This window comes from Prunus mume, linkage group LG8 (assembly GCF_029339155.1).
Source record: "Prunus mume cultivar Tortuosa linkage group LG8, ASM2933915v1, whole genome shotgun sequence".
NCBI classification, from domain to species: Eukaryota; Viridiplantae; Streptophyta; class Magnoliopsida; order Rosales; family Rosaceae; genus Prunus; species Prunus mume.
In genome coordinates, this window is record NC_142705.1 from 5571596 (window position 1) to 5641497 (window position 69902).

At 33.9% G+C, this 69902-nt stretch overlaps 8 protein-coding genes and 2 long non-coding RNA genes across 12 annotated transcripts in view; 3 read left to right on the top strand and 7 right to left on the bottom strand.

The window, feature by feature from the left end:
* Nucleotides 1-6274: 6274 nt before the first annotated feature.
* On the bottom strand, nt 6275-9293 carry LOC148914570 (uncharacterized). The gene is made up of 6 exons (XM_089042986.1): nt 9010-9293; nt 7895-7973; nt 7427-7788; nt 7045-7335; nt 6552-6911; nt 6275-6464 (listed from the first exon to the last, which is right to left on the bottom strand). Exons 1-5 carry the CDS (start codon nt 9018-9020, stop codon nt 6554-6556), a joined length of 1101 nt encoding a protein of 366 aa, XP_088899112.1. The 5' UTR covers nt 9021-9293; the 3' UTR covers nt 6275-6464; nt 6552-6553.
* Nucleotides 9294-10112: 819 nt separating this feature from the next.
* LOC148914571 (ribonuclease TUDOR 2-like) lies at nt 10113-13609 on the top strand. The gene is made up of 13 exons (XM_089042689.1): nt 10113-10268; nt 10489-10569; nt 10688-10798; nt 10879-10956; nt 11108-11284; nt 11438-11491; nt 11588-11698; nt 11890-12060; nt 12204-12395; nt 12532-12822; nt 12937-13209; nt 13292-13471; nt 13553-13609. Exons 1-13 carry the CDS (start codon nt 10113-10115, stop codon nt 13607-13609), a joined length of 1932 nt encoding a protein of 643 aa, XP_088898815.1.
* A 2798-nt stretch (nt 13610-16407) lies between these two features.
* Nucleotides 16408-17672, bottom strand: LOC148914572 (ribonuclease TUDOR 1-like). The gene is made up of 7 exons (XM_089042700.1): nt 17655-17672; nt 17517-17588; nt 17364-17435; nt 17227-17281; nt 17026-17171; nt 16755-16943; nt 16408-16668 (listed from the first exon to the last, which is right to left on the bottom strand). The coding sequence occupies exons 1-7, from the start codon at nt 17670-17672 to the stop codon at nt 16648-16650; spliced, it is 573 nt and encodes a 190-aa protein (XP_088898826.1). The 3' UTR covers nt 16408-16647.
* A 15765-nt stretch (nt 17673-33437) lies between these two features.
* LOC148914573 (ribonuclease TUDOR 2-like) lies at nt 33438-36928 on the top strand. Its single transcript, XM_089042701.1, has 13 exons — nt 33438-33593; nt 33814-33894; nt 34013-34123; nt 34204-34281; nt 34433-34609; nt 34757-34810; nt 34907-35017; nt 35209-35379; nt 35523-35714; nt 35851-36141; nt 36256-36528; nt 36611-36790; nt 36872-36928. The coding sequence occupies exons 1-13, from the start codon at nt 33438-33440 to the stop codon at nt 36926-36928; spliced, it is 1932 nt and encodes a 643-aa protein (XP_088898827.1).
* Nucleotides 36929-39726: 2798 nt separating this feature from the next.
* Nucleotides 39727-41860, bottom strand: LOC148914574 (ribonuclease TUDOR 1-like). Of its 2 annotated transcripts, none has more exons than XM_089043222.1 (7): nt 41560-41860; nt 41046-41178; nt 40838-40909; nt 40685-40756; nt 40345-40602; nt 40074-40262; nt 39727-39987 (listed from the first exon to the last, which is right to left on the bottom strand). In XM_089043222.1, the coding sequence occupies exons 2-7, from the start codon at nt 41148-41150 to the stop codon at nt 39967-39969; spliced, it is 717 nt and encodes a 238-aa protein (XP_088899348.1). In that variant the 5' UTR covers nt 41151-41178; nt 41560-41860; the 3' UTR covers nt 39727-39966. The 2 variants fall into 2 exon arrangements, with proteins under 2 accessions (XP_088899348.1, XP_088899347.1); XM_089043221.1 differs by having other exon boundaries at nt 41046-41274.
* Nucleotides 41861-49269: 7409 nt separating this feature from the next.
* On the bottom strand, nt 49270-52289 carry LOC148914575 (uncharacterized). Its single transcript, XM_089043223.1, has 6 exons — nt 52006-52289; nt 50891-50969; nt 50423-50784; nt 50040-50330; nt 49547-49906; nt 49270-49459 (listed from the first exon to the last, which is right to left on the bottom strand). Exons 1-5 carry the CDS (start codon nt 52014-52016, stop codon nt 49549-49551), a joined length of 1101 nt encoding a protein of 366 aa, XP_088899349.1. The 5' UTR covers nt 52017-52289; the 3' UTR covers nt 49270-49459; nt 49547-49548.
* An 817-nt stretch (nt 52290-53106) lies between these two features.
* LOC148914576 (ribonuclease TUDOR 2-like) lies at nt 53107-56600 on the top strand. Its single transcript, XM_089042702.1, has 13 exons — nt 53107-53262; nt 53483-53563; nt 53682-53792; nt 53873-53950; nt 54102-54278; nt 54429-54482; nt 54579-54689; nt 54881-55051; nt 55195-55386; nt 55523-55813; nt 55928-56200; nt 56283-56462; nt 56544-56600. The coding sequence occupies exons 1-13, from the start codon at nt 53107-53109 to the stop codon at nt 56598-56600; spliced, it is 1932 nt and encodes a 643-aa protein (XP_088898828.1).
* A 2806-nt stretch (nt 56601-59406) lies between these two features.
* LOC148914577 (ribonuclease TUDOR 1-like) lies at nt 59407-61540 on the bottom strand. Of its 2 annotated transcripts, none has more exons than XM_089043220.1 (7): nt 61240-61540; nt 60726-60858; nt 60518-60589; nt 60365-60436; nt 60025-60282; nt 59754-59942; nt 59407-59667 (listed from the first exon to the last, which is right to left on the bottom strand). In XM_089043220.1, the coding sequence occupies exons 2-7, from the start codon at nt 60828-60830 to the stop codon at nt 59647-59649; spliced, it is 717 nt and encodes a 238-aa protein (XP_088899346.1). In that variant the 5' UTR covers nt 60831-60858; nt 61240-61540; the 3' UTR covers nt 59407-59646. The 2 variants fall into 2 exon arrangements, with proteins under 2 accessions (XP_088899346.1, XP_088899345.1); XM_089043219.1 differs by having other exon boundaries at nt 60726-60954.
* A 7408-nt stretch (nt 61541-68948) lies between these two features.
* On the bottom strand, nt 68949-69780 carry LOC148914578 (uncharacterized). Its single transcript, XR_016122889.1, has 3 exons — nt 69719-69780; nt 69226-69585; nt 68949-69138 (listed from the first exon to the last, which is right to left on the bottom strand). It is a non-coding gene; the product is annotated as an uncharacterized LOC148914578 (long non-coding RNA).
* Nucleotides 69781-69802: 22 nt separating this feature from the next.
* The window catches only part of LOC148914579 (uncharacterized), a 2535-nt gene continuing 2435 nt past the window's right edge, over nt 69803-69902 (bottom strand). Inside the window, exon 5 of the long non-coding RNA XR_016122890.1 lies at nt 69803-69902. This exon is cut by the window's right edge and continues 107 nt beyond it. This is a non-coding gene — a long non-coding RNA (uncharacterized LOC148914579).

The following is a 69902-nucleotide window of genomic DNA, read 5'->3' on the forward strand; positions in this document are numbered from 1 at the left end:
CTTTCAAACTGCAGGTTTTTACCTAACACTTTGTCCTATTATAGCACAAATGGCTTGCTGCCAAATGTCTATGGGGAGTTGAAGATTGGCTCACCAAATAAGATTCTATGTTTTAATATGGTTTTGTCTGAATTTGTATTAGTGCGCTAGCTCCTAACATAAATAGAGAGATATTTGGGTGCAAATTAATTTTAGGTGTGTCTGGAAATGGTGTTCCATAATAAGCACAAGAAGTCTAGAAACCAAGAAAATGTCAAAAAGTTTGAAAATCATCTTAGCATTCCCATGGTCTTGGTTCAATGCTCTGAGTGCAGTGGTCTTGGTTCTTCTAGATGTGATTGTTCCAATTTGAAGATGGTCTTGGTTCTTCCAGATGTGATTGTTCCAATTTGAAGAATCTCCAAACAAACAGTGAAATCAAATGTGAGTCTTCAAGTGATAGATAATATATGGATGATTATGAGGAGCTATCCATCAAGTATCATGAGCTCTTTGAAGAGTGTTTGAATATATACAGAAATTCTCCTATACGGACGTTTAGGCGTTATTATCGTGCGGACGCATTGAATTTTTTTATTATCCTCCCTACTTTCCTCCTTGTTTATAGTGGCATCCACACAATAATAACATGCAGACATCCTGATGAGAGAATAATTGTATATACTCAGTCGTTGGATGTCTTTGTTAATTCCTTAAAGCCATAACATGTTTAACACTAACCTGAGTCGACATGGTGTTGGCGCAAGGGCTGGATGATCTTTGGAACAGTTGGCAGTGCAAGGAATAGAAGTTCTTCTCCTGAGAATCCGATCCTTATAGCTATAACTCTGATGGGTGAATTTCTGTTTAGCTGTGTTGTGTTATTCGGATCTAGGAGGGAGCCTTCTATTTATATGCATCTCTCTAAGTGTCTTGCCCATCAAGAAACACTTAGAGATATCCTTCATGCTATAGGATTAATCCATTTCAATCCTTGTAGAACTAGGAACCCTTAAGCCTTCATTATCCTTATTGAACACTGTTTGAGGCTTGCCTAATCGAGATAGGTTTTGAGTTCCTAATAAACAATAAGTCTTAGTAATCCTAATTTGATTAGAAGATCACTTTAGTAGGTTTAATGTAATAAACCTTCTTACAGTCTTTTAATGAGATCTTACGTTTGTGATTGTTTTAAAAGTTTTAACCCTCAAATGATCCGCATAAAGACAGAAGTTAAGCACGCACGCACGCAGAAGAGAAAAGAAGGAAGAGGAAGAGCCACCCTTGCAAGTGAAGGCGCAGATCCACCTTCGCGAACTCTGAATAGCAATGTCGGTGTGGGTATGGTTATCGATGTCTATGGTTATTTTCTCTCTTTTCTCCATCTAGGTTGTTGTTTTGGATTTGGAGTTCTACGATAGTTTTTAAATTTGGGTTTGAAGATTTACGCTCAAGTTTGAGATTAAACCTGATTTCTCGTGGGTTTGGTCATTTCGAGTATCATGTATATATGTTATCTGAGATGGGTTGTAATGGTCATGAGAAAAAATAAAATTGATCTTCTGTTAACCAGAAGGAATGCATTCGAATCTGTGGGATTCACACTGATTTGTGGAATGTTTTTTTTTCCACATTCATGTCAATTTCCTCTACTTTGTGTTGATTTCTATTGGGCTATTTCATGTTTTTTTTAAGGACATTGAATAGGTTTGGCATATATCTCTCAGACCGATATATAATTGTAAACACCTTCAGGACAACAAAATTTGTACCCGACCAGTGGTCTCAGGTTCGAATCTCCAAGAAATGTTGGTAGTCCTGCGCATTCCTAACTTTTACAACAAAAAATAAATAAATAAATAAATCGCAGCCTATGCCAACAATAAGTATATGGATATACGTAAAAACCTTAGAGTGCAGTCATCAATTTCATTGTTGGTGCATTTCCATTGGGATTGAAGTTAAAGGCACCATTTTAATGCTCTATATGCGTTTCATAAAAAGAACCACAAACCTTTCACCACTCACATGTGAATATCAATTCCATAATAACAATGAGCAGAATGCATGAATTAATGCATTGACTCAATATGCCAATAAACGTTTACATGCGAACATTGTATGTGTTGACGCTCCTGATGCAATCTTTGGCATATTGCAGTTAAGAAATACAATACTAATGGCGTAACCCATCGACTTGCTGATCTTGCTTTGAATTACTTCCAGGAGTGTGTTTGGTTCGAGGAACCTCCTCATCTCATTCAGAATCTCTTGCGTCAGGATTGTAGTCCTTCTTAAGTTTCAATTAATTACGTTTGTTCTCAGAAGAAAAAGAGAAATATACAATGAAGAGACAAAATCAGTATTTAAATTAGTTGACAACTTTTGCAACAAAGTGATGTACCACCAGTTATGTATTACTGGTTAAAACACGATATAATTTTCTCCCATTCATGATATATAAATACACAAACACGAAAGTGAGAAGAAAATATTATCTCAACAAAACTTCTCAAATAAGACTTAGCAAAAACAAAAAACAAATAAACACCATAAATTTCGTCTTAAGATACATGAAACTGTATTTGTTCCTTGCACTTGCTAGATATCTCCTCCATATATATTGACCTTTGCTTCTTCTTGACACTTTTGCAAGTTCTTGAATGCCCTTCAGCTCTTTTTTCTGTTACTAGTTGAATGTTCTGAGATGTTTCAACATAAGTCTCCCAAATCTGCAACAAAATGAATATTATTAACAGAATTAGATAAAAGCAAGACAGTTGTCGTAATGCATGTATATATATGCTGCTTTACATACTTTCAATTTCTTCGATTTTGCAGACTTCTGAGCGTTATTAAATTCGGTGTTATAAGCTTTGGGATAAGCTTCTTCCATTTTTGCAAGGCCAGCTTCAAGGAGGGGGATTGCTACATGGGTATTTGACACCAATAACGTTCCGATGAAATATCCATCTCCATCAACAGTATCCAATAGAACCTGTACAAGAGATAGAATTTGTCGAAGCAAGAAGAAAACCGGGGGAAATCAAAGCTACCAGATAAGTGCTTACCTCCACTTTTGTATGAAGTATGGTTTGCCTCAGTAGTTCAAATGCTTCATCTGCATAAGGCTCCTTACCTCTGGGCCATGTGACACCACAAAGTGAGAAGGCAATCTTCCATGTCTTCTCTTGTTTAATCACTAGTATTATTTTATCCCTTACCCCAGTACGGATAACAGACGTAACAAGAGCAGAAACTTTCTTGTATTTACCAAATTCCCAAAAAAAGATAAGACCACAGGCTTTAGCAGCTTCCCCGTGTGTTGCCTGCGCAACAAACACATCAATAATTTAAATGAATGAATGAAAAAACTAACTTTTAGAGAAAAATACACATCCATCCCGTGTAATTCTCACATTTGACAAGTCTATTACGTCCATGATTCAGGAATCCACGACAGAGTGCAGTACGAATACTCCTCCAATCTTTTGCTGTTAAAAACTCTCACTTCTCTCACTTTTCTCTCCTCTCTTCCGTTGAGCTGATGTACTTTAATTTGATTGAATGATTTTTGGCTGTGTTGTGCCGAGGGTTCTGTCCTTTTTATAAGGGATCATCTTAGACCTTAATTAATCAGGAACCATAATTCTTATATATGAGAAACAAAAAAGGGAAACTAGAAACAAAGTTTCCTAGAAGAAGGCACGTTGCACCACAGAAAAAAAAAAAAAAAAAAAAACGAAAGAAGAAGAAGAGGAATGCACAGTGGAAAAAGGCAAGTGTGGAATTTTACTAAAACTTGCATAATAAGAAAATATTAGAATCCTAAATTATTAAAAAGATATAATACCATATCAGGAAAATAAAATCTGAAAGGACTATTTGTTTTTATGGGAAAATAATACGTGCCATACCCATAATTGTTTTTAAAAAGATAAAGTATGCATGCCGTGATTGAGCCTATTATTCTGGGACAAATCTCTAAAATTAAGGAAACAAATTCAGTCAACGTTATTAACTTGAGTGGAAATACATTATCAAATGATTTAGGGATTTTCTTGCTCGAAATTTTAGGGATTAAAAAAAACTAACATTAGAAGGAACGCCCAACCAGAATATAGTAATAATATCCTAGTGGACTATTTAATTTTGCTTTTAGTATGTTATGAGATTGGTATTTTAGATGTCTTTGATTGTACCATTGAAATTTATCTAATGAAGTTTCTATTTGAATTATAAAAAATAAAAATAAAACATTCTAGCAATCTGAAAAACCGAAGAATACGTCATCCTTCCTTTTTAGCAATATCCTTGATTTTCAGGCATGATTTCCATCTCTGGTCCCCATTTTCTCGATTTTGAAATTTTTTTTTTTAATCATAAATAATAAAGCTGCCATTAGGTTTTTTTTTTTTAAAAATAAAAATAAATACTTTATTAAAATAATAAACACTATAAGAGTGTAGCCGCCATTAGGTTAAGAAAAAAAAAATTGCGGGGACGTTTTTCTTTTTGTTTCTTATTAAATTTTGAAATTGTAGTTCTTTGCCAAATTGGTGGCATTTAATGTTCTGATTTCTTTCTATTACCATTCATTTTGTTTTCTTCTTTGAGAAACTGTTGAAATTTAATGATTTTCTTCGACAATACTCATTCCATCAATTCTTATGAATTCTCATTAATTCACATTAATTCAATATTCGTTTATAGATTAATGTACCCATTGTTTAAATTCAAAATTTTTATGTACCTACTTTTAATTTAAGAGCGGAATTTTGTAAATGAGACTATGGAAATTATGAAATGAAACCTATTTTGGTGAAAATTAAACTCGGGAATTTGATGCCCCAATTTCCACGATTTTTTTCGCGCGACTTCCACTCTTAAGTTGCCAAACAAGGGAATTGTCAATTTCTCCTCTTAAATTCCAGACTTTTAGCTAAATTCCGAGTGATTACATATTTAATTTGAAAATGTTTTTCAAGTCCCTTCGCAGATCACAATTTTTAGTATTACTCTCTTTTGAAGTGATTTTTTACCATAAATTTCTATAACTTCTAGTATGAAGTTTCAAGACTATTTGATATAATATAACTTTCTTTCCTGTAGCTTTCGGAGCTATTAGGGACTGTAAGTATTTAACTCCTGCACAAATGTTTCATGTAACAACGGTGCCTATGGTAGTATTGCATATATAATCTCGTGTTTGATTTTCATAACCTGAATGTACCCGGCATTTCAAGTTCCTAATCGCCTTCTTCCACTGACCTGAAGAAATATGATATGCCTTCTTGGTGGCAGTTTCATCATTCTTCAATCTGATTACGCCAAGGACGTTGCTCAACCTACACTCACATCAAAAAGGGTAGTCCAAGTATATGGATGTGTTTTGACTGGTAAATATATGGCTGTTTGACAAAGTGAGTTCCCTCACAGCTCTTTTTCTGCATGTTTGTTACATTTTACTCAAAAACATCTGTATTGATATCAGGCTGACTATTGTGCACATCCAGAAAACTACAATCCCGTTTTCCACGAAAAAATTGCGCCCTTATGCATCTGTAATTGGTATGTTTTACACTTTGCTATCAAACCTATTTAGATTTTTTTCCATGAAAACTAGAACCCTATTTAAGCTTCTGTTTTTCCCCCTTTGGCAGTGAATTGCATGTACTTACTGGGAGAAACAATTTACTAGATTATTGAGTACCAAGCAGCTTAAAGATTTAACAAGGAAAGACACCTTGTTGGAATCTCTGATTTAACTTGTGACATTGACACTGGGTGATCAATAGAAAATTGTAAACCGACCATCTCAATTGACTCACCTTTCTTCAGGTACAATAAAAAACACAGTTTTCTGTTGTTACAATACTTATGACCAGAAACAGGATATGTTCAACCATGGTTTTTCAGATATGATCCCTCACATGATTCATACCATCATGACATGGAAGGTGAGGGCGAAATATGCCAAGTTGTTGACAACCTTCCAACAGAATTTGCACCTTTCTTCAGGTGCACCACTTTCATCCAGGCTTTTTCTTTAAACCCAAAGAAGTTATTTAAAACCGTTCTTATCATGATTAATTTAATAAAACATGCCATTTAAATGTGTGAAGGCTTCCAAGTATTTTGGAGACATATTTCCCCAATTTGTTGGCAATTTGGCTTCAACAACTAACACTACAAAGCTACCTTCACTCTTGAGGAGAGCTTGCATTACTAATATATGTTTTACGAACATATTCCATGATTGAGAAACGTGGTCTGAAAGTAAGTTATCAAAGGCGTCAGAAACATACAAAACTTGGCGCCCTTTCTGTCATTCAGGAAAATAATGATGTCTTCCAATATTATTTAGAAGTAAAAACAGTTATCTCCCAACTCATGAAAACAAAAAAGTACAAATTGTGCCCCGATCCACAACAAGAAAATGCATATCTTCAAGTTCAGTAGAAGGAAGGTGCTACCTTCATGATCTGCACAAAACAAAAGAATTAAACTAAGTAAATAGAAGGATGAAAGCGCAAAGAGAAGAGTATTCTATTCAATTAGCTTACATTTACCTTCAGAAGATGGTATGAATCTGATTCAAGAACCTGGGATACAATCTTTCGACCTCAGCGTCCACAGCTTCAAAGGTTTGCTCACGACAATCGAGATATACATCTTTCAAAAATTCTAGAAGATCCCATACACAATCACCATCATATTTATTCTTCGGATCTTCATAGATTTTTATGAAGGGAGCCATATCTTCAATTTTATTATTCCACTTTCTATACTCATGGAATGCCCTACCATCTAATATTCTCTTCAACTTACTTTTATTTTGAGAGATCCTTATTTCAAAAAAGGACTGCATTCTTTCCTTCGAAGTCATTAAAAAGGGATGATTTTCTAGTTTCTCGATGAACGTAGAATACCTGAAAATAAAAAATAAAAAATAAAAACTAATGTTTGTAAGCCAGATAACAGGTTATACTTTTTTTTCATTCAGTTCATTTAGGAACAATAAGGGAAAGAAAAAAAAAAAGGTTGTAGCACTACTAAACTTACCCACAATTTTCATTGTCATTGTCAAAGAAATCAAAGAAATAATCACGCTCAAGCCAAGGACCTCCAGGTAACAGTATTCTTTCCTTTAGCATTTTCCTCAGTGCTTTTAAGTCGTTGATTCTCAACATCCTTACATTTATAGGATGTATGGTATCTCCGAGGTCTTCAAAACTGCATTCCACGTTAATAATCTTGATTCGATTGGAAACAACAACATAATTGCATGTTTTGTTCAAACCCATATGAAAAAAATCATAAAAATGTATATGTTTTATTGTTCGTAAAAGGTTCCTGCACAATGGATTAAAAAAAACATTATCAGCACTAATTATTATACAATACATATTTGAGGCAAAAAGAAAAAGATATGAATATATTATACCGAATTGCATCGCACCACCAAGGAGATAGAATATGAGAAATCTCAGTTCTCATTGGCATTACAAAATCGTCATCCATCATTTCGCACAGAAGTTGATCGAATTGAGGGTAGCACAAAATCCAAATATCTTGTGGTTCATAATAACTCACAAAGTAAGGTTTCAAGAAACCCGCATGATAAGTTAAATTGGAAGTTTGATTAAATATCTGCTTAGCTAACTCTTCCTGCGATTTTTCGAACTTAAAAAATCGAGCCTCCCTTTCTTTGCCATCTTTAAAGTATATTTTTCCAGCAAAGTAAATTTGAGATGGGTCATAATTTAACTCATATCCAATGATATTCATACTTTCACCTCCTATTCTCTGCATAAAAAATAACCACAACATCATATTTTTACTGTTATACAAGCATCACGTGAAGCATAATCGATGCAAATAAAATAAAAATGAAAAAGTAGTCAAAACATACCACATCCTTGTCGGGGTTGAGTTGATGTCCCTTTTGTACTCCATCAATTGAAGCTTGTTGCTTTCCCATTCCAAATAAACTTTTTCCCCATCACAAAATATAACTTAATTAGTTGCTATAATTATTCGAACTAAACAATCGGAAAATTTAAGCATTCATATTATACAATATGCCAATCCGAGATTTCCAACTCTGATGCCAATCCCCTACATATATATACCTACAAAGCCACCTACCATGCTAATCTCCAATCAAAAACTGGCAGAAATATATGGACACACGACTATTGCTAAAGTATTAGAATTCCACAAAATTAATAGATGTGAGTTGTTTCTATAGGCTCCACAAAGATAAATTGCAAAATTTTAATAGAATTCTAAGCAGTTTTTGTCATGGATCTATGTAATCCATATTGTTCATAATAAAACATGTGATACACCAACTTGACCCAAATAAATCAAATTAATGGACTTGAGAACATTGGATGGGACTTCAATCGCCCTAATATACATAGGACACACTTACCGGAGCCGTCCAAAAAGGCTCCGGCTGACTTCACAGCCTTGCTACACTTTTCTGCAGCTCCACAAAGTTTGTAACAAGTTTTATTGTAGAATTCTCTACCAAGCTGTACATATAGAGCTACTATACGCCCATGTAATCAATAGAAACAAAGGATATATTCATATAATGATAATATTCTTAGGAGAAGAGACCAATCAAACTCTTTCAATCAAATTCTGTTTTTTATTTTTTTGTCTTCTTCAAATCAATTAGGAGCAGAGACTTCGCACACGTGATATTCCAAAATTCTGTCTTATGAGTTACCCATTAGAATCCATATTAAAAATTACTCAATAGAACCCAAATCAAAACTCATCACACAGAACCCCCAAATAGAATAACCATGGCTCAAATTCTGTTTTTTTCTTCGCCAAATCAATTAGGACTAGAGACTTCGCACACATGATATTCCAAAATTTTAAAAAACCATTAAAAAAATCATGAGGAGTGATCTTCAAACCCATTAAAACCAGATCAGAACTCATTCCAGAACCCCAAATCGAAGAACCATGGCCCATATATTGAAACAATCATAACCAATGATAGCATACCTCTTTCGCATAGATGGTGGGTCTTCCTCTTCAGCCTGCGATGGTGTAGGTCGTCTTCGTCTTCTGCTTCAGCTTCGTTTCTTTGCTCTGACTTTCCTTTTAGTCTTCAGCTATGTTCATGCTCTATGCGTATGTTTATTTTTTTTTTGGGTCAAAATATATATCTTTATATTTGTGTATATATCAGTTAGAAAGTAGGAGTGAGAAATTAGTAAACTTCGTTTCTAGTTTCCCTTTTCTTTTTTCCCACACGTGCATTCTTCTCTTTTTTTTCCTTTTTTGTTTTTGTTTTTTTTTTTGCGTGTGGGTCCAAAGCCTTCTTCTATTGCAGGATTAGGAATTCCAGTTTCCCTTTTTTTTAAATTTTATTTTTTAATTCCAGTGTTCCTAATGTAGATTTAAAGTAGAGGGTGATCCTCTATAAAAAAAGGACCGAACCCTTTGCACGGCACAAGCCATTATTCATTTAATCAAATTCAGTAAGCGAAGTGAGAGTTTTTAATAGCAAGAGAGAGCGTGTGTGTGTGTGTGTTTTTTTTTTCACATTGGAGGAGTATCAGGCATATATTACTGCAATCTTTTTGGACGATTGGTAAGTGATGTCTCTATGTATATTACTGTGAGTGAAGTCCCATCCAACGTTTATACAGTTTTACCCTAAGTCGATTTCAGTTAATTGTCAAGTTGGTATGTCACATGTTTTATTACGAATGATTTGGATTATATTGTGAAATATGAACATTTAATATGACTAAATTGATGGAGTATACGAAAGTAACGTAAACAGGGTGTGGTATTCTATTACTACGTCTTATATCGTTCTATTTTGTTTTGCATCGACTATGGTCACGTGGTGCTTGTGTACAAAATATGATGTTGCGGTAATTTGCATAAGTTTTGATGTCGTGTACTGGGTTCTGTCCTCCTTTAACTTTCGATTTTCTTGAATAAAATTGACTTATGTGCATATATATGGAATGCCACGTCTACAACTTCTGGTTTTTTTGCACAGTAACCCTTGCCATCCCATGCTATTTTTCTTTAGTTTTGCTTCTAGTTGTTATTAGAAGGTTGTTGACATGACATTAATTCCATAGGTGACAATGAAGGCTGTTGAGATGCAACGCTTTGAGGCAACGGTAAAGGCTGTTCCTTCAGGGGATCGCTTGGTCCTCTTGCCTATCAAAGGTGGGCAGGTCATCATCGATCCCAAGTTTGAAAAGACAGTCTGCTTGTCACAGGCTTCTGCTCCGGCATTGGTACGTAATAAACATTTGTGTTCTGCCAACATGTTCTTAATTTTGTGTTTTTTGGATATTGTTGGTTGTTAGTTCGTTTTTGCTCTTTGTTTTTTCTAAAAAAATTATATATATACAAAAATCAAGGATTATACGGTTATGGATTGTGGATTTGTTTAAAAAAATTTCATGCATTAATTGTTTGCTGCCATTTTTGTGTTCTCTTGTTTCTTCCTGCCAGGATAAGGATGAAAATTTTGAAAGGGATGAGTTATTTGCATGGGGCAGCAGAGAGTTTATGAGGAAACTGTGCATAGGAAAGGTGCCCAGCTATTTTCATATCACTTCTCTTTTTTTGGTTTACTATCGATTGTACTAGCTAGTCCTTTAACAATGAATAACCATCATGCATGTATCTACCTCACTACATTTCCCAACAGGTCGTAGCATTATATGAGCAGAAATATAACTTCGGAACAATTATATTTGGGAATGTTATGCTGGGAGAAGAAAATGTTGCACTACGGGCTATTTCTAAAGGCTGGGCAAAGGTTTCAATCGTCTCTTTTTTGGAGTTATTGGTCGCTAATTTTATATTCAATGTTTCATTTAAATGGGTGTAAGAGTGCAGGTGAGGGAGAGCAATAATAACAAAGCAAAGCTCGAGCAAGAGAAAGCTATGGAGGATGGCCTTGGTCTCTGGAACAAGGTTTGCATTTTTAATTTATCCCTGCCTTATATTTCTTATGACGTGAATCTAACTTGTTGTAGCATATATGTTGGAAGTTGACTTCAAATCTTGTGTGTGATCGATGTACATGACAACTTAGATATCATGACCATTTTGTTCTTAATTTCAGGACCCAGATGCTGCTATGGAATCCAGTAGGATACGTAGCGAGTTAACTATCCAGAGTTTGTTAGTTAAAACTACTCCCATGAGTGGTATTGCTGAGACAGTCATCGATGCCCGCACAGTCAGAGTCTTATTGATTCCAGATTTTCATTTTATCGATGTAATGGTTGTAGGAGTTCAGGTATGTATGCTTTCCTTTTGTAATTTGGAAAAGTCTGTACAGCGTTACATTTGGTTTATATCGGCTTTGTTTTCATAACATTATGTATTATATATATATATATATATATATATATATGTATGTATATAACATTTTTCTCTTTGTTGCAATTAGGCTTTGTCTATAACACCTCTCGCACATGAATCTAAATGGTTTACAGAAATTCAAGTATTGCATAGAGATGTAAGGAATTTTTACTGTAGATTATCTTGTGTACATTGAATTTATTTTCAATTTTATGAACACTATGGTGGAAATTTATAGGTGCAAATATGTGTGAGAGGCACTGACAAACACAATAATATAGTTGGGTCAGTATGTTACTACGGCGGAGACTCGGAAGAGAAATCCCTAGCGTTGGAGCTTATTAAAAAAGTAAGAGCGCTTAAACTGCATTCCCATTTCATGATGGTTAAATGTGTTCCAATTTCTGGCAGTTGTAATATTTATCACATGTGCTTTCAGTCTTTGGTGTATCTCCTTGCATGTTATGCTCGTGAATATTTTATAGCCTCTTTCAAACCCGTAATTATATATATGTGGATGCTTTTAAATTTCGTGTTCAGAGTTATGCAAAATATGGTGCCTGGAGTGAAGACATTATGGAAGAAAAAGAGAAGTGGGAGCTAAAAAATGCAGATTATGAGGCTAGGGAAGGAAGATCAAGGGTTTGGAAAGACTACGTGCCCCCACCTACAGCTTTATATAGGATTCGAGGCCAGCATTTGAGAGGAACGGTAGTATTTAAAAAATTCATGATTATTATGAAAATTTATATCACTCAATTATGCTTTGTCCAAAAACAAAAAACTATATGCGTATTCCAAGCTATCTGTCCGTTATTCTTTGTCATGTGAAATGGATTTTTGTATTCTCCCAGGTTGTGCAAATTCTATGTGGGGACCACATCATTGTGGCTGATGATTCTCTGAAAGATGGCACTGAACAATACCGTGAGGTTTATCTTTCAAGTATTACGTGTCCAAAATTGGGTTCTGCTGGAGTAAAACGAGAGGAGGCCTATGCTAATGAAGCAATGGAGTTTGTGAGAGCACACCTTATTGGGCGCCAAGTATGCATGCGAACTAATTTTGATATGTTGTTTTCTTAATTATAGAAATCTCTGTTATGATTTGAAATAAACCTTGTCAACTTCAGTACTCTATTCACCATTGGGATTATCAAGAAAAATGAACAAACACTTGCAGGTGCGAGTTGAATTGGAGTATTCAAGGATTCCCAGCCCGAAAACTCAGATAAAATATTACCATGGATCAGTCTTCCTTGTAAATGATGGTGGTGATGCTCGTGATAGCCAGAATGTTTCTGAGTTGGTCGTCGCAGAAGGCCTTGGCACTGTTTGTAGACAAAAGGATATTGAGTTGGTATCAAAATATTATGATGCCCTTCGTATTGCAGAATCAGATGCTATTCGTAATAACAAAGGAATGCATTCTGGCGTGGATCCTAAAGTCATGGACATAAAAGACTTGTCAAATGTGAGAATATTACTCCATAATTTATAATAACAGTTACAAGGGATCGATGTGTTTTTTCTCTGCGAGTTAGTTTTTCTTATCAATTCATTCATTCATGACATGCATTTGTTTCAGGCAACACTCGACCAAAGTGGTAAAGCCTGTGATTATATCTTTTTATGGTTCTTTGATGGTGCTGATGATAAATTCGAGAAAGTTCCTGCTGTTGTGGAATCTATTATCCGTACTAACACGAGGGATAAAATTATACTACGGATTCAAAACGCAAAGACATGGAGGATTGCCTTCTCACTTGGTGGTGTCACATTGCCCAGATATGATGAGGAGCCCTATGCAAATGAAGCAATTAGACTATTGAGAAAAAACATACTTCAGAGAACGGTGGAGGTGATAATTTAGCATTTATCTGGTAGCTTTTATTTTCTCTTGGTTTTCTTCTTACTTCCATAAAATTGTATCATCCGTACAGGTTGAACTAGAGACAATTGATGAAGATGGATGTTTCGTGGGAACTTTATTGTTGTCAAATATCCATGTGGCAATACCCCTGCTTGAAGCTGGCCTTGCAAAACTTAAAGTTGGTGTTCCCACTGATTATTCCAAGAAGCTTTCTAGAGTTGAGAAGTCTGCAAGAACGAAGAAACTGAAAGTATGTGAAGCAACATATATAACTGCATTATGACATTCTTCCTTTTAACTAATTGTGTTAATAATATTCATTTTGCTGCAGATTTGGGAAAATTATGGGAACCCTCTTATAGCAACTACTAACATAAGACAGAGTTGAAGGGCATACACGAAATTTCAAAAGTTCCAAGAACAAGGGTCAATAGGTGGGAGTGTGGCGCTATATATGGAGAAGATATCGAGCAAGTGTTGAGAAATTAGAAGAAAAGATGTATTAGGAATTAGGAATCTTTTTATCTTATAGTTTAGCATTTAATCATGAATTCTTCGTCACATCAGTGTAGTTAAAGGAACAAATACAATTTCATGTAGCATTTAATCATGAATTCTTCGTCACATCAGTGTAGGGAAATAATTATGACCAAGTTTTTCAAACCCAAGAACAACAACGGGAGAATGCTAACCAATGGAGGGTTGAGATATCTTCAGATATGTGGAGAGATGCTATGAATGACGGGAGTCAAAGATGAGCAATGAAGCATATACTTATTCATTTTATGCATTTAGAATTATAGTTTACTTATCATTTTTTTTGTCATGAAATTACTTTTATGTTTTTACTTTTGTGCATTTTTAATAAACATGCAGACATAAGTCCTTATTTGGTTGCACATTTGAACAAATTATTAGATGCCCTTTTTTAAAAAATTTTATTTGGATGTATTGATTTGGAAGTTCAATAGCTCAAATGTTTTTGTAAATGTACTTTTCTCTTTTGAAAATCTAGAAAAACGATAAACAACCACAAAGATAAAAATATATATATATATATATATATTAGAACTCTAATCAACTCTTTTAAAATCTACGATAAAACTCTAACAAACAGCATCAAAATCAATCTAGGAATTCAATCAAGCTTTATGTGGAGTTGATAGAAATCAATTGAACTACATTGAACTCTACAAACTTTATAACTCCATTTAACTCTTTTAAAATCTTAATTGAATTGAGTTCGTGTATTTCTTTTTGTTGCTGTCACTCGATGAAGCTTGTTGCTCATCCATTCCCCGATTAAACATCTATATCGATAGCTCAAGTTACCTATAGTAAACTTGAAGGTATTCTATGAATTTTTTTTTTTTCAATGATCCAAACCATCTATTTTTCTAAGCATCATTCATAGATCATTCTTGCCCAAAAAAACAAAAAAAACATGCAATTTGAAATTCATTAAGGGATCTAATTGGGACAAAAAAAATAGATGAACACCGTGCTTCAACAAAAGGTTATAATAACAACCATCTAATTGAATGGCCACATGGTTTTGAATTCAAGTGATTTTTTGTAGAGATTATCTTTGAGAGAATGCATAAAAACTAGACAGTTCTGATCATTGAAATACCATGTGTGGTGGGTCTTACAAAGATGTCCCTCAAATACTTATTTGAGGGATTCCTCAACCAAAGGACACATGAAAATACCCTCTGTTTGGATAAGGGAAAATAACTCGAAATTTAGCTAAAAGTCGGGAATTTAAGAGAAGAAATTGACAATTCCTTTGTTTGGCAAGTTAAGCGCGTGAATTTATTAAATGACGCGCGGAAAAAATCGTAGAAATTGAAGCATCAAATTCCCGAGTTTAATTTCCAAAATTGGCGTCATTTCACAATTTTCATAGTGCTATTTACAAAATTCCGTCATTTTAAAATTCTATGTAATTTTCAATTTCTTCATATAAACGGTGGAACATCGGGACGTTATTATCGGGCGGACACATGTATTTTGTACAACACCTCCCTATTTTTCTGCATGTTTACAATGGCATCAACACGATAATAACATGCAAATGCATTGTATTTCAATCATCTGAATCGTCTAGTTTTTAGATATTCCCTCAAAGATCATCTCTGCAAAAAATCAATTAAATCCGAAAGAGTGTCCCTAATACTAAAACTTGACTAATTACAAAGATACAACCATATCAGGAAAATACATGACTTAAAAATGAGGAAACGTGAGGACCTCTTTAATAATGATCCTTAGATTAATCCAAGGGCACATATAGTTAATAATTGTAACCCTAACTCATGCTCCTTCTTTTACTCAAACAATCTTTTTAATGATGGCAACAAATGAATAACAATATTTAACTCATGAAAACCATCTGATTCACTGGATTAAAGAACGAAATGATTTTCAAAATAAACCTTTGGAGGATTAATCAAGGCCCAAGTAGCAACAGTTGGGAATGCTTTGGAAAATCCAGATTGTGAGTGAATAATAGCTACGAGAAAATCATAAAAACTAAGTAGGAGATTCCAAATTAGTCACTAATTATGCCTCCGAAGTCTGCTAGTTCTTGATATTCAAGAATCAAGATTGACCCCATTTTGATATCCAGCAAGATTTTGATATCCACTTGAACGATTTCTTGACGATTCAGTGGATGACCGTTTCTGCCAGCTTTTGCTCCTCTGTCCAGAAAATTCTTTTTGTCTTATTTGATAGCCAATACATTGCTGACAATTGTAGTTTTTATTCTAGGGCAGCCTTTTACTCTCCTTGCTATAAGGAGGCAAATTTTTAAGGTGCCGTCACTTCACAAAATATATACCTTGCACTTTTGGAAAGTTTGAAGGCTAAACTTGTTTTTGGTAATATCTGCTTGTGATCACTATTTGTATTCTGCTATTTGTTTTGAATTCAAAATGTGCAAACCAAATGCTTTGGTGCTAACGTTGGATATTAATTATCTTTGAATTTGGAAAAACGTGCAGACCAATATTGGCTTTGATCTGATTTTGTATATTAATTTGGTATTTTTTTTCGAAAATATCAATAATCATTCCCTCTAATGTTAGGTGCAGTTCCAAGTAAAATCTGTACTGGTCAGTCATGCATGATTTGAGTCTTAAGAGAAAAATTCTACCACAAAATATACCCAAAAAACAAAATAAGAGGTCTCTTTATCGACCAAAAAAGAAAGAACTAAGAGGTCTCTCTACAATGAAGGCCAAACATGAAATTGTATTTGTTGCTTGTACTACACTGATGTGATAAACAACTCACACTTAAAGGCTAAACTATTCCATAAAAAAAATTCCAACTCCTAGAATCTCTTCTGTTACTTGTTCTTGGATTGGAACTTCTGCAAGTTCGTGAATGCCCTTCAACTCTTTTTTCTGTTACTGGTCGCTATATATGGTTCTCCCAAATCTGCAACAAAATGAATATCATTAACACAATTAGTTAAAAGGAAGGCAATTGTCTTAATGCAGGTATATATAGGTTGCATCACATACTTTCAGTTTCTTCGTTATTGCAGACTTCTCGACTCTAAAAAGCTTCGTGAGATGATTAATGGGCAAACGGGTACCATATTTAAGTAGTTTTGCAAGGCCAGCTTCAAGCAGGGGCATTGCCACATGGGTATTTGACTCCAATAAACTTCCCACGAAATATCCATCTTCATCAATAGTCTCCAATAAAATCTGGACAAGAGATACCATTTTATCGAAGCAAAAACAAAACCAAGGGGAAATCAAAGCTACCAGATAAGCGCTAAATAATTACCTCCACCCTTTTATGAACTATGGTTTGCCTCAGTAGTTCAAATGCTTCATCTGCATAGGGCTCCTCATCTCTGGGCAATGTGACACCACAAAGTGAGAAGGCAATCCTCCATGTCTTCTCCTTTTGAATGTAGTATAATTTTATCCCTGTTGTTAGTACGGATAACTGATTCCACAATAGCAGGAACTGTCTTGTATTTACCAAGAGACAATAAAAAGATATGATCACGGGCTTTATGAGCTTCCATGCACGTTGCCTGAAACAAACAAATAAATGAATGAACGACTGGAAAAAATCATACAAGCACATCCATTTTAATTATTATAAATTATTTGCACCTTTGACAAGTCTATTATGTCATCCACGCCAGAATTAAGAATGATGTGATCCCGAATTACAGTTTTCACAGCCTGGAAGAAAACGAAATTCAGCATACACATGACAAAGAATAACGGACATGTATACACATGACAAAGTCTATTATTTCTCACCTTCGACGAGTCTACTATGTCGTCCACGCCAGAATTAAGAATGATGTGATCCCCAATTACAGTTTTCACACACTGGAAGAAAACGAAATTCAATTACACATGACAAATAATAATTGACATATACATTGAAACAGGTACGTACAAATGAGAAAGCATAATTGAGTGATAAATTTTCATAATAATTATGAATTTTTTAAATACTACGTACCATTCTGTATCAAATTCTCGTCTTGAAGCCTTTTTAAATCTGTAGGTCGGGGTACAGAATCTTTCCAAACCCTTGATCTTCCTTCCAACTCATAATTTGTCATCATACTGCAGCACGATCTTATAGCCGATATACTATGAAAACACAATCTCTCTTGAGTTTGGTTAATTTGATTGAATGAATTATGGCTGTGTTGTGCCAATCGTCCTGTCGTTTTTATAGGGAACCACCTGGACTTTAAATCTACATTAATTAGGAATCCTAATTCTAATATAGGGGCAAAACATATATGGACACACGACTATTGCTATAAAGTATTAGAATTCCGCAAAATTAATAGATGTGAATTGGTTCTATAGACTCCACGAAATTAAATTGCAAATTTTTTATAGAAATCTAAGTAGTTTTTGTCAATGATCTATGCAATCCAAATAGTTCATAATAAAACATGTGATAAACCCTATAAACATTGGATGGGACTTCAATCGCAGTAATATACATAGGGACACACTTACCGGAGTCGTCCAAAAAGATTGATGGATCTGTACCCGATACTCCTCCAATATGAAAGCACACTCTCTTTGCTCCTCTATCTTGGTTTGATATGCAGTGCCAAGGGGTCTGTCCTTTTCTTTTTATAATCAGGAACCCTAATTCTATTGACGGGAAAAAAATATATATATTGGAAACTGGAAACAAAGTTTCCTAATCCTGCAATAGAAAAAGGTACGTTCAACCAAACAAAAAAGAGAAGAATTGCGGGCGTGGAATATCCTAAAACTTGCCAAATTAAAAAGATACAACCAACCATATCAGGAAAATATATTTGTGTTCTACTTAAAGATAAAATACGAAATTAAATCCAAATCTAGCCAAAAATAAACTTTTCTTCAAATTATACCTCAAGCAACATGAAAATCCCAAAAATATAAACGTTTTCCTCCTTTTTAGCGTTATGCTTGACTTTTAAGTGTGATTTTTCATCGCTAGTTCAAATTTTCCTGATTTTGACTCATTTATTTATTTTATATAAATTTTAACAATAATGCTAGAGACACCAAATTTGAGTCCCAAACGATATGTCACGTGTCACATCATAAATAATATTAAATATTGAGTTAACTAATTCCAACTTGGATTATAATTTAGTTAATATAATTTTAGGACTAACGACATTTTACTCAATCGAGGTTTAGATGCCCTATCAAAATGGGCCCTGAGTGGGGGGGAATTTTTTTTCTTTTCTGTTTTTAAATTTTTTAAATTTATAATATTTTAAAACCATATAGATCAAACTAAAAGTAAATCACAACGAACACTATCATGATCTTGCAATCATATAGATCAAACTTGATCCTAGCTAGCTAGTAAGTCCATTGAGAAATGACTTAACCATATATATATATACAGTGAGCTTCGGTTGAGGGATCCCTCAAATAAGTTTATTTGAGGGACTTATTAATTCAAACCGTCTATTTTGTAGATATTCAGTCGAAGATCATCTCTACAAAAATAATAATAATAAATAAATCACTTGAATCCGATATCATTTGACCACTCATTTCAATTATTGAAATTTTTTAGTACTTTCTTGAAGTACCGTGTTCATTGATTTTGTATGATACAATTGGATGTCGAAACGGTTTCCGATTTGTCTAATTTTTTGCAGGGATGATCAATGAATGTATGTAGATATAAAAAATAGATAATTTGGATCGTTTAAAAATATATATATATATATATATATCGTAGGGGACCCTAAAGGGTGTCCCTCAAATAAAATTATTTGAAGAATCCCTCAATATATATACAAGTATTGGGATAAGTATGGCCTTTTTTGGATAACAGATAAGCTGCCATGTTTGCTTCTCTGAAATTGTGTCTAAACTCAGCCATTGGAAAGTCTTGTAGTAGGTGTCGAATACAAATAGGGTAAATTAGTAATTCAATAAATCGTTTGATAGTAGAGTGTAACCAGTTAATTTTAGGGTTCGTTTAACATTACCCAAAACTTTTGGTCTTGTATGGAAAAGAGCAAAATAAAGAAATGGCTTCCAACCAGGGAGGCCAAACTAAAGAAAGAAAAATAATTGACAGAACTCATCAATTTTTATAAAGACCTCATTCAAGATATGCTTAGGAAGATACAAATTACATATAGAAAATATTGATGCAACGCCAATACTCTTATTTTAGAAAAATAAAACTTTCTCACTCCAATTCACGAAAGAATTGATCCTCTCATACAAAATAAAAGTAACATATATCCTAAAAACCTAAAGAACACAGATTGTTTCCCAGTCCATACCAAGAAAAACCAAATCTATTCCAGTTCGGTGGAGCCAAGAGGCTAACAATGATCTGCACATAAAAACAAATACAAGACTAATCAGCAGGATAACAACCGGAGGAAAAATATACAGTATATATGCAGTAATAATATTACCTTCAGATTAGGTGGGTATAAAGCTTATCCAGAAAATTTGGATATAGTTTTCGAACCTCAGAGTCCACATCTTCAGTGCTGATATCATACTTCATGTAGTGGGTACCTATATTTCTTAAAAATCTGAGGAGGTCCAATAGACTTCCACCCTTGTATGCGTCATCCTTGTGCTCATAAATTTGTTTGAAGGCGGGAACCATTCGGTTAAGATCATTCCAGGATTTATACCGTTGGAATTCAATACCATTTAATATCATCACGAATGTCTTCCTGCGCATATCACTGTGTTCCAGGTAGAACCATATGTCAAAAAAACACCTCATTCTTTCAGCAGGTTTCAACAAAAATGGGTGTTTTGTTAGTTTCTCGACAAATCTAGGGTACCTTAAAACAATTGAAAATAAGAATGTGTGAGTCAAATAAAATAATATATTTTCTGACAGAAAAAAAATAATATATACGAGGTCAACTAAACTTCCTTATTCATTATGACGACGACAACAACAACAACAACAACAACAAAAACCCATCTTACTCATATTTGTCATAGTCAAAGAAATCACAGAAAGAATCACGATCACCCCAAGAAGCCTTTGGCATTAATATATTATCCTTTAACATGTCCCTGAATGCTTTTAAATCCTTGATTCTCAACATTCTTACTTCTTCATGATTTACAGGAACTTGGAGGTCTTCAAAACTGCTTTGAACGTTAATGATCTTGATTTTCTGGGAAACAACAACATAATTGCACGTGCTATCCAAACCCTTGTGAAAAAACTTATGAGCATGTATATCCTTTAGCGTTTGTAAAAGATACCTACACAACAGATTACAAAACAATATGTTGGTTATACATAATCTAGAAAAAAAAAAGGGAGGGGTGAAAAGACATGAATATATTATACCGAATCTGATCGCACCACCAAGAAAATGCATCCACATGGACATTTATCATCGATCTTACAATATCCTCCTCATCCATCAGCAATTCGTCTAGAAGCTGATCGAACCAATCATAACACAAAATCCAGAATTTTTGTGGTTCATAATAAGTCACAAAGTAAGGTTTCAAGACTCCCACATGATCTATCTTGGAAGTATGGGAAAACAGGTTCTTGGCTGAGTCTTCTTCCAATTCCTTTAAAAATCGGACATCCTTTTCTTTACCATTTTTAAAGTAGATTTTTCCGGTAAAGTAGACATGAGATGTATGGTAGTTTAACACATATTCAGTAATGTTTTCGTCTATTATCTGCAAAACAAATGCCCCATTATACTTCTACTCACACACACACACACACACACTATATGTTACATATGCAAAAAGATGTATATAAAGAAAACAGAGTAAAATGGGAACTAGGCAAAGCATACTTCATCCGGGTTGGGGTTGAGTTTATATCTGCTTTCGATTCCATTCGGTGAAGGTTGCTGGCTTGCCATTTCAATTCAGCTTCAACACAAAATATAAGTTAGTGTCTACAATTATAACCAAACAAGGTTTAAACATAGTTAGCCCGAAATACAAAACCCACAGTGAGTTCAAAGGAGGACATAACCCACACAACATCAAAACGTATACAAATAAAACATGTGATAAACCAACTTGACCCAAGTAACTCAAATCGAATTGAGGTAAAACTCTATAAACATTGGATGGGACTTCAATAGCAGTAATATACACAGAGACACACTTACCAGTCGTCCAAAAAATTGCAGTAATATACTCCAATGTGAAAACACACACTCTCTTACTATGGTTGTGCTGTGCCAAGGGTTCGGTCTTCTTATAGAGGTCACCCTAGACTTTACATTAGGAACACTGGAAAAAAAAATTGGGAAACTGAAACAAAGTTTCCTAATCCTGCAATAGTAGAAGGCTTGCAGTGCACGCAAAAATAAAAAATAAATAAAAGAAAAGAGAAGAATGCACTTGTGGAAAAAAAAAAAAGGGGAAACTAGAAACGAAATTACTAATCACACTCCTACTTTCTAATAAGAATTTAAAAAAAAAAAATTTATATACATGAGTATAAGATAACAATTTCATAAAAAGTGCTGCTATTTCCACCCCACTTGTCCTATTTCTCCACCCACCATGTAAATTTTAAAAAATACAATCCTATCTTTCCACCCACCCTTATTTCTAAAATATTATTTAATCCTAACTATGGTTAACTCTTTTGAATTTAATTTTTTTTAAGGAATTTTGAAATCAAAATAAAGTAAAATATGTGGCATTAAAGTCAGAGCACTTGAATCAACAACACAAAATGTGAGGATTAAATCCAACTCTTAAATGGAAATTTGGATCTTTGTAAAAAAAAAAATAATAATAATAATAAAATATTATTTGCATGTATTGAGATGGGAGTAGCAATTTCCTAGATTATTGTGTACCAAGCAGCTTATGGATTTTACAAGTAAAGGATGTGTGGGCTTGTTGGGATCTCTGATTTTAACATGTGACCCATTGGATATGAGAGTGTAAATCAAACTAGAAACACAACTGTAATAACCAAAAATATGCTTCACTTATTTCCGTCCTTTCTTGCAGAATGCGAAATCAGCTACCGCATTTAACATATCCAAACATATGTCAGAAGATGCTGAAGTTCGCAAGTAAACAAAACGAAGAAACTTCTTAAGCCCATTTGATAACTATTTTAATTTTAGTTTTATTCCATCAAGGTTTAGGTACCCTATTGAGGGGACTTTCTCTATTGCGAAGTGCAAGTGTGTGGAGTGGATGCGGACTTCTATTTGTAACCATTAGATTCCTTGTACGCTGTTGATTTAAAACATCATTGAGAACTTCTATTTCTATAAGAGCTTTTCAATCCCGTGTTTACACCTCCAATCTACTAACCTCTGTTTCTTTCTTCCACTACAACACCTTCTCTTCCTTGTGCTTTCATCCCTGGCAATATCACAGCTGCTCCTCTGGGTTATAATATTTTTATTTCTTCTTTTCAACACCTTCTCATCCATGTGCTCTCAACACCTTCTCATCCATGTTTATGTAGAGAAGAAGGGAAATGACGTATTGCATATACAGAATCACAAATAGCAATTGATGAAAGAATCGGATGAAGTTGACGAAGGGTGTAATTTGGTCAATTTAAAAAATGTTGGGTATCAAATTGATGAAATTGAAATTTGAAGGCCCATTTCGATATGACACCTAACCCTTGATGGGGTAAAATAGTATTAGTCCTTAATTTTAAAAGTAAAATTTTAAATTTTAAAAATTAAACAATCAAACGCCATGCAACACTCACCTTAAAGTAGCTCAAGCAACATGAAAATCCCAAAAATATACACGTATTCCTTCTTTTTAGCATGATTTTCCATCTTTAGTCCCCATTTTCTTGATTTTGAATCGTTTATTTTTTATGATAAATTTTGAAGGATTAAGGTGAGTGTTGTTAGTTAAATATATATATATATATATATATATTCAGAGATGTTAAGTTTTTTTAAAAAAAAATTATACTTTGAACTTTATTTTTCTACTGATTTGGCCAAATTTAATTAGAGATCATCATTTGGCCCACGGACTCACATGCCGATGGGGGCACGCTCGGCCCATCATTTAGTGGGCTAAGGCAGGATATGGGTGTCTAAAGCCCAGCCCAGCCCGTTTGAGCCCATTTGTTGGTAATTTGGCTTCTACAAGAGAAAATTTGGCAGTTTATAAAGGGCAGACAGCATTCGAGCTTGAAAATTTGGTGCACTGTCATTCAAGAAAATAATGATGTCTTCCAATATTCTTTAGAAACTAAGAACCTTCCCAGTAAAAACAGTTATCTCCCAACTCATGAAAACATAAAGTACAAATTGTGCCCCGATCCACAACAAGAAAATGCATATCTTCAAGTTCAGTAGAAGGAAGGTTATATTTTGATTTATTTTCCAACTGATTTGGTGAAATTTAATGTTTTTCTTTGTGTTGATTGTTTCAGATTTGTTTCTTCCTTGCCAAACTGATGAAAATTAATGGTTTTTGTTGTCAATATTCATTCCATCATTTTTATTGATTCTCATTATCATCATATCTTGTACTTGTGGTTTTAAATTCAAAATTATTATGTGCCTATTTTTCATTTACCCTTTGTTTGGATGATGCAATTGAAAATTAATTACATTATATTCTAAAATGACGGAATTTAGATTTCCATTATTTCAATTTCTAGCAATTGAAGATTTCAGTATTTGGATTTATATATGTCGAATTTTGTAAATGACGGAATTTTGTAAATGAGACTATGGAAATTATGAAATGAAACCTATTTTGGTGAAAATTAAACTCGGGAATTTGATGCCCCAATTTCCACGATTTTTTTCGCGCGACTTCCACTCTTAAGTTGCCAAACAAGGGAATTGTCAATTTCTCCTCTTAAATTCCAGACTTTTAGCTAAATTCCGAGTGATTACATATTTAATTTGAAAATGTTTTTCAAGTCCCTTCGCAGATCACAATTTTTAGTATTACTCTCTTTTGAAGTGATTTTTACCATAAATTTCTATAACTTCTAGTATGAAGTTTCAAGACTATTTGATATAATATAACTTTCTTTCCTGTAGCTTTGAGCTATTAGGGACTGTAAGTATTTAACTCCTGCACAAATGTTTCATGTAACAACGGTGCCTATGGTAGTATTGCATATATAATCTCGTGTTTGATTTTCATAACCTGAATGTACCCGGCATTTCAAGTTCCTAATCGCCTTCTTCCACTGACCTGAAGAAATATGATATGCCTTCTTGGTGGCAGTTTCATCATTCTTCAATCTGATTACGCCAAGGCGTTGCTCAACCTACACTCACATCAAAAAGGGTAGTCCAAGTATATGGATGTGTTTTGACTGGTAAATATATGGCTGTTTGACAAAGTGAGTTCCCTCACAGCTCTTTTTCTGCATGTTTGTTACATTTTACTCAAAAACATCTGTGATTGATATCAGGCTGACTATTGTGCACATCCAGAAAACTACAATCCCGTTTTCCACGAAAAAATTGCCTTATGCATCTGTAATTGGTATGTTTTACACTTTGCTATCAAACCTATTTAGATTTTTTTCCATGAAAACTAGAACCCTATTTAAGCTTCTGTTTTTCCCCCTTTGGCAGTGAATTGCATGTACTTACTGGGAGAAACAATTTACTAGATTATTGAGTACCAAGCAGCTTAAAGATTTAACAAGGAAAGACACCTTGTTGGAATCTCTGATTTAACTTGTGACATTGACACTGGGTGATCAATAGAAAATTGTAAACCGACCATCTCAATTGACTCACCTTTCTTCAGGTACAATAAAAAACACAGTTTTCTGTTGTTACAATACTTATGACCAGAAACAGGATATGTTCAACCATGGTTTTTCAGATATGATCCCTCACATGATTCATACCATCATGACATGGAAGGTGAGGGCGAAATATGCCAAGTTGTTGACAACCTTCCAACAGAATTTGCACCTTTCTTCAGGTGCACCACTTTCATCCAGGCTTTTTCTTTAAACCCAAAGAAGTTATTTAAAACCGTTCTTATCATGATTAATTTAATAAAACATGCCATTTAAATGTGTGAAGGCTTCCAAGTATTTTGGAGACATATTTCCCCAATTTGTTGGCAATTTGGCTTCAATAACTAACACTACAAAGCTACCTTCACTCTTGAGGAGAGCTTGCATTACTAATATATGTTTTACGAACATATTCCATGATTGAGAAACGTGGTCTGAAAGTAAGTTATCAAAGGCGTCAGAAACATACAAAACTTGGCGCCCTTTCTGTCATTCAGGAAAATAATGATGTCTTCCAATATTATTTAGAAGTAAAACAGTTATCTCCCAACTCATGAAAACAAAAAGTACAAATTGTGCCCGATCCACAACAAGAAAATGCATATCTTCAAGTTCAGTAGAAGGAAGGTGCTACCTTCATGATCTGCACAAAACAAAAGAATTAAACTAAGTAAATAGAAGGATGAAAGCGCAAAGAGAAGAGTATTCTATTCAATTAGCTTACATTTACCTTCAGAAGATGGTATGAATCTGATTCAAGAACCTGGGATACAATCTTTCGACCTCAGCGTCCACAGCTTCAAAGGTTTGCTCACGACAATCGAGATATACATCTTTCAAAAATTCTAGAAGATCCATACACAATCACCATCATATTTATTCTTCGATCTTCATAGATTTTTATGAAGGGAGCCATATCTTCAATTTTATTATTCCACTTTCTATACTCATGGAATGCCCTACCATCTAATATTCTCTTCAACTTACTTTTATTTTGAGAGATCCTTATTTCAAAAAAGGACTGCATTCTTTCCTTCAAGTCATTAAAAAGGGATGATTTTCTAGTTTCTCGATGAACGTAGAATACCTGAAAATAAAAAATAAAAAATAAAACTAATGTTTGTAAGCAGATAACAGTTATACTTTTTCATTCAGTTCATTTAGGAACAATAAGGAAAGAAAAAAAAAAAGGTTGTAGCACTACTAAACTTACCCACAATTTTCATTGTCATTGTCAAAGAAATCAAAGAAATAATCACGCCAAGCCAAGGACCTCCATGTAACAGATTCTTTCCTTTAGCATTTTCCTGCTTTTAAGTCGTTGATTCTCAACATCCACTACAAAAAGGTTCATTATGACCAAATTTTTCCGAGGGCTCCCAAATTCCTCAGAAGTGTTTTTCCGACTAAAAATGTTATCCGTTGAAATATGTCATGGAACTGGAATTTATTTCCGACAAAGGAACGACCCTCGAAAAAAGTCTCTATGGTCGCCGGAAATGTAATTTATTTGGCAGGAAAACTTGGCGCCAACTTTATTAACGACATTAAAATTATGTTTGTCGGAAATAAGATGATTATTTTCGAGGGAATTCTCATCTCGTCGTCTATTGTTTGACTATTTCAAGAAGAAATATGTCCGCTTGATGCTCAATTATATTTACGACCAAACACATCCTCATCGGTAATAGTTGTGCTTTTGTTTCTGAGGCATATTCGCTTTTGTCGGAATAATATAACTATTTTCGAGGCAACATAGGTTGTCGGTAATAATATTTCTATTTTACAAGGAATTAGCAGCCGTCGAAAATTATTATCTTAAAAAATTTATAACAAATTAAATAAAAAATAAGAAAATACACCGAAAAAAGCTATGCATTCCTTACAATAAATCCTTCGATTTTAAAGGTCTAAAATCATGATTCTACATAATTGAGGATCAAAGAAGCAAGCGTGTTAGCTTATCAAACGTTAATTAGCGCTGGTGTGTTTACAAACTAATTAAAGTTTTGTTGTCACTTTGAAATTTTATAGTAAAAGTAATATTTTCAAAGCTTTAGGACTAAAAGAATGTCACTAGGAGTTCATATGAATTTTCAATGGATTTTTCAAATTTTTAATGTATTTATTATGATTTATAGGTGTGAAATCATATAAAATCCATATTAAACTGAATTGAGTGACAAGTCGCAACTTCTTAGGTGCTTTTTCTGTTGGTGATGTGTGTCATCATACCACACTCCACACGTCATTTTTCTTACTTTTTGTTGTTTATCTTAAAAATTCATAACAGATTAAATAAAAATTTGAAAAATACAACGAATAAAGATACACACTCCTTATGACAAATCCTTTAATTTTAGAAGTCTAAAATTATGATTCCACATAATTGAGTTCAAAGTAATTGGACCAAAGAAGCAAGAGCATTAGGTTATCAAATATTAACTAGTGTTTGGTTTGCTTACAATCTAATTTGAGTTTTGGTTGTCATTTTGAATTTTTATAAGTAAAATAATATTTTCCAAGCTTTAGGATGAGGAGAATGTCACTAGAACTTCAAGGAATTTTTGGTGAATTTTTTGATTTTAATGTATTTATTATGATTTTTAGGAGTGAAATCATATAAAATTTACATTAAACTAAATTTATGGACACGTGGCAGCTTCTCACAGCCACCATCCTTTTTCTTCCTTTTTTTTATTTGTTGCCAATTTCTGCCCAATTTGTTTTCCTATGGCGCTTTTTTTTTTCCACGAAATTTAATTTAGCGCTTTTATTACAAACCCTAAAATTCACACCCACTCTCAATCCGCCTCTCTCTGCTGTCTCCTATGTCTCTCTGTCTGGTTCTATCTCTTTCGCCTCTCTTCCTCTTTCGCTCAAGATTAGCCACAATCTCAACACTCCCTCTCGCCATCTGTCTCTCTCTCTCTCTCTCTCTCTCTCTCTCTTAGTCTCTCTGTCTTTGATTCTATCTCTTTACCCAAACCTCACTTCCTTTCTCTCATCTACAAACTTCAACTCTCACAAATATCCTGAGTCCAACCTTCAAAATAGCAAGGTTGTATATGCACCTCCTATCTTCGTCTATCAATGAGCATGACTTGAGAAGTGATTTTTTCCTTTCTATATATATCAATTTGGTTTTCTGAGTTTTAGTGTTTCGATTTTTCCTTGATTTTGTATAAATGTCCGTTTGAGTCTTGGAAAAGGTAAATTAAATTTTGTAATTGAGTTCGCTTCATTTGCTTTAATTTTGTTAATTGTTAATTGGTTTTTTTAATGTGTTGTTCTGTTTTTCATTTGAGAGACTCTTTCTATTGCTATAGGCCACAAAGATGTCAAGAAAGTCTTGATAAATATTGTGTTAGTGAAAGAATGTTGGATTGTCAATAATTTTGGTTGTCCTAACTTTTTTCGATGCCATTGTTTTCTTTAATTGAATACTGAAAGATGAAGCTGTAGAACTCTAGTAGATAATGGTAAATTGGTGTATGAACAATCGACAAATGAAGCACGTGAGATAGTTGGGATATCTCTTTATAGGCTTTGTTTTATGATTTGAGTGCTGCTGTATTTTAGTTTTCATTTTGGCTCTTTGTCATATTATATTATAATGTTTAGCCCTGTTTTGCAGTCTTAGTTGATATGCTGGTTAGACTAGTAAACAACTTTTTCTCTTTGTCAAAAGGTTTGCAAGGATCTCTCAATATGGAGGATATATATTATTCTCTTTTCTTTTATCTTACAGTAGTGCACTTAAAAGACTTTTGTAGACTTGTCTCTCTTACACTAGCACATGTTCTCTTACACTAACAGATGTGTTTCTGGAATGCTATAATATTGTTGTTTTGTTGATCGATACAGTTAGTGACATGAGGAGCACTCTGTGATTACCATGTTATTTCTTCAACGGTTCTTCTATTCTATGTGTACTCTTTTATTATTATTTAACTAGTTTTGTTGCCTCAGTTCTTTATTTGATCCATTTTGTCATGTTTTAGGTATGTTATTAAACTCTTAATCATTTTTTTAACCTCATAAAGATCAATTTGTGATTATCATGATTAAAATCTTGAGTTTAAGTTTGAAATAACATTGAAATAAGAAGCCACTTTCTGTTATGTGTAAAATTTTGTTCAATCACTTGTGTCTTTATTTCAGTTAAGGCATGTGTTATGTTTTTTGATTCTCATAATATTTTTTTTCATCCAAAAGAATATTTATATGTTTTCAATTCAGGATCATAACTATTTGTATGTAGGTGTGCTTGAATCATGGGATAAGGTTTTGCATTTCTAGGAAGCCATATTTACATACAAGTCACAGGAAGACCTGAAAGCCGCATTCAAACACCTTATTGGTTGGAAGTAGGCTTGAGGACCATTGATATAGGATATATCTTAGGATTGTAATGAGTTTTTGGAATTTGTTACATTGGTCTTTTACTAATAATAATATATATTATTTTTCGTGCAACAATTTCTCATTGAAATCTTTATATATTTCTTTTACAAAATATTTGTACATTCGACGACTTTTTACTCTTGATAATTGCTATAAATGTAAATCAGAAAAACATTTTTTCGACGCACTTCCATGTTGGAAATGCACAATTCCGAGAAATTATATTCATCACAAATAATAATTTAGGTCGGAAATATTATTTACGGCAAATAGTCATTTGGTCGAAAATATATTGTCGCTATAAAACAAAAGATCTCGATAAATAATTATTTCAATAGCGATTTGCATAATTATTTGTGACCAGAGTTATGGTTGGAAATGAATTTGTATCATTGTTTTGAAAATGCATTTTCGACAGAAATTTAACAATATCGATGAAATATGGGCGAAAATACATTATTTCCGACGGAGTGGTTGGAAAAAACTATTTGCAACCAGCGCTTTTCGACTTCCGCGACAATTTGTCAAAAAGGGTATTTTCGACTACAAAACACCTTTTCCGACCATAAATCACCCTCGCTAAAGGCATTCTTTTTTGTAGTGATCCTTACATTTATAGGATGTATGGTATCTCCGAGGTCTTCAAAACTGCATTCCACGTTAATAATCTTGATTCGATTGGAAACAACAACATAATTGCATGTTTTGTTCAAACCCATATGAAAAAAATCATAAAAATGTATATGTTTTATTGTTCGTAAAAGGTTCCTGCACAATGGATTAAAAAAAACATTATCAGCACTAATTATTATACAATACATATTTGAGGCAAAAAGAAAAAAGATATGAATATATTATACCGAATTGCATCGCACCACCAAGGAGATAGAATATGAGAAATCTCAGTTCTCATTGGCATTACAAAATCGTCATCCATCATTTCGCACAGAAGTTGATCGAATTGAGGGTAGCACAAAATCCAAATATCTTGTGGTTCATAATAACTCACAAAGTAAGGTTTCAAGAAACCCGCATGATAAGTTAAATTGGAAGTTTGATTAAATATCTGCTTAGCTAACTCTTCCTGCGATTTTTCGAACTTAAAAAATCGAGCCTCCCTTTCTTTGCCATCTTTAAAGTATATTTTTCCAGCAAAGTAAATTTGAGATGGGTCATAATTTAACTCATATCCAATGATATTCATACTTTCACCTCCTATTCTCTGCATAAAAAATAACCACAACATCATATTTTTACTGTTATACAAGCATCACGTGAAGCATAATCGATGCAAATAAAATAAAAATGAAAAAGTAGTCAAAACATACCACATCCTTGTCGGGGTTGAGTTGATGTCCCTTTTGTACTCCATCAATTGAAGCTTGTTGCTTTCCCATTCCAAATAAACTTTTTCCCCATCACAAAATATAACTTAATTAGTTGCTATAATTATTCGAACTAAACAATCGGAAAATTTAAGCATTCATATTATACAATATGCCAATCCGAGATTTCCAACTCTGATGCCAATCCCCTACATATATATACCTACAAAGCCACCTACCATGCTAATCTCCAATCAAAAACTGGCAGAAATATATGGACACACGACTATTGCTAAAGTATTAGAATTCCACAAAATTAATAGATGTGAGTTGTTTCTATAGGCTCCACAAAGATAAATTGCAAAATTTTAATAGAATTCTAAGCAGTTTTTGTCATGGATCTATGTAATCCATATTGTTCATAATAAAACATGTGATACACCAACTTGACCCAAATAAATCAAATTAATGGACTTGAGAACATTGGATGGGACTTCAATCGCCCTAATATACATAGGACACACTTACCGGAGCCGTCCAAAAAGGCTCCGGCTGACTTCACAGCCTTGCTACACTTTTCTGCAGCTCCACAAAGTTTGTAACAAGTTTTATTGTAGAATTCTCTACCAAGCTGTACATATAGAGCTACTATACGCCCATGTAATCAATAGAAACAAAGGATATATTCATATAATGATAATATTCTTAGGAGAAGAGACCAATCAAACTCTTTCAATCAAATTCTGTTTTTTATTTTTTTGTCTTCTTCAAATCAATTAGGAGCAGAGACTTCGCACACGTGATATTCCAAAATTCTGTCTTATGAGTTACCCATTAGAATCCATATTAAAAATTACTCAATAGAACCCAAATCAAAACTCATCACACAGAACCCCCAAATAGAATAACCATGGCTCAAATTCTGTTTTTTTCTTCGCCAAATCAATTAGGACTAGAGACTTCGCACACATGATATTCCAAAATTTTAAAAAACCATTAAAAAAATCATGAGGAGTGATCTTCAAACCCATTAAAACCAGATCAGAACTCATTCCAGAACCCCAAATCGAAGAACCATGGCCCATATATTGAAACAATCATAACCAATGATAGCATACCTCTTTCGCATAGATGGTGGGTCTTCCTCTTCAGCCTGCGATGGTGTAGGTCGTCTTCGTCTTCTGCTTCAGCTTCGTTTCTTTGCTCTGACTTTCCTTTTAGTCTTCAGCTATGTTCATGCTCTATGCGTATGTTTATTTTTTTTTTGGGTCAAAATATATATCTTTATATTTGTGTATATATCAGTTAGAAAGTAGGAGTGAGAAATTAGTAAACTTCGTTTCTAGTTTCCCTTTTCTTTTTTCCCACACGTGCATTCTTCTCTTTTTTTTCCTTTTTTGTTTTTGTTTTTTTTTTTGCGTGTGGGTCCAAAGCCTTCTTCTATTGCAGGATTAGGAATTCCAGTTTCCCTTTTTTTTAAATTTTATTTTTTAATTCCAGTGTTCCTAATGTAGATTTAAAGTAGAGGGTGATCCTCTATAAAAAAAGGACCGAACCCTTTGCACGGCACAAGCCATTATTCATTTAATCAAATTCAGTAAGCGAAGTGAGAGTTTTTAATAGCAAGAGAGAGCGTGTGCGTGTGTGTGTGTTTTTTTTTTCACATTGGAGGAGTATCAGGCATATATTACTGCAATCTTTTTGGACGATTGGTAAGTGATGTCTCTATGTATATTACTGTGAGTGAAGTCCCATCCAACGTTTATACAGTTTTACCCTAAGTCGATTTCAGTTAATTGTCAAGTTGGTATGTCACATGTTTTATTACGAATGATTTGGATTATATTGTGAAATATGAACATTTAATATGACTAAATTGATGGAGTATACGAAAGTAACGTAAACAGGGTGTGGTATTCTATTACTACGTCTTATATCGTTCTATTTTGTTTTGCATCGACTATGGTCACGTGGTGCTTGTGTACAAAATATGATGTTGCGGTAATTTGCATAAGTTTTGATGTCGTGTACTGGGTTCTGTCCTCCTTTAACTTTCGATTTTCTTGAATAAAATTGACTTATGTGCATATATATGGAATGCCACGTCTACAACTTCTGGTTTTTTTGCACAGTAACCCTTGCCATCCCATGCTATTTTTCTTTAGTTTTGCTTCTAGTTGTTATTAGAAGGTTGTTGACATGACATTAATTCCATAGGTGACAATGAAGGCTGTTGAGATGCAACGCTTTGAGGCAACGGTAAAGGCTGTTCCTTCAGGGGATCGCTTGGTCCTCTTGCCTATCAAAGGTGGGCAGGTCATCATCGATCCCAAGTTTGAAAAGACAGTCTGCTTGTCACAGGCTTCTGCTCCGGCATTGGTACGTAATAAACATTTGTGTTCTGCCAACATGTTCTTAATTTTGTGTTTTTTGGATATTGTTGGTTGTTAGTTCGTTTTTGCTCTTTGTTTTTTCTAAAAAAATTATATATATACAAAAATCAAGGATTATACGGTTATGGATTGTGGATTTGTTTAAAAAAATTTCATGCATTAATTGTTTGCTGCCATTTTTGTGTTCTCTTGTTTCTTCCTGCCAGGATAAGGATGAAAATTTTGAAAGGGATGAGTTATTTGCATGGGGCAGCAGAGAGTTTATGAGGAAACTGTGCATAGGAAAGGTGCCCAGCTATTTTCATATCACTTCTCTTTTTTTGGTTTACTATCGATTGTACTAGCTAGTCCTTTAACAATGAATAACCATCATGCATGTATCTACCTCACTACATTTCCCAACAGGTCGTAGCATTATATGAGCAGAAATATAACTTCGGAACAATTATATTTGGGAATGTTATGCTGGGAGAAGAAAATGTTGCACTACGGGCTATTTCTAAAGGCTGGGCAAAGGTTTCAATCGTCTCTTTTTTGGAGTTATTGGTCGCTAATTTTATATTCAATGTTTCATTTAAATGGGTGTAAGAGTGCAGGTGAGGGAGAGCAATAATAACAAAGCAAAGCTCGAGCAAGAGAAAGCTATGGAGGATGGCCTTGGTCTCTGGAACAAGGTTTGCATTTTTAATTTATCCCTGCCTTATATTTCTTATGACGTGAATCTAACTTGTTGTAGCATATATGTTGGAAGTTGACTTCAAATCTTGTGTGTGATCGATGTACATGACAACTTAGATATCATGACCATTTTGTTCTTAATTTCAGGACCCAGATGCTGCTATGGAATCCAGTAGGATACGTAGCGAGTTAACTATCCAGAGTTTGTTAGTTAAAACTACTCCCATGAGTGGTATTGCTGAGACAGTCATCGATGCCCGCACAGTCAGAGTCTTATTGATTCCAGATTTTCATTTTATCGATGTAATGGTTGTAGGAGTTCAGGTATGTATGCTTTCCTTTTGTAATTTGGAAAAGTCTGTACAGCGTTACATTTGGTTTATATCGGCTTTGTTTTCATAACATTATGTATTATATATATATATATATATATATGTATGTATATAACATTTTTCTCTTTGTTGCAATTAGGCTTTGTCTATAACACCTCTCGCACATGAATCTAAATGGTTTACAGAAATTCAAGTATTGCATAGAGATGTAAGGAATTTTTACTGTAGATTATCTTGTGTACATTGAATTTATTTTCAATTTTATGAACACTATGGTGGAAATTTATAGGTGCAAATATGTGTGAGAGGCACTGACAAACACAATAATATAGTTGGGTCAGTATGTTACTACGGCGGAGACTCGGAAGAGAAATCCCTAGCGTTGGAGCTTATTAAAAAAGTAAGAGCGCTTAAACTGCATTCCCATTTCATGATGGTTAAATGTGTTCCAATTTCTGGCAGTTGTAATATTTATCACATGTGCTTTCAGTCTTTGGTGTATCTCCTTGCATGTTATGCTCGTGAATATTTTATAGCCTCTTTCAAACCCGTAATTATATATATGTGGATGCTTTTAAATTTCGTGTTCAGAGTTATGCAAAATATGGTGCCTGGAGTGAAGACATTATGGAAGAAAAAGAGAAGTGGGAGCTAAAAAATGCAGATTATGAGGCTAGGGAAGGAAGATCAAGGGTTTGGAAAGACTACGTGCCCCCACCTACAGCTTTATATAGGATTCGAGGCCAGCATTTGAGAGGAACGGTAGTATTTAAAAAATTCATGATTATTATGAAAATTTATATCACTCAATTATGCTTTGTCCAAAAACAAAAAACTATATGCGTATTCCAAGCTATCTGTCCGTTATTCTTTGTCATGTGAAATGGATTTTTGTATTCTCCCAGGTTGTGCAAATTCTATGTGGGGACCACATCATTGTGGCTGATGATTCTCTGAAAGATGGCACTGAACAATACCGTGAGGTTTATCTTTCAAGTATTACGTGTCCAAAATTGGGTTCTGCTGGAGTAAAACGAGAGGAGGCCTATGCTAATGAAGCAATGGAGTTTGTGAGAGCACACCTTATTGGGCGCCAAGTATGCATGCGAACTAATTTTGATATGTTGTTTTCTTAATTATAGAAATCTCTGTTATGATTTGAAATAAACCTTGTCAACTTCAGTACTCTATTCACCATTGGGATTATCAAGAAAAATGAACAAACACTTGCAGGTGCGAGTTGAATTGGAGTATTCAAGGATTCCCAGCCCGAAAACTCAGATAAAATATTACCATGGATCAGTCTTCCTTGTAAATGATGGTGGTGATGCTCGTGATAGCCAGAATGTTTCTGAGTTGGTCGTCGCAGAAGGCCTTGGCACTGTTTGTAGACAAAAGGATATTGAGTTGGTATCAAAATATTATGATGCCCTTCGTATTGCAGAATCAGATGCTATTCGTAATAACAAAGGAATGCATTCTGGCGTGGATCCTAAAGTCATGGACATAAAAGACTTGTCAAATGTGAGAATATTACTCCATAATTTATAATAACAGTTACAAGGGATCGATGTGTTTTTTCTCTGCGAGTTAGTTTTTCTTATCAATTCATTCATTCATGACATGCATTTGTTTCAGGCAACACTCGACCAAAGTGGTAAAGCCTGTGATTATATCTTTTTATGGTTCTTTGATGGTGCTGATGATAAATTCGAGAAAGTTCCTGCTGTTGTGGAATCTATTATCCGTACTAACACGAGGGATAAAATTATACTACGGATTCAAAACGCAAAGACATGGAGGATTGCCTTCTCACTTGGTGGTGTCACATTGCCCAGATATGATGAGGAGCCCTATGCAAATGAAGCAATTAGACTATTGAGAAAAAACATACTTCAGAGAACGGTGGAGGTGATAATTTAGCATTTATCTGGTAGCTTTTATTTTCTCTTGGTTTTCTTCTTACTTCCATAAAATTGTATCATCCGTACAGGTTGAACTAGAGACAATTGATGAAGATGGATGTTTCGTGGGAACTTTATTGTTGTCAAATATCCATGTGGCAATACCCCTGCTTGAAGCTGGCCTTGCAAAACTTAAAGTTGGTGTTCCCACTGATTATTCCAAGAAGCTTTCTAGAGTTGAGAAGTCTGCAAGAACGAAGAAACTGAAAGTATGTGAAGCAACATATATAACTGCATTATGACATTCTTCCTTTTAACTAATTGTGTTAATAATATTCATTTTGCTGCAGATTTGGGAAAATTATGGGAACCCTCTTATAGCAACTACTAACATAAGACAGAGTTGAAGGGCATACACGAAATTTCAAAAGTTCCAAGAACAAGGGTCAATAGGTGGGAGTGTGGCGCTATATATGGAGAAGATATCGAGCAAGTGTTGAGAAATTAGAAGAAAAGATGTATTAGGAATTAGGAATCTTTTTATCTTATAGTTTAGCATTTAATCATGAATTCTTCGTCACATCAGTGTAGTTAAAGGAACAAATACAATTTCATGTAGCATTTAATCATGAATTCTTCGTCACATCAGTGTAGGGAAATAATTATGACCAAGTTTTTCAAACCCAAGAACAACAACGGGAGAATGCTAACCAATGGAGGGTTGAGATATCTTCAGATATGTGGAGAGATGCTATGAATGACGGGAGTCAAAGATGAGCAATGAAGCATATACTTATTCATTTTATGCATTTAGAATTATAGTTTACTTATCATTTTTTTTGTCATGAAATTACTTTTATGTTTTTACTTTTGTGCATTTTTAATAAACATGCAGACATAAGTCCTTATTTGGTTGCACATTTGAACAAATTATTAGATGCCCTTTTTTAAAAAATTTTATTTGGATGTATTGATTTGGAAGTTCAATAGCTCAAATGTTTTTGTAAATGTACTTTTCTCTTTTGAAAATCTAGAAAAACGATAAACAACCACAAAGATAAAAATATATATATATATATATATATATTAGAACTCTAATCAACTCTTTTAAAATCTACGATAAAACTCTAACAAACAGCATCAAAATCAATCTAGGAATTCAATCAAGCTTTATGTGGAGTTGATAGAAATCAATTGAACTACATTGAACTCTACAAACTTTATAACTCCATTTAACTCTTTTAAAATCTTAATTGAATTGAGTTCGTGTATTTCTTTTTGTTGCTGTCACTCGATGAAGCTTGTTGCTCATCCATTCCCCGATTAAACATCTATATCGATAGCTCAAGTTACCTATAGTAAACTTGAAGGTATTCTATGAATTTTTTTTTTTTCAATGATCCAAACCATCTATTTTTCTAAGCATCATTCATAGATCATTCTTGCCCAAAAAAACAAAAAAAACATGCAATTTGAAATTCATTAAGGGATCTAATTGGGACAAAAAAAATAGATGAACACCGTGCTTCAACAAAAGGTTATAATAACAACCATCTAATTGAATGGCCACATGGTTTTGAATTCAAGTGATTTTTTGTAGAGATTATCTTTGAGAGAATGCATAAAAACTAGACAGTTCTGATCATTGAAATACCATGTGTGGTGGGTCTTACAAAGATGTCCCTCAAATACTTATTTGAGGGATTCCTCAACCAAAGGACACATGAAAATACCCTCTGTTTGGATAAGGGAAAATAACTCGAAATTTAGCTAAAAGTCGGGAATTTAAGAGAAGAAATTGACAATTCCTTTGTTTGGCAAGTTAAGCGCGGAATTTATTAAATGACGCGCGGAAAAAATCGTAGAAATTGAAGCATCAAATTCCCGAGTTTAATTTCCAAAATTGGCGTCATTTCACAATTTTCATAGTGCTATTTACAAAATTCCGTCATTTTAAAATTCTATGTAATTTTCAATTTCTTCATATAAACGGTGGAACATCGGGACGTTATTATCGGGCGGACACATGTATTTTGTACAACACCTCCCTATTTTTCTGCATGTTTACAATGGCATCAACACGATAATAACATGCAAATGCATTGTATTTCAATCATCGAATCGTCTAGTTTTTAGATATTCCCTCAAAGATCATCTCTGCAAAAAATCAATTAAATCCGAAAGAGTGTCCCTAATACTAAAACTTGACTAATTACAAAGATACAACCATATCAGGAAAATACATGACTTAAAAATGAGGAAACGTGAGGACCTCTTTAATAATGATCCTTAGATTAATCCAAGGGCACATATAGTTAATAATTGTAACCCTAACTCATGCTCCTTCTTTTACTCAAACAATCTTTTTAATGATGGCAACAAATGAATAACAATATTTAACTCATGAAAACCATCTGATTCACTGGATTAAAGAACGAAATGATTTTCAAAATAAACCTTTGGAGGATTAATCAAGGCCCAAGTAGCAACAGTTGGGAATGCTTTGGAAAATCCAGATTGTGAGTGAATAATAGCTACGAGAAAATCATAAAAACTAAGTAGGAGATTCCAAATTAGTCACTAATTATGCCTCCGAAGTCTGCTAGTTCTTGATATTCAAGAATCAAGATTGACCCCATTTTGATATCCAGCAAGATTTTGATATCCACTTGAACGATTTCTTGACGATTCAGTGGATGACCGTTTCTGCCAGCTTTTGCTCCTCTGTCCAGAAAATTCTTTTTGTCTTATTTGATAGCCAATACATTGCTGACAATTGTAGTTTTTATTCTAGGGCAGCCTTTTACTCTCCTTGCTATAAGGAGGCAAATTTTTAAGGTGCCGTCACTTCACAAAATATATACCTTGCACTTTTGGAAAGTTTGAAGGCTAAACTTGTTTTTGGTAATATCTGCTTGTGATCACTATTTGTATTCTGCTATTTGTTTTGAATTCAAAATGTGCAAACCAAATGCTTTGGTGCTAACGTTGGATATTAATTATCTTTGAATTTGGAAAAACGTGCAGACCAATATTGGCTTTGATCTGATTTTGTATATTAATTTGGTATTTTTTTTCGAAAATATCAATAATCATTCCCTCTAATGTTAGGTGCAGTTCCAAGTAAAATCTGTACTGGTCAGTCATGCATGATTTGAGTCTTAAGAGAAAAATTCTACCACAAAATATACCCAAAAAACAAAATAAGAGGTCTCTTTATCGACCAAAAAAGAAAGAACTAAGAGGTCTCTCTACAATGAAGGCCAAACATGAAATTGTATTTGTTGCTTGTACTACACTGATGTGATAAACAACTCACACTTAAAGGCTAAACTATTCCATAAAAAAAATTCCAACTCCTAGAATCTCTTCTGTTACTTGTTCTTGGATTGGAACTTCTGCAAGTTCGTGAATGCCCTTCAACTCTTTTTTCTGTTACTGGTCGCTATATATGGTTCTCCCAAATCTGCAACAAAATGAATATCATTAACACAATTAGTTAAAAGGAAGGCAATTGTCTTAATGCAGGTATATATAGGTTGCATCACATACTTTCAGTTTCTTCGTTATTGCAGACTTCTCGACTCTAAAAAGCTTCGTGAGATGATTAATGGGCAAACGGGTACCATATTTAAGTAGTTTTGCAAGGCCAGCTTCAAGCAGGGGCATTGCCACATGGGTATTTGACTCCAATAAACTTCCCACGAAATATCCATCTTCATCAATAGTCTCCAATAAAATCTGGACAAGAGATACCATTTTATCGAAGCAAAAACAAAACCAAGGGGAAATCAAAGCTACCAGATAAGCGCTAAATAATTACCTCCACCCTTTTATGAACTATGGTTTGCCTCAGTAGTTCAAATGCTTCATCTGCATAGGGCTCCTCATCTCTGGGCAATGTGACACCACAAAGTGAGAAGGCAATCCTCCATGTCTTCTCCTTTTGAATCCGTAGTATAATTTTATCCCTGTTGTTAGTACGGATAACTGATTCCACAATAGCAGGAACTGTCTTGTATTTACCAAGAGACAATAAAAAGATATGATCACGGGCTTTATGAGCTTCCATGCACGTTGCCTGAAACAAACAAATAAATGAATGAACGACTGGAAAAAATCATACAAGCACATCCATTTTAATTATTATAAATTATTTGCACCTTTGACAAGTCTATTATGTCATCCACGCCAGAATTAAGAATGATGTGATCCCGAATTACAGTTTTCACAGCCTGGAAGAAAACGAAATTCAGCATACACATGACAAAGAATAACGGACATGTATACACATGACAAAGTCTATTATTTCTCACCTTCGACGAGTCTACTATGTCGTCCACGCCAGAATTAAGAATGATGTGATCCCCAATTACAGTTTTCACACACTGGAAGAAAACGAAATTCAATTACACATGACAAATAATAATTGACATATACATTGAAACAGGTACGTACAAATGAGAAAGCATAATTGAGTGATAAATTTTCATAATAATTATGAATTTTTTAAATACTACGTACCATTCGTATCAAATTCTCGTCTTGAAGCCTTTTTAAATCTGTAGGTCGGGGTACAGAATCTTTCCAAACCCTTGATCTTCCTTCCAACTCATAATTTGTCATCATACTGCAGCACGATCTTATAGCCGATATACTATGAAAACACAATCTCTCTTGAGTTTGGTTAATTTGATTGAATGAATTATGGCTGTGTTGTGCCAATCGTCCTGTCGTTTTTATAGGGAACCACCTGGACTTTAAATCTACATTAATTAGGAATCCTAATTCTAATATAGGGGCAAAACATATATGGACACACGACTATTGCTATAAAGTATTAGAATTCCGCAAAATTAATAGATGTGAATTGGTTCTATAGACTCCACGAAATTAAATTGCAAATTTTTTATAGAAATCTAAGTAGTTTTTGTCAATGATCTATGCAATCCAAATAGTTCATAATAAAACATGTGATAAACCCTATAAACATTGGATGGGACTTCAATCGCAGTAATATACATAGGGACACACTTACCGGAGTCGTCCAAAAAGATTGATGGATCTGTACCCGATACTCCTCCAATATGAAAGCACACTCTCTTTGCTCCTCTATCTTGGTTTGATATGCAGTGCCAAGGGGTCTGTCCTTTTCTTTTTATAATCAGGAACCCTAATTCTATTGACGGGAAAAAAATATATATATTGGAAACTGGAAACAAAGTTTCCTAATCCTGCAATAGAAAAAGGTACGTTCAACCAAACAAAAAAGAGAAGAATTGCGGGCGTGGAATATCCTAAAACTTGCCAAATTAAAAAGATACAACCAACCATATCAGGAAAATATATTTGTGTTCTACTTAAAGATAAAATACGAAATTAAATCCAAATCTAGCCAAAAATAAACTTTTCTTCAAATTATACCTCAAGCAACATGAAAATCCCAAAAATATAAACGTTTTCCTCCTTTTTAGCGTTATGCTTGACTTTTAAGTGTGATTTTTCATCGCTAGTTCAAATTTTCCTGATTTTGACTCATTTATTTATTTTATATAAATTTTAACAATAATGCTAGAGACACCAAATTTGAGTCCCAAACGATATGTCACGTGTCACATCATAAATAATATTAAATATTGAGTTAACTAATTCCAACTTGGATTATAATTTAGTTAATATAATTTTAGGACTAACGACATTTTACTCAATCGAGGTTTAGATGCCCTATCAAAATGGGCCCTGAGTGGGGGGGAATTTTTTTTCTTTTCTGTTTTTAAATTTTTTAAATTTATAATATTTTAAAACCATATAGATCAAACTAAAAGTAAATCACAACGAACACTATCATGATCTTGCAATCATATAGATCAAACTTGATCCTAGCTAGCTAGTAAGTCCATTGAGAAATGACTTAACCATATATATATATACAGTGAGCTTCGGTTGAGGGATCCCTCAAATAAGTTTATTTGAGGGACTTATTAATTCAAACCGTCTATTTTGTAAGATATTCAGTCGAAGATCATCTCTACAAAAATAATAATAATAAATAAATCACTTGAATCCGATATCATTTGACCACTCATTTCAATTATTGAAATTTTTTAGTACTTTCTTGAAGTACCGTGTTCATTGATTTTGTATGATACAATTGGATGTCGAAACGGTTTCCGATTTGTCTAATTTTTTGCAGGGATGATCAATGAATGTACGTAGACATAAAAAATAGATAATTTGGATCGTTTAAAATATATATATATATATATATATATCGTAGGGGACCCTAAAGGGTGTCCCTCAAATAAAATTATTTGAAGAATCCCTCAATATATATACAAGTATTGGGATAAGTATGGCCTTTTTTGGATAACAGATAAGCTGCCATGTTTGCTTCTCTGAAATTGTGTCTAAACTCAGCCATTGGAAAGTCTTGTAGTAGGTGTCGAATACAAATAGGGTAAATTAGTAATTCAATAAATCGTTTGATAGTAGAGTGTAACCAGTTAATTTTAGGGTTCGTTTAACATTACCCAAAACTTTTGGTCTTGTATGGAAAAGAGCAAAATAAAGAAATGGCTTCCAACCAGGGAGGCCAAACTAAAGAAAGAAAAATAATTGACAGAACTCATCAATTTTTATAAAGACCTCATTCAAGATATGCTTAGGAAGATACAAATTACATATAGAAAATATTGATGCAACGCCAATACTCTTATTTTAGAAAAATAAAACTTTCTCACTCCAATTCACGAAAGAATTGATCCTCTCATACAAAATAAAAGTAACATATATCCTAAAAACCTAAAGAACACAGATTGTTTCCCAGTCCATACCAAGAAAAACCAAATCTATTCCAGTTCGGTGGAGCCAAGAGGCTAACAATGATCTGCACATAAAAACAAATACAAGACTAATCAGCAGGATAACAACCGGAGGAAAAATATACAGTATATATGCAGTAATAATATTACCTTCAGATTAGGTGGGTATAAAGCTTATCCAGAAAATTTGGATATAGTTTTCGAACCTCAGAGTCCACATCTTCAGTGCTGATATCATACTTCATGTAGTGGGTACCTATATTTCTTAAAAATCTGAGGAGGTCCAATAGACTTCCACCCTTGTATGCGTCATCCTTGTGCTCATAAATTTGTTTGAAGGCGGGAACCATTCGGTTAAGATCATTCCAGGATTTATACCGTTGGAATTCAATACCATTTAATATCATCACGAATGTCTTCCTGCGCATATCACTGTGTTCCAGGTAGAACCATATGTCAAAAAAACACCTCATTCTTTCAGCAGGTTTCAACAAAAATGGGTGTTTTGTTAGTTTCTCGACAAATCTAGGGTACCTTAAAACAATTGAAAATAAGAATGTGTGAGTCAAATAAAATAATATATTTTCTGACAGAAAAAAAATAATATATACGAGGTCAACTAAACTTCCTTATTCATTATGACGACGACAACAACAACAACAACAACAACAAAAACCCATCTTACTCATATTTGTCATAGTCAAAGAAATCACAGAAAGAATCACGATCACCCCAAGAAGCCTTTGGCATTAATATATTATCCTTTAACATGTCCCTGAATGCTTTTAAATCCTTGATTCTCAACATTCTTACTTCTTCATGATTTACAGGAACTTGGAGGTCTTCAAAACTGCTTTGAACGTTAATGATCTTGATTTTCTGGGAAACAACAACATAATTGCACGTGCTATCCAAACCCTTGTGAAAAAACTTATGAGCATGTATATCCTTTAGCGTTTGTAAAAGATACCTACACAACAGATTACAAAACAATATGTTGGTTATACATAATCTAGAAAAAAAAAAAAGGGAGGGGGTGAAAAAGACATGAATATATTATACCGAATCTGATCGCACCACCAAGAAAATGCATCCACATGGACATTTATCATCGATCTTACAATATCCTCCTCATCCATCAGCAATTCGTCTAGAAGCTGATCGAACCAATCATAACACAAAATCCAGAATTTTTGTGGTTCATAATAAGTCACAAAGTAAGGTTTCAAGACTCCCACATGATCTATCTTGGAAGTATGGGAAAACAGGTTCTTGGCTGAGTCTTCTTCCAATTCCTTTAAAAATCGGACATCCTTTTCTTTACCATTTTTAAAGTAGATTTTTCCGGTAAAGTAGACATGAGATGTATGGTAGTTTAACACATATTCAGTAATGTTTTCGTCTATTATCTGCAAAACAAATGCCCCATTATACTTCTACTCACACACACACACACACACACTATATGTTACATATGCAAAAAGATGTATATAAAGAAAACAGAGTAAAATGGGAACTAGGCAAAGCATACTTCATCCGGGTTGGGGTTGAGTTTATATCTGCTTTCGATTCCATTCGGTGAAGGTTGCTGGCTTGCCATTTCAATTCAGCTTCAACACAAAATATAAGTTAGTGTCTACAATTATAACCAAACAAGGTTTAAACATAGTTAGCCCGAAATACAAAACCCACAGTGAGTTCAAAGGAGGACATAACCCACACAACATCAAAACGTATACAAATAAAACATGTGATAAACCAACTTGACCCAAGTAACTCAAATCGAATTGAGGTAAAACTCTATAAACATTGGATGGGACTTCAATAGCAGTAATATACACAGAGACACACTTACCAGTCGTCCAAAAAATTGCAGTAATATACTCCAATGTGAAAACACACACTCTCTTACTATGGTTGTGCTGTGCCAAGGGTTCGGTCTTCTTATAGAGGTCACCCTAGACTTTACATTAGGAACACTGGAAAAAAAAATTGGGAAACTGGAAACAAAGTTTCCTAATCCTGCAATAGTAGAAGGCTTGCAGTGCACGCAAAAATAAAAAATAAATAAAAGAAAAGAGAAGAATGCACTTGTGGAAAAAAAAAAAAGGGGAAACTAGAAACGAAATTACTAATCACACTCCTACTTTCTAATAAGAATTTAAAAAAAAAAAATTTATATACATGAGTATAAGATAACAATTTCATAAAAAGTGCTGCTATTTCCACCCCACTTGTCCTATTTCTCCACCCACCATGTAAATTTTAAAAAATACAATCCTATCTTTCCACCCACCCTTATTTCTAAAATATTATTTAATCCTAACTATGGTTAACTCTTTTGAATTTAATTTTTTTTAAGGAATTTTGAAATCAAAATAAAGTAAAATATGTGGCATTAAAGTCAGAGCACTTGAATCAACAACACAAAATGTGAGGATTAAATCCAACTCTTAAATGGAAATTTGGATCTTTGTAAAAAAAAAAATAATAATAATAATAAAATATTATTTGCATGTATTGAGATGGGAGTAGCAATTTCCTAGATTATTGTGTACCAAGCAGCTTATGGATTTTACAAGTAAAGGATGTGTGGGCTTGTTGGGATCTCTGATTTTAACATGTGACCCATTGGATATGAGAGTGTAAATCAAACTAGAAACACAACTGTAATAACCAAAAATATGCTTCACTTATTTCCGTCCTTTCTTGCAGAATGCAGAAATCAGCTACCTGTTTAACATATCCAAACATATGTCAGAAGATGCTGAAGTTCGCAAGTAAACAAAACGAAGAAACTTCTTAAGCCCATTTGATAACTATTTTAATTTTAGTTTTATTCCATCAAGGTTTAGGTACCCTATTGAGGGGACTTTCTCTATTGCGAAGTGCAAGTGTGTGGAGTGGATGCGGACTTCTATTTGTAACCATTAGATTCCTTGTACGCTGTTGATTTAAAACATCATTGAGAACTTCTATTTCTATAAGAGCTTTTCAATCCCGTGTTTACACCTCCAATCTACTAACCTCTGTTTCTTTCTTCCACTACAACACCTTCTCTTCCTTGTGCTTTCATCCCTGGCAATATCACAGCTGCTCCTCTGGGTTATAATATTTTTATTTCTTCTTTTCAACACCTTCTCATCCATGTGCTCTCAACACCTTCTCATCCATGTTTATGTAGAGAAGAAGGGAAATGACGTATTGCATATACAGAATCACAAATAGCAATTGATGAAAGAATCGGATGAAGTTGACGAAGGGTGTAATTTGGTCAATTTAAAAAATGTTGGGTATCAAATTGATGAAATTGAAATTTGAAGGCCCATTTCGATATGACACCTAACCCTTGATGGGGTAAAATAGTATTAGTCCTTAATTTTAAAAGTAAAATTTTAAATTTTAAAAATTAAACAATCAAACGCCATGCAACACTCACCTTAAAGTAGCTCAAGCAACATGAAAATCCCAAAAATATACACGTATTCCTTCTTTTTAGCATGATTTTCCATCTTTAGTCCCCATTTTCTTGATTTTGAATCGTTTATTTTTTATGATAAATTTTGAAGGATTAAGGTGAGTGTTGTTAGTTTATATATATATATATATATATATATTCAGAGATGTTAAGTTTTTTTTAAAAAAATTATACTTTGAACTTTATTTTTCTACTGATTTGGCCAAATTTAATTAGAGATCATCATTTGGCCCACGGACTCACATGCCGATGGGGGCACGCTCGGCCCATCATTTAGTGGGCTAAGGCAGGATATGGGTGTCTAAAGCCCAGCCCAGCCCGTTTGAGCCCATTTGTTGGTAATTTGGCTTCTACAAGAGAAAATTTGGCAGTTTATAAAGGGCAGACAGCATTCGAGCTTGAAAATTTGGTGCACTGTCATTCAAGAAAATAATGATGTCTTCCAATATTCTTTAGAAACTAAGAACCTTCCCAGTAAAAACAGTTATCTCCCAACTCATGAAAACATAAAGTACAAATTGTGCCCCGATCCACAACAAGAAAATGCATATCTTCAAGTTCAGTAGAAGGAAGGTTATATTTTGATTTATTTTCCAACTGATTTGGTGAAATTTAATGTTTTTCTTTGTGTTGATTGTTTCAGATTTGTTTCTTCCTTGCCAAACTGATGAAAATTAATGGTTTTTGTTGTCAATATTCATTCCATCATTTTTATTGATTCTCATTATCATCATATCTTGTACTTGTGGTTTTAAATTCAAAATTATTATGTGCCTATTTTTCATTTACCCTTTGTTTGGATGATGCAATTGAAAATTAATTACATTATATTCTAAAATGACGGAATTTAGATTTCCATTATTTCAATTTCTAGCAATTGAAGATTTCAGTATTTGGATTTATATATGTCGAATTTTGTAAATGACGGAATTTTGTAAATGAGACTATGGAAATTATGAAATGAAACCTATTTTGGTGAAAATTAAACTCGGGAATTTGATGCCCCAATTTCCACGATTTTTTTCGCGCGACTTCCACTCTTAAGTTGCCAAACAAGGGAATTGTCAATTTCTCCTCTTAAATTCCAGACTTTTAGCTAAATTCCGAGTGATTACATATTTAATTTGAAAATGTTTTTCAAGTCCCTTCGCAGATCACAATTTTTAGTATTACTCTCTTTTGAAGTGATTTTTTACCATAAATTTCTATAACTTCTAGTATGAAGTTTCAAGACTATTTGATATAATATAACTTTCTTTCCTGTAGCTTTCGGAGCTATTAGGGACTGTAAGTATTTAACTCCTGCACAAATGTTTCATGTAACAACGGTGCCTATGGTAGTATTGCATATATAATCTCGTGTTTGATTTTCATAACCTGAATGTACCCGGCATTTCAAGTTCCTAATCGCCTTCTTCCACTGACCTGAAGAAATATGATATGCCTTCTTGGTGGCAGTTTCATCATTCTTCAATCTGATTACGCCAAGGACGTTGCTCAACCTACACTCACATCAAAAAGGGTAGTCCAAGTATATGGATGTGTTTTGACTGGTAAATATATGGCTGTTTGACAAAGTGAGTTCCCTCACAGCTCTTTTTCTGCATGTTTGTTACATTTTACTCAAAAACATCTGTATTGATATCAGGCTGACTATTGTGCACATCCAGAAAACTACAATCCCGTTTTCCACGAAAAAATTGCGCCCTTATGCATCTGTAATTGGTATGTTTTACACTTTGCTATCAAACCTATTTAGATTTTTTTCCATGAAAACTAGAACCCTATTTAAGCTTCTGTTTTTCCCCCTTTGGCAGTGAATTGCATGTACTTACTGGGAGAAACAATTTACTAGATTATTGAGTACCAAGCAGCTTAAAGATTTAACAAGGAAAGACACCTTGTTGGAATCTCTGATTTAACTTGTGACATTGACACTGGGTGATCAATAGAAAATTGTAAACCGACCATCTCAATTGACTCACCTTTCTTCAGGTACAATAAAAAACACAGTTTTCTGTTGTTACAATACTTATGACCAGAAACAGGATATGTTCAACCATGGTTTTTCAGATATGATCCCTCACATGATTCATACCATCATGACATGGAAGGTGAGGGCGAAATATGCCAAGTTGTTGACAACCTTCCAACAGAATTTGCACCTTTCTTCAGGTGCACCACTTTCATCCAGGCTTTTTCTTTAAACCCAAAGAAGTTATTTAAAACCGTTCTTATCATGATTAATTTAATAAAACATGCCATTTAAATGTGTGAAGGCTTCCAAGTATTTTGGAGACATATTTCCCCAATTTGTTGGCAATTTGGCTTCAACAACTAACACTACAAAGCTACCTTCACTCTTGAGGAGAGCTTGCATTACTAATATATGTTTTACGAACATATTCCATGATTGAGAAACGTGGTCTGAAAGTAAGTTATCAAAGGCGTCAGAAACATACAAAACTTGGCGCCCTTTCTGTCATTCAGGAAAATAATGATGTCTTCCAATATTATTTAGAAGTAAAAACAGTTATCTCCCAACTCATGAAAACAAAAAAGTACAAATTGTGCCCCGATCCACAACAAGAAAATGCATATCTTCAAGTTCAGTAGAAGGAAGGTGCTACCTTCATGATCTGCACAAAACAAAAGAATTAAACTAAGTAAATAGAAGGATGAAAGCGCAAAGAGAAGAGTATTCTATTCAATTAGCTTACATTTACCTTCAGAAGATGGTATGAATCTGATTCAAGAACCTGGGATACAATCTTTCGACCTCAGCGTCCACAGCTTCAAAGGTTTGCTCACGACAATCGAGATATACATCTTTCAAAAATTCTAGAAGATCCCATACACAATCACCATCATATTTATTCTTCGGATCTTCATAGATTTTTATGAAGGGAGCCATATCTTCAATTTTATTATTCCACTTTCTATACTCATGGAATGCCCTACCATCTAATATTCTCTTCAACTTACTTTTATTTTGAGAGATCCTTATTTCAAAAAAGGACTGCATTCTTTCCTTCGAAGTCATTAAAAAGGGATGATTTTCTAGTTTCTCGATGAACGTAGAATACCTGAAAATAAAAAATAAAAAATAAAAACTAATGTTTGTAAGCCAGATAACAGGTTATACTTTTTTTTCATTCAGTTCATTTAGGAACAATAAGGGAAAGAAAAAAAAAAAGGTTGTAGCACTACTAAACTTACCCACAATTTTCATTGTCATTGTCAAAGAAATCAAAGAAATAATCACGCTCAAGCCAAGGACCTCCAGGTAACAGTATTCTTTCCTTTAGCATTTTCCTCAGTGCTTTTAAGTCGTTGATTCTCAACATCCTTACATTTATAGGATGTATGGTATCTCCGAGGTCTTCAAAACTGCATTCCACGTTAATAATCTTGATTCGATTGGAAACAACAACATAATTGCATGTTTTGTTCAAACCCATATGAAAAAAATCATAAAAATGTATATGTTTTATTGTTCGTAAAAGGTTCCTGCACAATGGATTAAAAAAAACATTATCAGCACTAATTATTATACAATACATATTTGAGGCAAAAAGAAAAAAGATATGAATATATTATACCGAATTGCATCGCACCACCAAGGAGATAGAATATGAGAAATCTCAGTTCTCATTGGCATTACAAAATCGTCATCCATCATTTCGCACAGAAGTTGATCGAATTGAGGGTAGCACAAAATCCAAATATCTTGTGGTTCATAATAACTCACAAAGTAAGGTTTCAAGAAACCCGCATGATAAGTTAAATTGGAAGTTTGATTAAATATCTGCTTAGCTAACTCTTCCTGCGATTTTTCGAACTTAAAAAATCGAGCCTCCCTTTCTTTGCCATCTTTAAAGTATATTTTTCCAGCAAAGTAAATTTGAGATGGGTCATAATTTAACTCATATCCAATGATATTCATACTTTCACCTCCTATTCTCTGCATAAAAAATAACCACAACATCATATTTTTACTGTTATACAAGCATCACGTGAAGCATAATCGATGCAAATAAAATAAAAATGAAAAAGTAGTCAAAACATACCACATCCTTGTCGGGGTTGAGTTGATGTCCCTTTTGTACTCCATCAATTGAAGCTTGTTGCTTTCCCATTCCAAATAAACTTTTTCCCCATCACAAAATATAACTTAATTAGTTGCTATAATTATTCGAACTAAACAATCGGAAAATTTAAGCATTCATATTATACAATATGCCAATCCGAGATTTCCAACTCTGATGCCAATCCCCTACATATATATACCTACAAAGCCACCTACCATGCTAATCTCCAATCAAAAACTGGCAGAAATATATGGACACACGACTATTGCTAAAGTATTAGAATTCCACAAAATTAATAGATGTGAGTTGTTTCTATAGGCTCCACAAAGATAAATTGCAAAATTTTAATAGAATTCTAAGCAGTTTTTGTCATGGATCTATGTAATCCATATTGTTCATAATAAAACATGTGATACACCAACTTGACCCAAATAAATCAAATTAATGGACTTGAGAACATTGGATGGGACTTCAATCGCCCTAATATACATAGGACACACTTACCGGAGCCGTCCAAAAAGGCTCCGGCTGACTTCACAGCCTTGCTACACTTTTCTGCAGCTCCACAAAGTTTGTAACAAGTTTTATTGTAGAATTCTCTACCAAGCTGTACATATAGAGCTACTATACGCCCATGTAATCAATAGAAACAAAGGATATATTCATATAATGATAATATTCTTAGGAGAAGAGACCAATCAAACTCTTTCAATCAAATTCTGTTTTTTATTTTTTTGTCTTCTTCAAATCAATTAGGAGCAGAGACTTCGCACACGTGATATTCCAAAATTCTGTCTTATGAGTTACCCATTAGAATCCATATTAAAAATTACTCAATAGAACCCAAATCAAAACTCATCACACAGAACCCCCAAATAGAATAACCATGGCTCAAATTCTGTTTTTTTCTTCGCCAAATCAATTAGGACTAGAGACTTCGCACACATGATATTCCAAAATTTTAAAAAACCATTAAAAAAATCATGAGGAGTGATCTTCAAACCCATTAAAACCAGATCAGAACTCATTCCAGAACCCCAAATCGAAGAACCATGGCCCATATATTGAAACAATCATAACCAATGATAGCATACCTCTTTCGCATAGATGGTGGGTCTTCCTCTTCAGCCTGCGATGGTGTAGGTCGTCTTCGTCTTCTGCTTCAGCTTCGTTTCTTTGCTCTGACTTTCCTTTTAGTCTTCAGCTATGTTCATGCTCTATGCGTATGTTTATTTTTTTTTTGGGTCAAAATATATATCTTTATATTTGTGTATATATCAGTTAGAAAGTAGGAGTGAGAAATTAGTAAACTTCGTTTCTAGTTTCCCTTTTCTTTTTTCCCACACGTGCATTCTTCTCTTTTTTTTCCTTTTTTGTTTTTGTTTTTTTTTTTGCGTGTGGGTCCAAAGCCTTCTTCTATTGCAGGATTAGGAATTCCAGTTTCCCTTTTTTTTAAATTTTATTTTTTAATTCCAGTGTTCCTAATGTAGATTTAAAGTAGAGGGTGATCCTCTATAAAAAAAGGACCGAACCCTTTGCACGGCACAAGCCATTATTCATTTAATCAAATTCAGTAAGCGAAGTGAGAGTTTTTAATAGCAAGAGAGAGCGTGTGTGTGTGTGTGTTTTTTTTCACATTGGAGGAGTATCAGGCATATATTACTGCAATCTTTTTGGACGATTGGTAAGTGATGTCTCTATGTATATTACTGTGAGTGAAGTCCCATCCAACGTTTATACAGTTTTACCCTAAGTCGATTTCAGTTAATTGTCAAGTTGGTATGTCACATGTTTTATTACGAATGATTTGGATTATATTGTGAAATATGAACATTTAATATGACTAAATTGATGGAGTATACGAAAGTAACGTAAACAGGGTGTGGTATTCTATTACTACGTCTTATATCGTTCTATTTTGTTTTGCATCGACTATGGTCACGTGGTGCTTGTGTACAAAATATGATGTTGCGGTAATTTGCATAAGTTTTGATGTCGTGTACTGGGTTCTGTCCTCCTTTAACTTTCGATTTTCTTGAATAAAATTGACTTATGTGCATATATATGGAATGCCACGTCTACAACTTCTGGTTTTTTTGCACAGTAACCCTTGCCATCCCATGCTATTTTTCTTTAGTTTTGCTTCTAGTTGTTATTAGAAGGTTGTTGACATGACATTAATTCCATAGGTGACAATGAAGGCTGTTGAGATGCAACGCTTTGAGGCAACGGTAAAGGCTGTTCCTTCAGGGGATCGCTTGGTCCTCTTGCCTATCAAAGGTGGGCAGGTCATCATCGATCCCAAGTTTGAAAAGACAGTCTGCTTGTCACAGGCTTCTGCTCCGGCATTGGTACGTAATAAACATTTGTGTTCTGCCAACATGTTCTTAATTTTGTGTTTTTTGGATATTGTTGGTTGTTAGTTCGTTTTTGCTCTTTGTTTTTTCTAAAAAAATTATATATATACAAAAATCAAGGATTATACGGTTATGGATTGTGGATTTGTTTAAAAAAATTTCATGCATTAATTGTTTGCTGCCATTTTTGTGTTCTCTTGTTTCTTCCTGCCAGGATAAGGATGAAAATTTTGAAAGGGATGAGTTATTTGCATGGGGCAGCAGAGAGTTTATGAGGAAACTGTGCATAGGAAAGGTGCCCAGCTATTTTCATATCACTTCTCTTTTTTTGGTTTACTATCGATTGTACTAGCTAGTCCTTTAACAATGAATAACCATCATGCATGTATCTACCTCACTACATTTCCCAACAGGTCGTAGCATTATATGAGCAGAAATATAACTTCGGAACAATTATATTTGGGAATGTTATGCTGGGAGAAGAAAATGTTGCACTACGGGCTATTTCTAAAGGCTGGGCAAAGGTTTCAATCGTCTCTTTTTTGGAGTTATTGGTCGCTAATTTTATATTCAATGTTTCATTTAAATGGGTGTAAGAGTGCAGGTGAGGGAGAGCAATAATAACAAAGCAAAGCTCGAGCAAGAGAAAGCTATGGAGGATGGCCTTGGTCTCTGGAACAAGGTTTGCATTTTTAATTTATCCCTGCCTTATATTTCTTATGACGTGAATCTAACTTGTTGTAGCATATATGTTGGAAGTTGACTTCAAATCTTGTGTGTGATCGATGTACATGACAACTTAGATATCATGACCATTTTGTTCTTAATTTCAGGACCCAGATGCTGCTATGGAATCCAGTAGGATACGTAGCGAGTTAACTATCCAGAGTTTGTTAGTTAAAACTACTCCCATGAGTGGTATTGCTGAGACAGTCATCGATGCCCGCACAGTCAGAGTCTTATTGATTCCAGATTTTCATTTTATCGATGTAATGGTTGTAGGAGTTCAGGTATGTATGCTTTCCTTTTGTAATTTGGAAAAGTCTGTACAGCGTTACATTTGGTTTATATCGGCTTTGTTTTCATAACATTATGTATATATATATATATATATATATATATATGTATGTATATAACATTTTTCTCTTTGTTGCAATTAGGCTTTGTCTATAACACCTCTCGCACATGAATCTAAATGGTTTACAGAAATTCAAGTATTGCATAGAGATGTAAGGAATTTTTACTGTAGATTATCTTGTGTACATTGAATTTATTTTCAATTTTATGAACACTATGGTGGAAATTTATAGGTGCAAATATGTGTGAGAGGCACTGACAAACACAATAATATAGTTGGGTCAGTATGTTACTACGGCGGAGACTCGGAAGAGAAATCCCTAGCGTTGGAGCTTATTAAAAAAGTAAGAGCGCTTAAACTGCATTCCCATTTCATGATGGTTAAATGTGTTCCAATTTCTGGCAGTTGTAATATTTATCACATGTGCTTTCAGTCTTTGGTGTATCTCCTTGCATGTTATGCTCGTGAATATTTTATAGCCTCTTTCAAACCCGTAATTATATATATGTGGATGCTTTTAAATTTCGTGTTCAGAGTTATGCAAAATATGGTGCCTGGAGTGAAGACATTATGGAAGAAAAAGAGAAGTGGGAGCTAAAAAATGCAGATTATGAGGCTAGGGAAGGAAGATCAAGGGTTTGGAAAGACTACGTGCCCCCACCTACAGCTTTATATAGGATTCGAGGCCAGCATTTGAGAGGAACGGTAGTATTTAAAAAATTCATGATTATTATGAAAATTTATATCACTCAATTATGCTTTGTCCAAAAACAAAAAACTATATGCGTATTCCAAGCTATCTGTCCGTTATTCTTTGTCATGTGAAATGGATTTTTGTATTCTCCCAGGTTGTGCAAATTCTATGTGGGGACCACATCATTGTGGCTGATGATTCTCTGAAAGATGGCACTGAACAATACCGTGAGGTTTATCTTTCAAGTATTACGTGTCCAAAATTGGGTTCTGCTGGAGTAAAACGAGAGGAGGCCTATGCTAATGAAGCAATGGAGTTTGTGAGAGCACACCTTATTGGGCGCCAAGTATGCATGCGAACTAATTTTGATATGTTGTTTTCTTAATTATAGAAATCTCTGTTATGATTTGAAATAAACCTTGTCAACTTCAGTACTCTATTCACCATTGGGATTATCAAGAAAAATGAACAAACACTTGCAGGTGCGAGTTGAATTGGAGTATTCAAGGATTCCCAGCCCGAAAACTCAGATAAAATATTACCATGGATCAGTCTTCCTTGTAAATGATGGTGGTGATGCTCGTGATAGCCAGAATGTTTCTGAGTTGGTCGTCGCAGAAGGCCTTGGCACTGTTTGTAGACAAAAGGATATTGAGTTGGTATCAAAATATTATGATGCCCTTCGTATTGCAGAATCAGATGCTATTCGTAATAACAAAGGAATGCATTCTGGCGTGGATCCTAAAGTCATGGACATAAAAGACTTGTCAAATGTGAGAATATTACTCCATAATTTATAATAACAGTTACAAGGGATCGATGTGTTTTTTCTCTGCGAGTTAGTTTTTCTTATCAATTCATTCATTCATGACATGCATTTGTTTCAGGCAACACTCGACCAAAGTGGTAAAGCCTGTGATTATATCTTTTTATGGTTCTTTGATGGTGCTGATGATAAATTCGAGAAAGTTCCTGCTGTTGTGGAATCTATTATCCGTACTAACACGAGGGATAAAATTATACTACGGATTCAAAACGCAAAGACATGGAGGATTGCCTTCTCACTTGGTGGTGTCACATTGCCCAGATATGATGAGGAGCCCTATGCAAATGAAGCAATTAGACTATTGAGAAAAAACATACTTCAGAGAACGGTGGAGGTGATAATTTAGCATTTATCTGGTAGCTTTTATTTTCTCTTGGTTTTCTTCTTACTTCCATAAAATTGTATCATCCGTACAGGTTGAACTAGAGACAATTGATGAAGATGGATGTTTCGTGGGAACTTTATTGTTGTCAAATATCCATGTGGCAATACCCCTGCTTGAAGCTGGCCTTGCAAAACTTAAAGTTGGTGTTCCCACTGATTATTCCAAGAAGCTTTCTAGAGTTGAGAAGTCTGCAAGAACGAAGAAACTGAAAGTATGTGAAGCAACATATATAACTGCATTATGACATTCTTCCTTTTAACTAATTGTGTTAATAATATTCATTTTGCTGCAGATTTGGGAAAATTATGGGAACCCTCTTATAGCAACTACTAACATAAGACAGAGTTGAAGGGCATACACGAAATTTCAAAAGTTCCAAGAACAAGGGTCAATAGGTGGGAGTGTGGCGCTATATATGGAGAAGATATCGAGCAAGTGTTGAGAAATTAGAAGAAAAGATGTATTAGGAATTAGGAATCTTTTTATCTTATAGTTTAGCATTTAATCATGAATTCTTCGTCACATCAGTGTAGTTAAAGGAACAAATACAATTTCATGTAGCATTTAATCATGAATTCTTCGTCACATCAGTGTAGGGAAATAATTATGACCAAGTTTTTCAAACCCAAGAACAACAACGGGAGAATGCTAACCAATGGAGGGTTGAGATATCTTCAGATATGTGGAGAGATGCTATGAATGACGGGAGTCAAAGATGAGCAATGAAGCATATACTTATTCATTTTATGCATTTAGAATTATAGTTTACTTATCATTTTTTTTGTCATGAAATTACTTTTATGTTTTTACTTTTGTGCATTTTTAATAAACATGCAGACATAAGTCCTTATTTGGTTGCACATTTGAACAAATTATTAGATGCCCTTTTTTAAAAAATTTTATTTGGATGTATTGATTTGGAAGTTCAATAGCTCAAATGTTTTTGTAAATGTACTTTTCTCTTTTGAAAATCTAGAAAAACGATAAACAACCACAAAGATAAAAATATATATATATATATATATATTAGAACTCTAATCAACTCTTTTAAAATCTACGATAAAACTCTAACAAACAGCATCAAAATCAATCTAGGAATTCAATCAAGCTTTATGTGGAGTTGATAGAAATCAATTGAACTACATTGAACTCTACAAACTTTATAACTCCATTTAACTCTTTTAAAATCTTAATTGAATTGAGTTCGTGTATTTCTTTTTGTTGCTGTCACTCGATGAAGCTTGTTGCTCATCCATTCCCCGATTAAACATCTATATCGATAGCTCAAGTTACCTATAGTAAACTTGAAGGTATTCTATGAATTTTTTTTTTTTCAATGATCCAAACCATCTATTTTTCTAAGCATCATTCATAGATCATTCTTGCCCAAAAAAACAAAAAAAACAAAAAAAACATGCAATTTGAAATTCATTAAGGGATCTAATTGGGACAAAAAAAATAGATGAACACCGTGCTTCAACAAAAGGTTATAATAACAACCATCTAATTGAATGGCCACATGGTTTTGAATTCAAGTGATTTTTTGTAGAGATTATCTTTGAGAGAATGCATAAAAACTAGACAGTTCTGATCATTGAAATACCATGTGTGGTGGGTCTTACAAAGATGTCCCTCAAATACTTATTTGAGGGATTCCTCAACCAAAGGACACATGAAAATACCCTCTGTTTGGATAAGGGAAAATAACTCGAAATTTAGCTAAAAGTCGGGAATTTAAGAGAAGAAATTGACAATTCCTTTGTTTGGCAAGTTAAGCGCGGAATTTATTAAATGACGCGCGGAAAAAATCGTAGAAATTGAAGCATCAAATTCCCGAGTTTAATTTCCAAAATTGGCGTCATTTCACAATTTTCATAGTGCTATTTACAAAATTCCGTCATTTTAAAATTCTATGTAATTTTCAATTTCTTCATATAAACGGTGGAACATCGGGACGTTATTATCGGGCGGACACATGTATTTTGTACAACACCTCCCTATTTTTCTGCATGTTTACAATGGCATCAACACGATAATAACATGCAAATGCATTGTATTTCAATCATCTGAATCGTCTAGTTTTTAGATATTCCCTCAAAGATCATCTCTGCAAAAAATCAATTAAATCCGAAAGAGTGTCCCTAATACTAAAACTTGACTAATTACAAAGATACAACCATATCAGGAAAATACATGACTTAAAAATGAGGAAACGTGAGGACCTCTTTAATAATGATCCTTAGATTAATCCAAGGGCACATATAGTTAATAATTGTAACCCTAACTCATGCTCCTTCTTTTACTCAAACAATCTTTTTAATGATGGCAACAAATGAATAACAATATTTAACTCATGAAAACCATCTGATTCACTGGATTAAAGAACGAAATGATTTTCAAAATAAACCTTTGGAGGATTAATCAAGGCCCAAGTAGCAACAGTTGGGAATGCTTTGGAAAATCCAGATTGTGAGTGAATAATAGCTACGAGAAAATCATAAAAACTAAGTAGGAGATTCCAAATTAGTCACTAATTATGCCTCCGAAGTCTGCTAGTTCTTGATATTCAAGAATCAAGATTGACCCCATTTTGATATCCAGCAAGATTTTGATATCCACTTGAACGATTTCTTGACGATTCAGTGGATGACCGTTTCTGCCAGCTTTTGCTCCTCTGTCCAGAAAATTCTTTTTGTCTTATTTGATAGCCAATACATTGCTGACAATTGTAGTTTTTATTCTAGGGCAGCCTTTTACTCTCCTTGCTATAAGGAGGCAAATTTTTAAGGTGCCGTCACTTCACAAAATATATACCTTGCACTTTTGGAAAGTTTGAAGGCTAAACTTGTTTTTGGTAATATCTGCTTGTGATCACTATTTGTATTCTGCTATTTGTTTTGAATTCAAAATGTGCAAACCAAATGCTTTGGTGCTAACGTTGGATATTAATTATCTTTGAATTTGGAAAAACGTGCAGACCAATATTGGCTTTGATCTGATTTTGTATATTAATTTGGTATTTTTTTTCGAAAATATCAATAATCATTCCCTCTAATGTTAGGTGCAGTTCCAAGTAAAATCTGTACTGGTCAGTCATGCATGATTTGAGTCTTAAGAGAAAAATTCTACCACAAAATATACCCAAAAAACAAAATAAGAGGTCTCTTTATCGACCAAAAAAGAAAGAACTAAGAGGTCTCTCTACAATGAAGGCCAAACATGAAATTGTATTTGTTGCTTGTACTACACTGATGTGATAAACAACTCACACTTAAAGGCTAAACTATTCCATAAAAAAAATTCCAACTCCTAGAATCTCTTCTGTTACTTGTTCTTGGATTGGAACTTCTGCAAGTTCGTGAATGCCCTTCAACTCTTTTTTCTGTTACTGGTCGCTATATATGGTTCTCCCAAATCTGCAACAAAATGAATATCATTAACACAATTAGTTAAAAGGAAGGCAATTGTCTTAATGCAGGTATATATAGGTTGCATCACATACTTTCAGTTTCTTCGTTATTGCAGACTTCTCGACTCTAAAAAGCTTCGTGAGATGATTAATGGGCAAACGGGTACCATATTTAAGTAGTTTTGCAAGGCCAGCTTCAAGCAGGGGCATTGCCACATGGGTATTTGACTCCAATAAACTTCCCACGAAATATCCATCTTCATCAATAGTCTCCAATAAAATCTGGACAAGAGATACCATTTTATCGAAGCAAAAACAAAACCAAGGGGAAATCAAAGCTACCAGATAAGCGCTAAATAATTACCTCCACCCTTTTATGAACTATGGTTTGCCTCAGTAGTTCAAATGCTTCATCTGCATAGGGCTCCTCATCTCTGGGCAATGTGACACCACAAAGTGAGAAGGCAATCCTCCATGTCTTCTCCTTTTGAATCCGTAGTATAATTTTATCCCTGTTGTTAGTACGGATAACTGATTCCACAATAGCAGGAACTGTCTTGTATTTACCAAGAGACAATAAAAAGATATGATCACGGGCTTTATGAGCTTCCATGCACGTTGCCTGAAACAAACAAATAAATGAATGAACGACTGGAAAAAATCATACAAGCACATCCATTTTAATTATTATAAATTATTTGCACCTTTGACAAGTCTATTATGTCATCCACGCCAGAATTAAGAATGATGTGATCCCGAATTACAGTTTTCACAGCCTGGAAGAAAACGAAATTCAGCATACACATGACAAAGAATAACGGACATGTATACACATGACAAAGTCTATTATTTCTCACCTTCGACGAGTCTACTATGTCGTCCACGCCAGAATTAAGAATGATGTGATCCCCAATTACAGTTTTCACACACTGGAAGAAAACGAAATTCAATTACACATGACAAATAATAATTGACATATACATTGAAACAGGTACGTACAAATGAGAAAGCATAATTGAGTGATAAATTTTCATAATAATTATGAATTTTTTAAATACTACGTACCATTCGTATCAAATTCTCGTCTTGAAGCCTTTTTAAATCTGTAGGTCGGGGTACAGAATCTTTCCAAACCCTTGATCTTCCTTCCAACTCATAATTTGTCATCATACTGCAGCACGATCTTATAGCCGATATACTATGAAAACACAATCTCTCTTGAGTTTGGTTAATTTGATTGAATGAATTATGGCTGTGTTGTGCCAATCGTCCTGTCGTTTTTATAGGGAACCACCTGGACTTTAAATCTACATTAATTAGGAATCCTAATTCTAATATAGGGGCAAAACATATATGGACACACGACTATTGCTATAAAGTATTAGAATTCCGCAAAATTAATAGATGTGAATTGGTTCTATAGACTCCACGAAATTAAATTGCAAATTTTTTATAGAAATCTAAGTAGTTTTTGTCAATGATCTATGCAATCCAAATAGTTCATAATAAAACATGTGATAAACCCTATAAACATTGGATGGGACTTCAATCGCAGTAATATACATAGGGACACACTTACCGGAGTCGTCCAAAAAGATTGATGGATCTGTACCCGATACTCCTCCAATATGAAAGCACACTCTCTTTGCTCCTCTATCTTGGTTTGATATGCAGTGCCAAGGGGTCTGTCCTTTTCTTTTTATAATCAGGAACCCTAATTCTATTGACGGGAAAAAAATATATATATTGGAAACTGGAAACAAAGTTTCCTAATCCTGCAATAGAAAAAGGTACGTTCAACCAAACAAAAAAGAGAAGAATTGCGGGCGTGGAATATCCTAAAACTTGCCAAATTAAAAAGATACAACCAACCATATCAGGAAAATATATTTGTGTTCTACTTAAAGATAAAATACGAAATTAAATCCAAATCTAGCCAAAAATAAACTTTTCTTCAAATTATACCTCAAGCAACATGAAAATCCCAAAAATATAAACGTTTTCCTCCTTTTTAGCGTTATGCTTGACTTTTAAGTGTGATTTTTCATCGCTAGTTCAAATTTTCCTGATTTTGACTCATTTATTTATTTTATATAAATTTTAACAATAATGCTAGAGACACCAAATTTGAGTCCCAAACGATATGTCACGTGTCACATCATAAATAATATTAAATATTGAGTTAACTAATTCCAACTTGGATTATAATTTAGTTAATATAATTTTAGGACTAACGACATTTTACTCAATCGAGGTTTAGATGCCCTATCAAAATGGGCCCTGAGTGGGGGGGAATTTTTTTTCTTTTCTGTTTTTAAATTTTTTAAATTTATAATATTTTAAAACCATATAGATCAAACTAAAAGTAAATCACAACGAACACTATCATGATCTTGCAATCATATAGATCAAACTTGATCCTAGCTAGCTAGTAAGTCCATTGAGAAATGACTTAACCATATATATATATACAGTGAGCTTCGGTTGAGGGATCCCTCAAATAAGTTTATTTGAGGGACTTATTAATTCAAACCGTCTATTTTGTAGATATTCAGTCGAAGATCATCTCTACAAAAATAATAATAATAAATAAATCACTTGAATCCGATATCATTTGACCACTCATTTCAATTATTGAAATTTTTTAGTACTTTCTTGAAGTACCGTGTTCATTGATTTTGTATGATACAATTGGATGTCGAAACGGTTTCCGATTTGTCTAATTTTTTGCAGGGATGATCAATGAATGTACGTAGACATAAAAAATAGATAATTTGGATCGTTTAAAAATATATATATATATATATATATATCGTAGGGGACCCTAAAGGGTGTCCCTCAAATAAAATTATTTGAAGAATCCCTCAATATATATACAAGTATTGGGATAAGTATGGCCTTTTTTGGATAACAGATAAGCTGCCATGTTTGCTTCTCTGAAATTGTGTCTAAACTCAGCCATTGGAAAGTCTTGTAGTAGGTGTCGAATACAAATAGGGTAAATTAGTAATTCAATAAATCGTTTGATAGTAGAGTGTAACCAGTTAATTTTAGGGTTCGTTTAACATTACCCAAAACTTTTGGTCTTGTATGGAAAAGAGCAAAATAAAGAAATGGCTTCCAACCAGGGAGGCCAAACTAAAGAAAGAAAAATAATTGACAGAACTCATCAATTTTTATAAAGACCTCATTCAAGATATGCTTAGGAAGATACAAATTACATATAGAAAATATTGATGCAACGCCAATACTCTTATTTTAGAAAAATAAAACTTTCTCACTCCAATTCACGAAAGAATTGATCCTCTCATACAAAATAAAAGTAACATATATCCTAAAAACCTAAAGAACACAGATTGTTTCCCAGTCCATACCAAGAAAAACCAAATCTATTCCAGTTCGGTGGAGCCAAGAGGCTAACAATGATCTGCACATAAAAACAAATACAAGACTAATCAGCAGGATAACAACCGGAGGAAAAATATACAGTATATATGCAGTAATAATATTACCTTCAGATTAGGTGGGTATAAAGCTTATCCAGAAAATTTGGATATAGTTTTCGAACCTCAGAGTCCACATCTTCAGTGCTGATATCATACTTCATGTAGTGGGTACCTATATTTCTTAAAAATCTGAGGAGGTCCAATAGACTTCCACCCTTGTATGCGTCATCCTTGTGCTCATAAATTTGTTTGAAGGCGGGAACCATTCGGTTAAGATCATTCCAGGATTTATACCGTTGGAATTCAATACCATTTAATATCATCACGAATGTCTTCCTGCGCATATCACTGTGTTCCAGGTAGAACCATATGTCAAAAAAACACCTCATTCTTTCAGCAGGTTTCAACAAAAATGGGTGTTTTGTTAGTTTCTCGACAAATCTAGGGTACCTTAAAACAATTGAAAATAAGAATGTGTGAGTCAAATAAAATAATATATTTTCTGACAGAAAAAAAATAATATATACGAGGTCAACTAAACTTCCTTATTCATTATGACGACGACAACAACAACAACAACAACAACAAAAACCCATCTTACTCATATTTGTCATAGTCAAAGAAATCACAGAAAGAATCACGATCACCCCAAGAAGCCTTTGGCATTAATATATTATCCTTTAACATGTCCCTGAATGCTTTTAAATCCTTGATTCTCAACATTCTTACTTCTTCATGATTTACAGGAACTTGGAGGTCTTCAAAACTGCTTTGAACGTTAATGATCTTGATTTTCTGGGAAACAACAACATAATTGCACGTGCTATCCAAACCCTTGTGAAAAAACTTATGAGCATGTATATCCTTTAGCGTTTGTAAAAGATACCTACACAACAGATTACAAAACAATATGTTGGTTATACATAATCTAGAAAAAAAAAAGGGAGGGGGTGAAAAGACATGAATATATTATACCGAATCTGATCGCACCACCAAGAAAATGCATCCACATGGACATTTATCATCGATCTTACAATATCCTCCTCATCCATCAGCAATTCGTCTAGAAGCTGATCGAACCAATCATAACACAAAATCCAGAATTTTTGTGGTTCATAATAAGTCACAAAGTAAGGTTTCAAGACTCCCACATGATCTATCTTGGAAGTATGGGAAAACAGGTTCTTGGCTGAGTCTTCTTCCAATTCCTTTAAAAATCGGACATCCTTTTCTTTACCATTTTTAAAGTAGATTTTTCCGGTAAAGTAGACATGAGATGTATGGTAGTTTAACACATATTCAGTAATGTTTTCGTCTATTATCTGCAAAACAAATGCCCCATTATACTTCTACTCACACACACACACACACACACTATATGTTACATATGCAAAAAGATGTATATAAAGAAAACAGAGTAAAATGGGAACTAGGCAAAGCATACTTCATCCGGGTTGGGGTTGAGTTTATATCTGCTTTCGATTCCATTCGGTGAAGGTTGCTGGCTTGCCATTTCAATTCAGCTTCAACACAAAATATAAGTTAGTGTCTACAATTATAACCAAACAAGGTTTAAACATAGTTAGCCCGAAATACAAAACCCACAGTGAGTTCAAAGGAGGACATAACCCACACAACATCAAAACGTATACAAATAAAACATGTGATAAACCAACTTGACCCAAGTAACTCAAATCGAATTGAGGTAAAACTCTATAAACATTGGATGGGACTTCAATAGCAGTAATATACACAGAGACACACTTACCAGTCGTCCAAAAAATTGCAGTAATATACTCCAATGTGAAAACACACACTCTCTTACTATGGTTGTGCTGTGCCAAGGGTTCGGTCTTCTTATAGAGGTCACCCTAGACTTTACATTAGGAACACTGGAAAAAAAAATTGGGAAACTGGAAACAAAGTTTCCTAATCCTGCAATAGTAGAAGGCTTGCAGTGCACGCAAAAATAAAAAATAAATAAAAGAAAAGAGAAGAATGCACTTGTGGAAAAAAAAAAAAGGGGAAACTAGAAACGAAATTACTAATCACACTCCTACTTTCTAATAAGAATTTAAAAAAAAAAAATTTATATACATGAGTATAAGATAACAATTTCATAAAAAGTGCTGCTATTTCCACCCCACTTGTCCTATTTCTCCACCCACCATGTAAATTTTAAAAAATACAATCCTATCTTTCCACCCACCCTTATTTCTAAAATATTATTTAATCCTAACTATGGTTAACTCTTTTGAATTTAATTTTTTTTAAGGAATTTTGAAATCAAAATAAAGTAAAATATGTGGCATTAAAGTCAGAGCACTTGAATCAACAACACAAAATGTGAGGATTAAATCCAACTCTTAAATGGAAATTTGGATCTTTGTAAAAAAAAAAATAATAATAATAATAAAATATTATTTGCATGTATTGAGATGGGAGTAGCAATTTCCTAGATTATTGTGTACCAAGCAGCTTATGGATTTTACAAGTAAAGGATGTGTGGGCTTGTTGGGATCTCTGATTTTAACATGTGACCCATTGGATATGAGAGTGTAAATCAAACTAGAAACACAACTGTAATAACCAAAAATATGCTTCACTTATTTCCGTCCTTTCTTGCAGAATGCAGAAATCATTACCTGTTTAACATATCCAAACATATGTCAGAAGATGCTGAAGTTCGCAAGTAAACAAAACGAAGAAACTTCTTAAGCCCATTTGATAACTATTTTAATTTTAGTTTTATTCCATCAAGGTTTAGGTACCCTATTGAGGGGACTTTCTCTATTGCGAAGTGCAAGTGTGTGGAGTGGATGCGGACTTCTATTTGTAACCATTAGATTCCTTGTACGCTGTTGATTTAAAACATCATTGAGAACTTCTATTTCTATAAGAGCTTTTCAATCCCGTGTTTACACCTCCAATCTACTAACCTCTGTTTCTTTCTTCCACTACAACACCTTCTCTTCCTTGTGCTTTCATCCCTGGCAATATCACAGCTGCTCCTCTGGGTTATAATATTTTTATTTCTTCTTTTCAACACCTTCTCATCCATGTGCTCTCAACACCTTCTCATCCATGTTTATGTAGAGAAGAAGGGAAATGACGTATTGCATATACAGAATCACAAATAGCAATTGATGAAAGAATCGGATGAAGTTGATGAAGGGTGTAATTTGGTCAATTTAAAAAATGTTGGGTATCAAATTGATGAAATTGAAATTTGAAGGCCCATTTCGATATGACACCTAACCCTTGATGGGGTAAAATAGTATTAGTCCTTAATTTTAAAAGTAAAATTTTAAATTTTAAAAATTAAACAATCAAACGCCATGCAACACTCACCTTAAAGTAGCTCAAGCAACATGAAAATCCCAAAAATATACACGTATTCCTTCTTTTTAGCATGATTTTCCATCTTTAGTCCCCATTTTCTTGATTTTGAATCGTTTATTTTTTATGATAAATTTTGAAGGATTAAGGTGAGTGTTGTTAGTTAAATATATATATATATATATATATATTCAGAGATGTTAAGTTTTTTTTTTTAAAAAAATTATACTTTGAACTTTATTTTTCTACTGATTTGGCCAAATTTAATTAGAGATCATCATTTGGCCCACGGACTCACATGCCGATGGGGGCACGCCGGCCCATCATTTAGTGGGCTAAGGCAGGATATGGGTGTCTAAAGCCCAGCCCAGCCCGTTTGAGCCCATTTGTTGGTAATTTGGCTTCTACAAGAGAAAATTTGGCAGTTTATAAAGGGCAGACAGCATTCGAGCTTGAAAATTTGGTGCACTGTCATTCAAGAAAATAATGATGTCTTCCAATATTCTTTAGAAACTAAGAACCTTCCCAGTAAAAACAGTTATCTCCCAACTCATGAAAACATAAAGTACAAATTGTGCCCCGATCCACAACAAGAAAATGCATATCTTCAAGTTCAGTAGAAGGAAGGTTATATTTTGATTTATTTTCCAACTGATTTGGTGAAATTTAATATTTTTCTTTGTGTTGATTGTTTCAGATTTGTTTCTTCCTTGCCAAACTGATGAAAATTAATGGTTTTTGTTGTCAATATTCATTCCATCATTTTTATTGATTCTCATTATCATCATATCTTGTACTTGTGGTTTTAAATTCAAAATTATTATGTGCCTATTTTTCATTTACCCTTTGTTTGGATGATGCAATTGAAAATTAATTACATTATATTCTAAAATGACGGAATTTAGATTTCCATTATTTCAATTTCTAGCAATTGAAGATTTCAGTATTTGGATTTATATATGTCGAATTTTGTAAATGACGGAATTTTGTAAATGAGACTATGGAAATTATGAAATGAAACCTATTTTGGTGAAAATTAAACTCGGGAATTTGATGCCCCAATTTCCACGATTTTTTTCGCGCGACTTCCACTCTTAAGTTGCCAAACAAGGGAATTGTCAATTTCTCCTCTTAAATTCCAGACTTTTAGCTAAATTCCGAGTGATTACATATTTAATTTGAAAATGTTTTTCAAGTCCCTTCGCAGATCACAATTTTTAGTATTACTCTCTTTTGAAGTGATTTTTTACCATAAATTTCTATAACTTCTAGTATGAAGTTTCAAGACTATTTGATATAATATAACTTTCTTTCCTGTAGCTTTCGGAGCTATTAGGGACTGTAAGTATTTAACTCCTGCACAAATGTTTCATGTAACAACGGTGCCTATGGTAGTATTGCATATATAATCTCGTGTTTGATTTTCATAACCTGAATGTACCCGGCATTTCAAGTTCCTAATCGCCTTCTTCCACTGACCTGAAGAAATATGATATGCCTTCTTGGTGGCAGTTTCATCATTCTTCAATCTGATTACGCCAAGGACGTTGCTCAACCTACACTCACATCAAAAAGGGTAGTCCAAGTATATGGATGTGTTTTGACTGGTAAATATATGGCTGTTTGACAAAGTGAGTTCCCTCACAGCTCTTTTTCTGCATGTTTGTTACATTTTACTCAAAAACATCTGTATTGATATCAGGCTGACTATTGTGCACATCCAGAAAACTACAATCCCGTTTTCCACGAAAAAATTGCGCCCTTATGCATCTGTAATTGGTATGTTTTACACTTTGCTATCAAACCTATTTAGATTTTTTTCCATGAAAACTAGAACCCTATTTAAGCTTCTGTTTTTCCCCCTTTGGCAGTGAATTGCATGTACTTACTGGGAGAAACAATTTACTAGATTATTGAGTACCAAGCAGCTTAAAGATTTAACAAGGAAAGACACCTTGTTGGAATCTCTGATTTAACTTGTGACATTGACACTGGGTGATCAATAGAAAATTGTAAACCGACCATCTCAATTGACTCACCTTTCTTCAGGTACAATAAAAAACACAGTTTTCTGTTGTTACAATACTTATGACCAGAAACAGGATATGTTCAACCATGGTTTTTCAGATATGATCCCTCACATGATTCATACCATCATGACATGGAAGGTGAGGGCGAAATATGCCAAGTTGTTGACAACCTTCCAACAGAATTTGCACCTTTCTTCAGGTGCACCACTTTCATCCAGGCTTTTTCTTTAAACCCAAAGAAGTTATTTAAAACCGTTCTTATCATGATTAATTTAATAAAACATGCCATTTAAATGTGTGAAGGCTTCCAAGTATTTTGGAGACATATTTCCCCAATTTGTTGGCAATTTGGCTTCAACAACTAACACTACAAAGCTACCTTCACTCTTGAGGAGAGCTTGCATTACTAATATATGTTTTACGAACATATTCCATGATTGAGAAACGTGGTCTGAAAGTAAGTTATCAAAGGCGTCAGAAACATACAAAACTTGGCGCCCTTTCTGTCATTCAGGAAAATAATGATGTCTTCCAATATTATTTAGAAGTAAAAACAGTTATCTCCCAACTCATGAAAACAAAAAAGTACAAATTGTGCCCCGATCCACAACAAGAAAATGCATATCTTCAAGTTCAGTAGAAGGAAGGTGCTACCTTCATGATCTGCACAAAACAAAAGAATTAAACTAAGTAAATAGAAGGATGAAAGCGCAAAGAGAAGAGTATTCTATTCAATTAGCTTACATTTACCTTCAGAAGATGGTATGAATCTGATTCAAGAACCTGGGATACAATCTTTCGACCTCAGCGTCCACAGCTTCAAAGGTTTGCTCACGACAATCGAGATATACATCTTTCAAAAATTCTAGAAGATCCCATACACAATCACCATCATATTTATTCTTCGGATCTTCATAGATTTTTATGAAGGGAGCCATATCTTCAATTTTATTATTCCACTTTCTATACTCATGGAATGCCCTACCATCTAATATTCTCTTCAACTTACTTTTATTTTGAGAGATCCTTATTTCAAAAAAGGACTGCATTCTTTCCTTCGAAGTCATTAAAAAGGGATGATTTTCTAGTTTCTCGATGAACGTAGAATACCTGAAAATAAAAAATAAAAAATAAAAACTAATGTTTGTAAGCCAGATAACAGGTTATACTTTTTTTTCATTCAGTTCATTTAGGAACAATAAGGGAAAGAAAAAAAAAAAGGTTGTAGCACTACTAAACTTACCCACAATTTTCATTGTCATTGTCAAAGAAATCAAAGAAATAATCACGCTCAAGCCAAGGACCTCTAGGTAACAGTATTCTTTCCTTTAGCATTTTCCTCAGTGCTTTTAAGTCGTTGATTCTCAACATCCTTACATTTATAGGATGTATGGTATCTCCGAGGTCTTCAAAACTGCATTCCACGT

What these genes read in the sequence shown, in the direction of transcription:
- LOC148914570 (XM_089042986.1), bottom strand. An exon ending in TCAACCCCGACAAGGATGTG is followed by an intron (nt 7,789 to 7,894) that starts GTATGTTTTGAC and finishes TTTTTTATGCAG; the next exon opens with AGAATAGGAGGTGAAAGTAT. An exon ending in AATGACAATGAAAATTGTGG is followed by an intron (nt 6,912 to 7,044) that starts GTAAGTTTAGTA and finishes TTTTATTTTCAG; the next exon opens with GTATTCTACGTTCATCGAGA.
- LOC148914573 (XM_089042701.1), top strand. Translation starts at nt 33,438, where the DNA reads ATGAAGGCTGTTGAGATGCAACGCTTTGAGGCAACGGTAAAGGCTGTT. An exon ending in GGAAACTGTGCATAGGAAAG is followed by an intron (nt 33,895 to 34,012) that starts GTGCCCAGCTAT and finishes ATTTCCCAACAG; the next exon opens with GTCGTAGCATTATATGAGCA. An exon ending in TACTTCAGAGAACGGTGGAG is followed by an intron (nt 36,529 to 36,610) that starts GTGATAATTTAG and finishes TCATCCGTACAG; the next exon opens with GTTGAACTAGAGACAATTGA.
- LOC148914576 (XM_089042702.1), top strand. Translation starts at nt 53,107, where the DNA reads ATGAAGGCTGTTGAGATGCAACGCTTTGAGGCAACGGTAAAGGCTGTT. An exon ending in GCCAGCATTTGAGAGGAACG is followed by an intron (nt 55,052 to 55,194) that starts GTAGTATTTAAA and finishes GTATTCTCCCAG; the next exon opens with GTTGTGCAAATTCTATGTGG. An exon ending in TACTTCAGAGAACGGTGGAG is followed by an intron (nt 56,201 to 56,282) that starts GTGATAATTTAG and finishes TCATCCGTACAG; the next exon opens with GTTGAACTAGAGACAATTGA.
- LOC148914577 (XM_089043220.1), bottom strand. Translation starts at nt 60,830, where the DNA reads ATGATGACAAATTATGAGTTGGAAGGAAGATCAAGGGTTTGGAAAGAT. An exon ending in ACGAGAATTTGATACGAATG is followed by an intron (nt 60,590 to 60,725) that starts GTACGTAGTATT and finishes GTTTTCTTCCAG; the next exon opens with TGTGTGAAAACTGTAATTGG. An exon ending in CAATAACGAAGAAACTGAAA is followed by an intron (nt 59,668 to 59,753) that starts GTATGTGATGCA and finishes ATTTTGTTGCAG; the next exon opens with ATTTGGGAGAACCATATATA.
- LOC148914574 (XM_089043222.1), bottom strand. Translation starts at nt 41,150, where the DNA reads ATGATGACAAATTATGAGTTGGAAGGAAGATCAAGGGTTTGGAAAGAT. An exon ending in ACGAGAATTTGATACGAATG is followed by an intron (nt 40,910 to 41,045) that starts GTACGTAGTATT and finishes GTTTTCTTCCAG; the next exon opens with TGTGTGAAAACTGTAATTGG. An exon ending in TAGTTCATAAAAGGGTGGAG is followed by an intron (nt 40,263 to 40,344) that starts GTAATTATTTAG and finishes TCTCTTGTCCAG; the next exon opens with ATTTTATTGGAGACTATTGA.
- LOC148914575 (XM_089043223.1), bottom strand. An exon ending in TCAACCCCGACAAGGATGTG is followed by an intron (nt 50,785 to 50,890) that starts GTATGTTTTGAC and finishes TTTTTTATGCAG; the next exon opens with AGAATAGGAGGTGAAAGTAT. An exon ending in TGGTGGTGCGATGCAATTCG is followed by an intron (nt 50,331 to 50,422) that starts GTATAATATATT and finishes TCCATTGTGCAG; the next exon opens with GAACCTTTTACGAACAATAA.
- LOC148914571 (XM_089042689.1), top strand. Translation starts at nt 10,113, where the DNA reads ATGAAGGCTGTTGAGATGCAACGCTTTGAGGCAACGGTAAAGGCTGTT. An exon ending in AGGCTTCTGCTCCGGCATTG is followed by an intron (nt 10,269 to 10,488) that starts GTACGTAATAAA and finishes TCTTCCTGCCAG; the next exon opens with GATAAGGATGAAAATTTTGA. An exon ending in TAATGGTTGTAGGAGTTCAG is followed by an intron (nt 11,285 to 11,437) that starts GTATGTATGCTT and finishes TGTTGCAATTAG; the next exon opens with GCTTTGTCTATAACACCTCT.
- LOC148914572 (XM_089042700.1), bottom strand. An exon ending in ACATAATAGACTTGTCAAAG is followed by an intron (nt 17,282 to 17,363) that starts GTGCAAATAATT and finishes TGTTTGTTTCAG; the next exon opens with GCAACGTGCATGGAAGCTCA. An exon ending in TATCTTTTTATTGTCTCTTG is followed by an intron (nt 17,172 to 17,226) that starts GTAAATACAAGA and finishes TACTAACAACAG; the next exon opens with GGATAAAATTATACTACATT.